The following is a 72089-nucleotide window of genomic DNA, read 5'->3' on the forward strand; positions in this document are numbered from 1 at the left end:
AAATTACAAAAAAAGAAAAAAAAATGCAAATTTTAAGGACGAATGATAAGATAAACTATGGCCCTGCATGATTCAGTGCTGTTGGATCTATAACGACCATACCAGATGTGCTGTTCGTTTGAACACTTCGTCTGGAATTGAGAAGCGAAACGCCCAGAAAACATGGTGAGATGCCATTCTAACTTCGCACAGGTACGCAACTTTGGCAGGTAGGTCAATGAGTCGAGCTGAAATTCTCTGTGACAGGTACAACTGTCACCAGTGTGCTTTAGTGTTGTTCGTGTTTAGTATTGTCAACAGGACTGACAGGGAACATAAGGGGCATGAACAGTGTCAGATAATACTTGATCAGTATGAAGAACACCGAGATGTCACGTAGTCTTCGGAGGCAGCGTCATCGCCACCTGCTAGAGTTTGAAAGGCGCAACATCGTGGTTCTCCATTTGGCCGGCCGGTCTAATCGTGGAATATCCGGATTTATGGGGCATTTGGATGCGACAGTGGCCCAGATGCTGGACTGCTTCGAAACGTGAGAGTAGAGTAGGGTATCCATTGTTCCACGTCTTACAAAGATAAAGGAGGATCGCCTTATCGTGCACCAAGCACGTCCTAACGTCTTCACACGGGCACCGGCCATCCGAGAACACGTGACTGACTGCCTGCAACAGTCCGTGTCGTCCTGAGACCAGCAGCAGCCGGATGAGAGAATGACCGTCCCATGCGGCGAATGCCGTTAAGACCACAGCGCAGGCGGTTGCCTTTAAAATGGTATCGTGACCTGGGAGCTTGGAGTGTTGATGAAAGGCGTCGCGTTGTGTTCAGCGATGAATCACCTTTCTGCACTACTTTGGTTGACCATCGTCAGCGAGTATGGCAGCAAACTGGCAAGAAATCCCATTCTTACAGTGTTTTTATGATTTTACAACCTAATAACATTCTTGTTTGGTTTGGATTATCTTTGTTGTTATATTCAACCTGAGGTAATTTATTTCAGAATAGTCCACTAAAAGCAAAGTCTATGGCTGGTAAATGACTGTGGCATGTGCAACACGCGCTAATTGGTCAGTTTATGATCGGCGTAGTTTGTCGAAACTAATAGCAAGTGCTCTTCACCGAAGTCAGCTTGTGTGTCTTCACGTAAACTACTGATAGGCCATACCAAGACTGGATAACAACAGTGGAAATCCAGGCTACTCTCAGCTGTTAACGAGAATACCTCAAGTCAGTTTTACACTTCACAGATTGTGTATAGCAGAAACCAGCAAACATTACACTTAATTATTATTCATTTTGTAAAACAAAAGTAAGCAAGCCTAGTCTTCCTCTTCTGGTGTTCTCTGCTTCTTGTCCTTCCTTAGAGAGCAGAGGTATGTTTATTTGCTCCTTGTTATTTGTAATTATTGCTAAATAATAAGTGTATGTGCAAACATTTGTAGTGTGTCGGCTAGACCGGCCGAGCGGTTCTAGGCGCTACAGTCTGGAACCGCGCGACCGCTACGGTCGCAGGTTCGAATCCTGCCTCGGGCATGGATGTGTGTGATGTCCTTAAGTTAGTTAGGTTTCAGTAGTTCTAAGTTCTAGGGGACTGATGACCTCAGAAATAGATAGTGCTCAGAGCCATTTGAACCATTTGTAGTGTCCTTTGGAAACATATATTATCTACATCTGCCTGTTTACTCTGCTATTCACAATAAAGTGTCTGACAGAGGGTTCAGTGAACCACATTCAAGCTGTCTCTCTACCGTTCCACTCTCGAATGGCGCGCGGGAAAAACGAGCATTTAAAATTTTCTGTGCGAACCTTGATTTCTCTTATTTTATCGTAATGGTCATTTCTCCCTATGTAGGTGGGAGCCAACAGAATGGTTTCTCAATCGGAGGAGAAAACTGGTGGCTGAAATTTCATGAGAAGATCCCGTCGCAACGAGAAACGCCTTTGTTTTAATAATTTCCACTTCAATTCACGTATCGTGTCTGTGGCACTATCTCCCCTATTTCGCGATAATACAAAACGGGCTGCCCTTCTTTGAACTTTTTCGATGTCATCCGTCAGTCCCACCTGACGCGGATCCCACACCGCACAGCAGTACTCCAGAATAGGGCGGACAAGCGTAGTGTAAGCAGTCTCTTTAGTAGACCTGTTGCACCTTCTAAGTGTTCTGTCAATGAATCGCAGTCTTTGGTTTGCTCTACCCACATTATTATCTATGCGATCGTACCAATTTAGGTTATTTGTAATTGTAACCTCTAACTATTTAGTCGAATTTACAACCTTCAGATTTGTGTGCCTTATTGCGTAATCGAAATTGAGCGGATTTCTTTTAGTACTCTTATCAATAACTTTAAATTTTCTTTACTTATGGTCGGTTGCCGCTTTTCGCACCATACAGATATCTTATCTAAATCATTTTCAATTCGTTTTAGTCATATGATGGCTTTACAAGTCGGTAAATGATAGCATCATCTACAAAAAATCTAAGAGGGCTACTCAGAGTGCCTTTTATGTCGTTAATATAGATCAGTAACAATAGAGGGCCTGTAACACATCTTTGGGGAACGCCAGATATTACTTCTGTTTTACTCGATGACCTTCCGTCTATTACTACGAACTGTGACTTTTCTGACAAGAAATCACGAATCTAGTCGCACAACTGAGGCGATATTCCATAGGCACGCAGTTTGGTTAGAAGACGCTTGTGAGTAACGGTGCCGAAAGCCTTCTGGAAATCTAAAAATTCGGAATCAATTTGACATCCCCTGTCGATAGCACTCATTACTGCGTGAGTATAAAGAGCTAGTTGTGTCTCACAATAACGATATTTTTTGAATGCGTGCTGACTATGAGTCAATAAATCGTTTTCTTCGAGGTATTTCATAATGTTCGAAAACCCTACTGAAAATCGACGGTAGCGATATGGGCCTAGAATTCAGCGGATTACTCCTATTTCCCTTTCTGGGTGTTGGTGTGACATGAAAAATTTTCCAGTCTTTAGGTACGGATCCTTCTATGAGAGAGCGGTTGTATGTAATTGCTAAATATGGAGCTATTGTATCGACATACTCTGAAAGGAACCTAATTGGTATACAATCCCGACCGGAGGCTTTGCCTTTATTAAGTGATTTAATCTGCTTTGCTACACTGAGGATACCTACTTCTATGTTTCTCATCTTGGCAGCTGTTCTTGACTGGAATTCAGGAATATTTATTTCGTCTTCTTTGGTGGCACTGTCATCAGTGACTTCACCGTTTTTATCGTGCAGTGAAGGTCTTGATTGTGTCTTGCCACTGGTGTGCTTTATGTATGACATGAATCTCTTTGGGTTTTCTGCCAGATTCCGAGACATAGTTTCGTTATGGAAATTATTAAAAGCATCTCTCATGGAGGCACGCGCTGTATTTCGAACTTCTGCAAAACTTTGACAATCTTGGGGGTTTTGCGTTCTTTTAAATTTGGCATGCTTTTCTTGTTTCTTCTTCAACAACGACCTGACCAGTTTTGTGTACCATGGGGGATCAGTACCATCACTTATTAACTTACGTGATATGTATCTCTCAATTTCTGTCTTTGAAATCGTTCCACATCTTTTCTACGCTCACATGATCAGATCCGAAGGAGTGTAGACTGTCTCTTAAAAAGGCGTTAAGAGCATTTTTATCAGCTTTTTTATATAGATGTATTTTGCGTATCTTTTTGATGGTTGTGTGTGTGTTACAGTATTCATCTTAGTAGCAACTGCCTTGTGGTTGCTAATCCCTGTATCCGACATGATAGTCCCTATCTGTCCAGGATTATTTGTCGCTAAGAGGTCAAGTATGCTTTCACAACCATTTACGCTTCGAGTGGCTCATAAACTAATTGTTCAAAATAATTTTCTGAGAAAGCATTCGGTACAATTTTGGATGACGTTTTATGCCTGCTTCCGGATTTAAATATATAATTTTTCCTTCATATGGAAGGTAGATTAAAGTCATCAACGACTATAACTGTATGAGTGGGGTACCTATTTGAAGTGAGACTCAAGTTGTCTTTGAACTGTTCAGCAACTGTATCTTCTGAGTCGAGGGATCGGTAAAACGATCCAATTAATAGTTTAGTCAGATTGTCAAGTATAACCTCTACCTATACTATTTCGCAGAACCACATACTTCAGTTTCACTACAAGGTAACCTACTTCTGACAGCAATAAATACTTCACCACAACTGTATTTAATCTATCCTTTCTGAACACTGTTAGATCATTTGAAAAAATTTCAGCTGAACTTTATTTCCGGTTTTAGCCAGCTTTCCGTGCGTGTAACTACTGTATTTGAGCTTCAGTGCTTTCTATTGGGGCTTGGAGCTCTGGTTCTTTCCCAACACAGCTACAATTTACAACTACGATACTGATTGTTGCTACAACTACCCTAGTGTGTTTTACCTGCTCCCTTATAGACGGACGCCCTTTCTGTAGTTTCCTGAGACCCTTTAATCTAAAAAACCGCCCTGTCCCTTCCACAAAGCCACCGCTGTCCGTGTAGCCGCTTCCTGTGTGTAGAAGACTCCTGACCGTTTAAGCGGAACCTGGAAACCCACCACCCGATGGCGCAAGTCAAGAAATTGTTGTGACTTGGCAAGACAGCCAAGCCACTATGATTGGTAGCCGAAAGGCACGCGTCTAAGCTCACGCATGCTGGCGTGAGGTCTGGAACAGTTATAGGAGTTTATAGTAGGAAGAAAAGTACGTAGCATCTGGAATACTTAACTTTAATCCATAATTGGTGAACATCGATCTGACGGTACATGCATCACAAGATAAATAGCAAATGATAATGGGGCCTTGCTAGGTCGTAGCAAATGACGTAGCTGAAGGCTATGCTAACTATCGTCTCGGCAAATGAGAGCGTAATTTGTCAGTGAACCATCTCTAACAACGTCGGCTGTACAACTGGGACAAGTGCTAGGAAGTCTCTCTAGACCTGCCGTGTGGCGGCGCTCGGTCTGCAATCACTGATAGTGGCGACACGCGGGTCCGACGTATACTAACGGACCGCGGCCGATTTAAAGGCTACCACCTAGCAAGTGTGGTGTCTGGCGGTGACACCACAGAAATCTGCAGCCTACACGGTCACAGAATCGTCTGAGCCTCTGATTCAGACCCTCCACTCGGCTCTGCACCAAAGGACCACATTCGGTTCTATCGAAGATGCTGCAGATGGTGAGCAAGCAAGACTGGCAGTCTTTACCATTGCCGCTAGCCGTCCGAAACCAGAGACAATCTCCTCCGACACAAAGCGAAACACGTCGTTGGTACCCACATGAGTCACCACCTGTAGTTGGCTGCACCCTGTACTCTTCATGGCATCCGTAAACACCCTTTCCACATCAGGAATGACTCCTTCCGGTATGCACACGGAGTGCAAACTGGCTTCCTTCCCCTCCTTGGCAGCCATGTTTCAAAGAGGCCTCATTACGCGCATAACATTGGAGCTGCCAACTACCAGCAAACCCACAGTCTGTGAATGTCTAGACCTTGCGCGCAGAGAAGCTTCCTCTGGAACAGGGTGGACGACTGCATCCGGCTTAGAGACTTCGTCAGCTACAGATAACGCCAGAAACCTCTTCATCAAACGAACCGGGGAGGCCCTATGGTCGGCCCCTCGGAAAGTCTTTCACTGCCTGCCAGACTTTGGAATGATCTCCCACTCGACCACGGGTGAGGGGTCAATCTCAATGCAGGCAGTACCCGGGACGGCCACAGAAGCCGACCGATCGTGGTGGTGGTCGGGGGGAGTCAGTCTGGTTTATGGGTTTTAAAATTTCAGATCTTTGTATCAGGATTCTGCACACGTTGTTTGGAAGCAAAAAGGTCGGTAACTTCGTACTCGACTAATATACAAACTCTCATAACAAATATTACCTACGAGTGCATCGTAAATTTGTGAACTACACGTTTGTGATTGCCAAGATCAATGATACTAACGATAAATCATTCTGAAACTAAAAACAAAAATATGATAAGGCGTGTACATAGGTTCTGCATAGCTGTATCGTTACGGTACATGGCTGGGAAATCTCTGTTTGGTCCAATCACTGAAGATGGCAGTGAGCGTAGATATTTTGAAATTAAGTGTAAAATTCTATTGTAATGTTAATTCTCCGTGATATGAATGAGTGGAAATGTACAGTAGAAACTCTCTTTCTGATAGTTTCATCGTGGAAACCAGTAATGACCCATAGAGCATAAAATGTCGGGTTTTATTGTTTAAGATGATGTATAATGCATCGTTGCCTGTTCCAGCTCTAATGGACAACCAAGCCCCAAAACTATTCAACGTTGAGGTCTACTGTTCACACAGTCCAAGCCGACATCGGCAGCGTGGCTAAATGGGTGCGACTGTAAAAGGGACTGCATGAATAGTACTTGCTGTGTTTGTCTCAGCCTTCGCTCTTACTAACAAATTCAGACGATGGTTATGTGGATAGTTTTGTTTGGTATATTAATAGCGCGTGCTGAAAAGTAAAGACTTCAATATTTATATGTGAAAACTCTGAAAGGTTTTACATAAAACGAACGCTATTAACAGTCTACAGTTTTATTCTTCACGTCCACATATTTATTTCTCAACGTAGTAACTGTGCCGACGAAGAATTTTTTTCAAACGAGAGATCAGTTTGTTGATACCGTCACTGTAGAATGCTTCACTTCGTTGACGGAGCCAGAACCTCACCTCTGCAGGCACCTCTTCGTCACTACCGAAGTGAAGTCCTCGAAGGAGGGATGTAAATCAGATGGGGCCGAGTCTGGACTGCGTGGCAGGTGATCGATGACAGTGAACCGAAGCTGTTGGACAGAAGCAGAAGTCGCAGCGGTCGTTTGTGGTGTGGCGTTCTGATGCTAAAGGAAGAAGCGCGCCGTGGCTGGACGAACTGTACAAATTCCAAACTCGATTACAGCACGCTGTTTCTCCTGCACAGACGTAGTTACGTTGCTCACCCCTATGTTACACCCTGTAATTCGGAGCCCTGTAGCGACAGAAGACTGCAGATATGTAGACGTGAGGACTAAAGATGACAATTGTTAATAATCATTGAGTTTGGTAATCACAAATGTATAGGTCACAAATTTTCTTGTAAAAATAGCTTTCGTCGCTTTAATACAAAAATTCGAAGGAATTACTTGTCAGCATGCCCTCGTATTTACTAAGTTACACTATAATCCAGCTGCAATTTACCAGTCAGTATTTCCGTTCAAAATTTCGCTCAGCATTTTGATATGTCTCTTACGGAATTTGCGTTGATGTTTCATAATTAGTAGACAGTACTACTCCTTCTTTTTCAGTGTAAGGTAGGAGAGAACTGGAAAATGCTCAATAGCGCGCTGTGTGGTAAAATAAATGTACATCAATAAATACGTGAGTCTTTAAAGAGACTGACTCCCATGAATAAAACAACTTCAGAAGTCTGAATACTTTACAAAAGAGTGTTCTTTACGAGACAAAGTTTAGAAAAGGTTTGAAATTATATTTAAACTTTGCTGGAAGTCAGTAAGTGTTCTCGTTATGAAACACTGGAAGAAAGTAGTTTGGTTAATTTGCACTCCATTTAAGCAAAAGCAAGTCTTTCACGCAACTAAATGTCTATGTCGTTACATCTCCTACACTATGTGTCGTAAAATGATATAATTTTATTGTTACATTCAATGGTATATGCGGATACTATCTGAAAAAACAATGTAGTAATTCTGAGGAAGTAATGAATTAAAACGCTATTTCTGATGCTACAGTTTACTGCATGAACAGCGAAAATTTATTAAGAGATAAACGTTTTTCCTTTCATCATTTTGTGGGACATGTCAGGAAGAAAAATTTCGTAAAGGTTTGAAATTATGAGTGCAGTTCCTTGGAAGTCGCCAAGCGCTCTGGTTCACAAATACTGGATGGGTACAGTCTGCAGATATTTCGCGTCATTAGTTACTATGCCACGATACAAACACAAAGTTTCTAACTGTAGCATTTGACTATCGTGTTAAACTTCCACCATAATATTAAACCTCTCAGTGAGCAGATGATGGCAGCATTTTCAATTTTTTAATTCAGTCGATTACTCTAAATACAGAAAATTAAATTTTTGTTGCTCCTGGAAGACGTCAAATAAACAAACTGCAGTTGGTATCGGGTTCCGGATTCCGCTTCAGATTTAGTGGTAAGCTGGCCCCGTCTAAAGCTGAACACAGATCAAGCATGAGGAAATTAGGGGTACTGAACAGTGAAAAAAAGAAGAAAATACAAACAGTGAACGGTCCAAGCACAAGATGTATGACATCGAGTGTAACCTATTTGAATAGCCAAGGCGTCGCCGTTGTGTGGCCATGGTGTTCACCTGCGAGGGAGAAGATTCATATTAAAATCTCACTTTTGCGCCACTATATTTTTTTGCTAAATTATGAACTGTGCAGCCAGACATTGACGTGTCTGTTGTATTCCAATTTGTGTATGTGTCGTGGCGTAACGTCCGTTTTCAACAGCGAGGTGTTGTTGTTGTTGTTGTGGTCTTCAGTCCTGAGACTGGTTCGATGCAGCTCTCCATGCTACTCCATCCTGTGCAAGCTTCTTCATCTCCCAGTACATACTGCAACCTACATCCTTCTGAATCTGCTTAGTGTATTCATCTCTTGGTCTCCCTCTACGATTTTTACCCTCCACGCTGCCCTCCAATACTAAATTTGTGATCCCTTGATGCCTCAGAACATGTCCTACCAACCGACCCCTTCTTCTAGTCAAGTTGTGCCACAAACTCCTCTTCTCCCCAACCCTATTCAGTATCTCCTCATTAGTTATGTGATCTACCCATCTAATCTTCAGCATTCTTCTGTAGCACCACATTTCGAAAGCTTCTATTCTCTTCTTGTCCAAACTATTTATCGTCCATGTTTCACTTCCATACATGGCCACATTCCATTCAAATACTTTCAGAAACGGCTTCCTGACACTTAAATTTCTCTTCTTCCGAAACGCTTTCCTTGACATTGCCAGTCTACATTTTTTATCCTCTCTACTTCGACCATCATCATTTATTTTGCTCCCCAAATATCAAAACTCCTTTACTACTTTAAGTGTTTCATTTTCTGATCTAATTCCCTCAGCATCGCCCGACTTAATTCGACTACATTCCATTATCCTCGTTTTGCTTTTGTTGATGTTCATCTTATATCCTCCTTTCAAGACTCTGTCCATTCCTTTCAACTGCTCTTCCAAGTCCTTTGCTGTTTCTGACAGAATTACGTCATCGGTGAACCTAAAAGTTTTTATTTCTTCTCCATGGATTTTAATACCTACTCCGAATTTTTCTTTTGTTTCCATTACTGCTTGCTCAATATACAGATTGAAAAGCATCGGGTTGAGGCTGCAACCCCGTCTCACTCCCTTCCCTTTCATGCCCCTCGACTCTTGTAACTGCCATCTGGTTTCTGTACAAATTGTAAATAGCTTTCCGCTCCCTGTATTTTACCCCTGCCACCTTCAGAATTTGAAAGAGTGTATTCCAATCAACATTGTCAAAAGCTTTCTCAAAGTCTACAAATGCTAGGAACGTAGGTTTGCCTTTCCTTAATCTAGCTTCTAAGGTAAGTCGTAGGGTCAGTATTGCCTCACGTGTTCCGATATTTCAACGGAATCCAAACTGATCTTCTCCGAGGTCAGCTTATACTAGTTTTTCCATCCGTCTGTAAAGAATTCGCGTTAGTATTTTGCAGCCGTGACTTATTAAACTGATAGTTCGGTAATTTTCACATCTGTCAACACCTGCTTTCTTTGGGATTGGAACTATTATCTTCTTCTTGAAGTCTGAGGGTATTTCGCCTGTCTCATACGTTTTGCTTACCAGATGGTAGAGTTTTGTCAGGACTGGCTCTGCCAAGGCCGTCAGTAGTTCTAATGGAATGTTGTCTACTCCTGGGGCCTTGTTTCGACTCAGGTCTCTCAGTGCTCTTCACGCAGTATCGTATCTCCAATTTCATCTTCATCTACATCCTCTTCCATTTCCATAATGTTGTCCTCAAGTACATCGTCCTTGTATAGACCCTCCATATACTCCTCCCACCTTTCTGATTTCCCTTCTTTGCTTAGAACTGGGTTTCCATCTGAGCTCTTGATATTCATGCAAGTGGTTCTCATTTCTCCAAAGGTCTCTTTAATTTTCCTGTAGGCAGTATCTGTCTTACCCCTAGTGAGATAAGCCTCTACATCCTTACGTTTGTCTTGTAGCCATCCCTGCTTAGCCATTTTGTACTTCCTGTCGATCTCACTTTTGAGATGTTTGTATTCCTTTTTGCCTGCTTCATTTACTGCATTTTTATGTTTTCTCCTTTCGTCAATTAAATTCAATATTTCTTCTGTCACTCAAGGATTTCTACTAGCCCTCGTCTTTTCAGCTACTCGATCCTCTGCTGCCTTCACTACTTCATCCCTCAAAGCTACCCATTCTTCTTCTACTGTAATTCTTTCCCTCATTCTTGTCACTTGTTCCCTTATGCTCTCCCTGAAACTCTCTACAACCTCTGGTTTAGTTAGTTTATCCAGGTCCCATCTCCTTAAATTCACACATTTTTGCAGTTTCTTCAGTTTTATTCTAGAGTTCATAACCAATAGATTGTGGTCAGAGTCCACATCTGCCCCTGGAAATGTTTTACAATTTAAAACCTGGTTCCTAAATCTCTGTCTTACCATTATGTAATCTATCTGAAACCTGTCAGTATCTCCAGGCTTCTTCCATATATACAACCTTCTTTTATGATTCTTGAACCAAGTGTTAGCTATGATTACGTTGTGGTCTGTGCAAAATTCCACCAGGCGGCTTCCTCTTTCATTTCTTACCCCCAATCCATATTCACCTACTACATTTCCTTCTCTTCCTTTTCCTACTATCGAATTCCAGTCACCCATGACTATTAAATTTTCGTCTCCTTTCACTATCTGAATAATTTCTTTTATCTCATCATACATTTCTTCATTTTCTTCGTCATCTGCAGAGCTAGTTGGCATATAGACTTGTACTACTGTCGTAGGCGTGGGCTTCGTGTCTATCTTGGCCACAACAATGCGTTCGCTGTGCTGTCAGTAGTAGCTTACCCGCATTCCTATTGTTTTATTCATTATTAAACCTATTCCTGCATTACCTCTATTTGATTTTGTATTTATAACCCTGTATTCACCTGACCAAAAGTCTTGTTCCTCCTGCCACCGAACTTCACTATGTCCCACCATATCTATCTTTAACTTATCCATTTCCATTTTTAAATTTTCTAACCTACCTGCCCGATTAAGGGATCTGACATTCCACGCTCCGATCCGTAGAACGCCAGTTTTCTTGCTGCTGATAACGACGTCCTCCTGAGTAGTCCCCGCCCGGAGATCCGAATGGGGTACTATTTTACCTCCGGAATATTTTACCCAAGAGGACGCCATCATCATTTGTCCATACAGTAAAGCTGCATGGAAAGGTGTAAGGAAGTGAAATTTATTCTTCACAAGTACCACATGTTAAGACTCTTGCATTCCGTTTTGCAAATGTTTGACTCTTGAATTCCTTTTTAGGTGACACCCGTTTATTTGTTATTTTGATTTCTGTGACAGTTGTATGTGGCTTCTCGCCTGCTCTCACTATTTATCACGTTCTTACCACATGACTCGTATTCTATAACCAATGTATAGTATGACAGTTACCAAGCCCGCCCGGTTAGCCGTGCCGTCTATCGCACTGCTTTCCGAGCGGGAAGGAGTGCCGGCCAGTCTGTGGATGGTTTTTAAGGCTGTTTTCCATCTGCCTCGGCCTGAGTTACACTATGTCGGCGATTGCTGCGCAAACACTGTCTCCACGTACGTGTACAGCATAATTACTCCACCACGCAAACAATTGGGGCTACACTCCTGTAGTGTGAGACTGTCCCGTGGGGAGGGGGCGGGATCCACTGGGGGCCTAACCGCACAGGTTCGGTGTGGGCGGTGGGGCGGCGGTGGGGTGAGTGGTCTGCTGGAGCCTGTTGTGGTGTTGTGAACCACTTAGGGATAGGGCGTGGACGAAGCTTCTCCGTCGTTTCTAGGTCCCCAGTTCAATAAAATACAATACAGTGAAAGTTACCAAGACTACAGAAGCAGAACAGACACGTCAATGACAGGACACATAATTCATAATTTTGTGAAAAAAATATGGGGCACAAGGAATATTTGAACACGGATCTCACGCTTCTCAGTCGAACATCATAACCACACCACAATGACTCCGACGTTCTCGCAATTTGCTCGATGTTGCACACCTTGATCTTGGGCCGTTCACTATTTTGCTTCTTTTTTCCACAGTTCGCTACACCTTCTTCCTGTTTTCGTTCTTGATCTGTATTCGGTTTCTGACGGGCTACACACTGGGCCATCTTACCACTAAATCCGTGAGGGAGTGATGGGGAGTCTCCCTTGTTAGTAATATAGATCGTACTCGCTCGTAATGTAATTCCTTAACGAATGTGATGAACCCATCACCCTCTCCGTTTTAGTAAATGCACGGAAACCGGAATGAACTTTACTCTCTGCTGAAACTTCCCGACACGTCAATAAGTTTACAGTGTTTGAAGACAGCTACAGCGATATTCTAACTTTGAGGAAGGTCGTTAGGAGTATTTGAATTCCAGGATCGGTAAGAGTATTTGCCACAGAAGTCGAAGGTGCCATTGCAGTTCTCGGTCCTACAGACTGATTTAATCTTTCAGAAAGTTCATTAACTGCTCCTTTCAAGGCACAAAATTTCAGGGCTCTGAAAATGCGGTCTGTAGAATTAAATGCTTTCCGTCGCATAAAATGTATGATGGTTAAGTTTTATTGGCCGCATTCAGCGAAACTTTCAGGCACCCAAATTTCAATCGAATTTTGAAAAAAAATCGTTGGTCTTCCGTGTTTTTATTCTTTATTTACGTTGAGATCACAAATTAATAACTGAAATTAAATGTCCTGGGCCGTTAAAGGAGCTGGGACAGCAAGAAAGTTTAATCGAATTCCGAATTTGAGTGGCTTGATGAGATAATTCTCCTATTTACAGTGTACAATCAGTTATTTAATGGACATCAGGCTTTCTAAATATCCGTACGTTTTTGAAATTATTGAGTAATCGAAATACACCCCTGGAAATGGAAAAAAGAACACATTGACAGCGGTGTGTCAGACCCACCATATTTGCTCCGGACACTGCGAGAGGGCTGTACAAGCAATGATCACACGCACGGCACAGCGGACACACCAGGAACCGCGGTGTTGGCCGTCGAATGGCGCTAGCTGCGCAGCATTTGTGCACCGCCGCCGTCAGTGTCAGCCAGTTTGCCGTGGCATACGGAGCTCCATCGCAGTCTTTAACACTGGTAGCAAGCCGCGACAGCGTGGACGTGAACCGTATGTGCAGTTGACGGACTTTGAGCGAGGGCGTATAGTGGGCATGCGGGAGGCCGGGTGGACGTACCGCCGAATTGCTCAACACGTGGGGCGTGAGGTCTCCACAGTACTTCGATGTTGTCGCCAGTGGTCGGCGGAAGGTGCACGTGCCCGTCGACCTGGGACCGGACCGCAGCGACGCACGGATGCACGCCAAGACCGTAGAATCCTACGCAGTGCCGTAGGGGACCGCACCGCCACTTCCCAGCAAATTAGGGACACTGTTGCTCCTGGGGTATCGGCGAGGACCATTCGCAACCGTCTCCATGAAGCTGGGCTACGGTCCCGCACACCGTTAGGCCGTCTTCCGCTCACGCCCCAACATCGTGCAGCCCGCCTCCAGTGGTGTCGCGACAGGCGTGAATGGAGGGACGAATGGAGACGTGTCGTCTTCAGCGATGAGAGTCGCTTCTGCCTTGGTGCCAATGATGGTCGTATGCGTGTTTGGCGCCGTGCAGGTGAGCGCCACAATCAGGACTGCATACGACCGAGGCACACAGGGCCAACACCCGGCATCATGGTGTGGGGAGCGATCTCCTACACTGGCCGTACAACACTAGTGATCGTCGAGGGGACACTGAATAGTGCACGGTACATCCAAACCGTCATCGAACCCATCGTTCTACCATTCCTAGACCGGCAAGGGAACTTGCTGTTCCAACAGTACAATGCACGTCCGCATGTATCCCGTGCCACCCAACGTGCTCTAGAAGGTGTAAGTCAACTACCCTGGCCAGCAAGATCTCCGGATCTGTCCCCCATTGAGCATGTTTGGGACTGGATGAAGCGTCGTCTCACGCGGTCTGCACGTCCAGCACGAACGCTGGTCCAACTGAGGCGCCAGGTGGAAATGGCGTGGCAAGCCGTTCCACAGGACTACATCCAGCATCTCTACGATCGTCTCCATGGGAGAATAGCAGCCTGCATTGCTGCGAAAGGTGGATATACACTGTACTAGTGCCGACATTGTGCATGCTCTGTTGCCTGTGTCTATGTGCCTGTGGTTCTGTCAGTGTGATCATGTGATTTATCTGACCCCAGGAATGTGTCAATAAAGTTTCCCCTTCCTGGGACAATGAATTCACGGTGTTCTTATTTCAATTTCCAGGAGTGTATGAAAATGTAACGGAGATGCTCGGTGAGATAGAAGTCACCGGAAGAAGGTCTTTTTCCTCTGAGCTGCTATTGGACACAGAAAATTACTATTGTATGCTGAAGAGCCAAAGAAACTGGTACACCTGCCTAATATCGTGTTGAGCCCCAGGGAGCACTCAGAAGTACCGCAGCTCGACGTGGCATGGACTCGAATAATGTCTCAAGCAGTGCTGGAGGGAATTTGCGCCATGAATTCTCCAGGGCTGTCCATAAATCCGTAAGAGTATGAGGGGGTGAAGGTCTCTTCTGAACAGCACGTCATCCCAGATATGCTCTATAATGTTCATATCTGGGGAGTTTGGTATCCAGCGGAATTGTCTACACTCAGAGTGTACCTGGAGCCACTCTGTAGCAACTGTGGATCTGTGTAGTATCGTATTGTCCTGCTTGAATTGCCCAAGTCAGTCGGAATGCACAATGGACATGAATGGATGATCAGATATGATGCTTACGTATGTGTCACCTGTCAGAGTCGTATATAGACGTATCACGGGTCCCATATCACTCCAACTGCACACGACCCACACTATTACAGAGCCTCCACCAGCTTGAACAGTCCCCTGCTGACATGTAAAGTCCATGGATTCTTGAGATTGTCTCCATACCCGTACACGTCCATCCGCTCAATTCAATTTGAAACAAGACTCGTCCGACCAGGCAACATGTTTCCAGTCATCAACAATCCAATGTTGGAGTTGACGGGCCTAGGAGAGGCCTAAAGTTTAGTGTCGTGCAGTCATCAAGGGTACACAAGCGGGCTTTGAGCTTCGAAAGCCCATATCGATGGTGTTTCGTTGAATGGTTCACACCCTGACATTTGTTGATGGCCCAGCATTGAAATCTGCAGCAATTTGCGGGAGTGTTGCACTTCTGTCATTTTGAACGATTCTCTTCAGTCGTCGTTGATCCCGTTCTTGCAGGCTCTTTTTCCGGCTACAGCGATGTTGGAAATTTGGTGTTTTACCGGATCCCTGATATTCACGGTACACTCGTGAAATGGTCGTACTGGAAAATCCCCACTTCATCGCTACTCGGAGATGCTGTTCCCCCTCGCTTGTGCGCCGACTATGACACCACGTTCAAACTCACTTAAATCTTGATAACCTGCCCTTGTAGCAGCAGTAACCGATCTAATAACTACGCCAGGCACTCGTTGTCTTATACAGGCGTTACCGACCGCAGCGCCGTATTCTGCCTGTTTACAAATCTCTGTATTTGAATACGCATGCCTATACCAGTTTCTTTGGCGCTTCATTGTAGATAGACCAATATACGGTGCCAGTGTCTCAGTCGTACATTTTACGTAGTGACAATGAGGAAGGCTAAGGTATGTGAATATGAAAGACAAGCTTATGTCGAAATCAGTATTTATTTGCCACAAATAGTATATTCGCAGGTTTCACTCGTAGGGACATCAGCAGACGGTCTTCACGTACTTCGACTTGCTGACCTCGGGATGCTTCTCGACGATTTCCCAGATCCTAGCCTCCAGTTCCTCGCTGAGAGTCTCTTCGGTCGTCAGAATAAAGGAATTCTCTGTAAGAAAGATTTGGTTTTAGCAGAACATTTCTTTACATCTATAGGCTCCGAAAGTCATAGGTAGATATTAATATTCTTTCTTGACAATTTCAAACATTACAAGAATTATAAACTCTTCATTGAGAAAACCACACTTCACAACAGCAGTGGTATTGTGCTCTTTGTCCACACATTGGTTGAACTTTTAGCTCGACGCGGCATTATTTTCGATATGTTAACCAAAATATTACACACTATCGTGCTTGTTGTACGCAGATGCGAATGCTGAGGCGTGTTACCAGTGTTACATTGTTGCATTATGTAGATGTTACCACACACCATTTTGTGCGAGATATGACGTCCCTCTTTCGGTACAACGAGCTGTTTTAATAGAAATTTGTACTTGTCCCCAAGCCTAACGAAGAGTGCACACTGTATAGTTCGCCTCCTTTGTACTTTGGTACGATGCATAGTCCTTACACAGGTTAAAAATAATTTTACGGTGAAAAAAAGGTTATGACTGCATTTATCAAGTACGCAACAGGGTTACCTATTTTACAAATTATTCTGAAGAGCGGAATAGAATTTCTGCTCCGCCGGAACAGTGGAGTGGACTGCAAAAACAAAGGTGCTGGAAATTTCATTCTAAGAAAATTAAACTGTAGAAGGTAAAAATTGCGGTGAAGTAATGAAGTTGATGGACATTGGATCAATGATTTTGTATATCACCATTACAGTGCAGCAATTCGGAAATTTGCCAGAACTGCTGATAAGGATATTTTAGAGATTTAACCCCGACATTAAGTACTAAAAACATCAAAGTTGTAAAGATGAAATACAAAGCCAAAGCCACAGTTTTAGCTGCTGTAAGCAGTGGTGTAGCAAAATTACTTTTGTCAGCAGAAAGAAGGACCTATGTCCAGTAGCGATTGTTATTTCTGTCATCGCCATCTACTGCCGAGGATTATCAAAAAGAATGAGAATGGCTATCGGACTCTATAGTACTGGAAAGAAAATTATTGAGAAAGATTGTAGAAGAAGGGAACACACGTAGGTGAACAGCAGAGACAGAGCAGTTAACAGCAAAAACTCAGATAGATAGTAAATTGAAAATTGTTAGACTTAATTAATACTGATTTACTCGTAACATAGCGACCAAGAAGATGCAGAGCATATTCAGTTCGCCTTGGAATTCGATGGTGCACGCCAGTTAATCCCTTAAATTACCGCAGTGCTGACATGGTTTACCTCTTGTCTGAAGTTTCTACTTCATACCAGCATTCCACTTCTGAAAAATCTCCGTGACAGAATTCCTGAATCTTCGAGCTGCTTCTATCAAATCATGCTGGGAATCAGTTGCCTTCAGTCTTTCTGACATTAAAAATTTGTCTTTTTCCGTCACAAGTCTCCTGATTGGTTTGCTGTTGCCCGTCAATTACATTCAACGACCTCAATTTTTTTTTATTTTGTTACAATAAATGTCTATCTTACAATTTTTCTGTCTTTCTGGTACCATAATCGTAATTCACTGATCTACTTAACACATATCCTGTCATCCATTCCCTTCATCTAGTTAGTGTTCTGCAACTTCTCTTGACTCGCCAGCTCATTCCACGTCTCTATTTTTAGTTTCAGTGCCGCCCTGTAAATCATTAATTAAATGATTCAATTCTCTTCTTGTCTGGTTTTTCAAAAGCCTGTAGAAGACTTCCGTACTATGCTGTGCTCCAGACGTACGTTCTCAGAAATTTCCTTAAATTGAAACCTATGATATTAGCAGCCTTATTTTAGAAAGGAATGCTTTCTCTAAGTAATGCGGTGCTCAGCAGACTGTTCATAGAACTCAAAAGGTCCTGTGATTTTTCGCCTCTTTTGAAAAGGATAGAAATGTCAGCAGAGAATCTCATCATTGACTTAGGTTAACCCAGAATTTGAGTCCCGCTTCTCGATCTGTCTTTTCTTCCTCCGTTTGCATGTTTGACACAGAGGTTGAATAGTGGCTCAGAAAAACTGCATCTTGTGTTACGACCAATTAATTTGCGAAGTTTCTGAGCCTTAAGGAATTATTGTTGGCACTTCAGTTTATATGTTAACCATATAGTTTTTTCGAGGGTGTCAAGAGGAACTACTGAAAGAGTTGAAAACAAATAAATCGCCAGGTCCGGATGGTATCTCATTTGGGTTTTACAAAGAGTATTACATGGCACTGGTCCCTTCGCAGCTTGTATTTATCGCGAATCTCTCCACCAGCGTGAAGTCCCAAACGACTGGAAAAAAGCGCTGGTCACTACTGTTTATGAGAAGGGTGAAAGAAGGGACCCACAAAGTTACAGACTAATATCCTTAAGATCGGTTCTGCAGAATTCTTTAACATATTCTCAGTTCGAATATAATAAATTTCCTAGAGACGATTTTAGAAGGCATCGCTAGTGTGAAACCCAGCTAGCTCTTTCCTCACGTCATATACTTTGAACTCCGGATGAAGGGGAACGGGAAGATTCCATATTTCTAGATTTCTGAAAAGCATTTGACGCTGTGCCGCACTGAGGACTGTTAACGAAGGTACGACATTATGGAATAGGTTCCCAGATATGTGAGTCGCTCGAAGATTTGTTAAATTACGGAACCCGTTGTGATGTCCGTGAACGCGAGTGTTCATCAGAGACAAGGGTATCGTCAGACGTGCGCCAGGGAAGCGCGATAGGACCGCTATTATTTTCTGTATACATAAATGACCTGGCGAACAGGGCGGGCAGCAATCTGCGGTTGTTTGCTGCTGATGCTGTGGTGTGCGTGAAGGTGTCGCAGTTTAAATAAGTGGGAGTCAGGTTGTAAGGCGATATGAAATGGAATGGGCACGTGGGGATTTTCGTAGTGAAAGCGAATGATCAACTTCTGTTTATTGGGAGAATTTTAGGGATGTGAGGTTCATCTTTAAAGAAGCCCGCATATATGACTCTGATGTGACCTGTTCTTGAGTAGTGATCGAGTGTTTGGGATGGGAAACAGGTCGGGTTAAACGAAGACATCATCTCAGTTCGGAGGAAGGCTGCTAGATCTGTTATCGGTAGGTTCGAACAACAAGCAAGTATTACGGAGATCCTTCGTGAGCTCAAATGGGAATCCGTAGAGGGTATGCGACGTTCTTTTCGAGGAACACTTTTGCAGAAATTTAGCGAACCGCCATCTGAAGCTGACTGCAGAATGGTTCTACTGTTTCCAACATGCCTTTTGCGTAAGAATCACGAAGGCAAAAGTTCGAGAAATTAAGCCTCTTACGGAGTCATATGGAGGGTCGGTTTTCCCTCGGTCTTCTTGCGAATGGCATAGGAAATAGTATGGCTAGTAGTGTTACAGGGTACCCTACGCCACGCAGTTGTAGAGTATGTGTGTAGATTTAGACGCAAATGTAGATATTGCAGCAATAAGCATTATCGAAAGGTATTCTAGATGCTATGAAAGTAGTTCTATGAAAGTAGTTGCTAACAGGTGTGAATATTACCAGATTATCAATTTAATAAGTCATGGTTGCAAAATGTTGACACGAATTATGTACATAAGAGTAGAAAAATTGGTGCTCTTCCAAGTTGGAAGAGTGTTTTAGCGGCACCACCAACATTAAATTTGTTGCAGTCGCATACAGTGAAATGTGCATGCATGTAAGTTTATGTTAGTGTTAGATGTTCTGTCATTCTAAATGCAAAGTGATTAGTGTACAGAATTTGAAAAAAATCCTGTATTTTATTATGAGTAGCCTAGGATCCAATACCCACACGGAAATTGTGGTTTCAGTTCTGTAATAAATGGACTGATCTGAGAAGCAGAAATTCTGTTGATCTCATTAAAGCTGAACTTCAAATTGTAATAAATTTCAATTAAACCTGTAAGAAATTTTTCAAATATGTGAAAACGATGCTACGTTTCTTTCCGAAAGCAAATCAGGTTGCAAATATATGCAATTATGTTTGTGCATTCAAGTGTTTTATATATTTTAAGTGTGGACTCATCAAAGCTAAAAATTGAAATATTACAGAAAACATCGATAGTGTAGTGTTAACGTCCTATGTCGTATAACATGTCAGCAAATTTTTGGATTTTCCTTATTTTCGATTAGAGAACCTGCTAATCCTATGTCCAATATCTATTTGGGTTCTGGTGAAATGAAGGAAAATTCGGACCGATACTGACTATATGAATAACCTTAGAAGATAGGTTAAACAAAGGCAAACCTATGTTTATAACATTTGTAGACTTACAGAAAGCTTTTGAAACTGTTGGCTGGCATACACTCTGAATTCTGAAGGTAGCAGGAGTGAAATACTTGTGGCGAAAGGTTCTTTTCAACTTCTACAGTAACCTGACTGGAGTGATAAGAGTCAAAAAATGTGGAAGGTAAGGCATAATTGAGAAAGGAGTGAGTCACGGTTGTGGTATGAGCCCGATGTTACTCAGTCTGTGCATTGTACAAGCAGTAAAGTTAACTAAACAATAAAAATGCAGGGGAAATTAGAGTTCAGAGAGAAGAAATGAGAAGTTAAGGTTTCCTGATGACATTGTAATTCTGTCAGAGACGGCAAAGAACTTGCAAAAGAAGTTTAACGGAATGAAAAATGTCTTGGAAAGAGGCTATAAGTAAAGTAAGAGTAATGGAATATAGACGGATTAAATCAGGCGATGCCGGGAGAATTAGTAGCAGACGAGGTTTGTTATTAAGACAGCATAATAATTGACGATTGCCAAAGTAGAGAGGACCTAATATGCATACTGGCTACAGCCAGGAGATCTTTTCCAAAAAAATGTATTTGTTAACATGTAATATAAATTTAACTGTTAGAAAATCTTCTCTGAAGATATTTGTCTAGAGTATAGCCCTGTACAGAAGCGGAACGTTGACGCCAATCAGTTCGGAAATCTGTATGAAACCAGTCTTAGGACTCAAACAACTACAGCAATAACATGAAACTGTCCTGTTCACATTACGACTGCTAACGGGAGAAGTATCCCTAGGATGTTAACACAAGTATTAGCCTGCATAGATTACACTGCACCTAGCGTCCCTTTTATCGTCTCGTTTTTCACCTTGTGACCAATGAAATGTAGCAATATTGTACCAATACCTGTTATTTTGATATTGTTTCGACTTTCCCATCACGTCATCTTCAGGCTGTCGCATTTATGACACCAAATTCCACTCATGCATATACAGGCCAAGGCACCAATCAGACTCCGTAGATATCCGAACTTCATGAGCAGTTGTGCTCTTCTCACATGTGGAGACGACATGACTAGAAAGTCGAAACTGGTTGCCTAACAAAACAATATCATAATAACGGTTGTTGGTATAGTGATGTTAGATTCCATCTACCAGCCTCTGTCCCACGCCCCTGAGCGCAAGACGGAGCTACATTTATTTTCACTAGAGATTAATTTTAGGGCTGTGGACTCTGTTCAGTGTCCATGTTGTGAAATCGGTAGCGCTTGTCGGAGATGAAACGACTGTAGCTGGCACGTTTGTAGAGCGCTACGGTATCAGGTGCCCGTGTTCGCTAAGGAGTCGAGGTCAGAAGCCGCGGTGGTCACGTGGCAGTTAATCCGTCATTACTGAAGGAACTCATCACCCATTCTGCACCTCGCGGAAGGCACTTGTGAGTCAGGGAGCGGTACAGAGCCAGAGAGCACTAACATCCACCGACCTTCCCCTTTCTCTCCTCCCTCACCATTATCATGCTGCTGCGTGTGAGACTTCAGCCGGTAACTCAAACTTACCGATTCCCGACACGCAGAGATGCTCAATGAAGATCTCGTCATCGGTGTAGACGACGTTATGCGGGCCGCTCAACGGGAGGTCCCCTGCAACATAAAACAATCATAGAGTACGGGCTGACTGGAATTACCTCTCATAAGGAGACATCACCAACATGGCCTCATAGTTGAAGGAGAAGACAACACACTTACTAGTTATCAATCCCAGAAATCGATCCCGTTCGAAAATTGGGCAGTTACTACCTTCTGAAAATACAGCTGTTGAACTTTGGCACGCACTGGTTGTTTGTCACTCGCTCCTCCCCAATGTAGCCGCCAAATGCGCTAGCACAAGAACTACACAGTGAATTGAGTAAGAGGTTTGTGAATTACAGTTTTGATATTGGTAATACGCTCTGCTGATGGTGTCAAAGTGCGCGGTTTCTAACCTGTAACTTGTGTAGGAACTGCTTTGCTCTGAAAATTCCTATGTTGCGATTTACAAATACAGAGTAAATGAGTGAAACGAATTAGCCATTAAAGGATCAGCGTCGCGCTATTTAAATATCAGCATCGATGTAGTGCTTGTGCATCATTTGTTTCTAAAGCTGACGCTGTTAAAAGCGAATTTCTCATATATATTCACAGGAGATGCGCTGCTCTCCAACATGGTTGGCATGATTGAATTGCAAATCGGAGGCCATTAACTTCATTACATAATAATTTTTTAGTTGGTTAGGGGTTTTGGTTCCGATTCTGAAGCGTAGCTACAGCTTATCAATAGACAAATATGCGTGAGACTGACGTATTAAGTTCTCATATTGATCACTGTTTTTTCTTAGAATAGCATGTTCTCGAACAAGATTTCAAAATAAGTTGGGCAGGTGTGTCTACCTTCGAACTCCAGTTTCCTTTCCTTCAACATTTCACGAATAAAAAGGCTCTGGTTCTCCCTCCGTTGCATGTATGGTGTTTCGTGTTCAGGCGTAAGGCGGCTGCAGCGGGGTGCGGCGAGTAACAAAAAACTGGTGCGCGCCAAAGTTAAAACAGCAGTACTTTCAAAATGTCGCAACTGCGCACTACATCTGGCCCAAATTTTCACGCAGGATCGGCTGCTGGGGCTGATATGTTACGAGTATGCTTTTTGCTCCGTAAAATATAAGTTGGTGGTGTTTCCTTGTTAGTACACGAAGAAAACACCTTGTTTTAATTTTTAAACGGCAGGGAAATTTCATCTACACCGTGTTTGATAAATGGAAGACTGAACAAGCGAACATGTTGAAACTGCATGCCAAATATTCATTCCTCGATCAGTGCTTGATTGCTAACCTATCATCAGAAAACTTATAATGGTGTTAATCACACCCATGTATGCAATGTGTACTCTGCTCATAACTTTCAACACTACTTTGATAATAAAGCAGTCCGTCTTCCATCTTGAGGCCACGAGTGGCCTACCAGGACCATCCGACCGCCAGGTCATCCTCGGTGGAGGATGCAGGTAGGAGGGGCGTGGGGTCAGCACACCGCTCTCCCGGTCGTTATGATGGTATTCTTGACCGAAGCCGCTACTGTTCGGTCGAGTAGTTCCTCAATTGGCATCACGAGGCTGAGGGCACCCCGGAAAATGGCAACAGCGCATGGCGGCCTGGATGGTCACCCATCCAAGTGCCGACCGCGCCCGACATCTCTTACGGGAACCGGTGTAGCCACTGCGGCAAGGCCGTTGCCCACTTTGATAATAATCAATGTATTTAGTTACCATGTAAATACATAGTAATTAGTTGCCAATACGAGGTGGAACCGAAATAACTTGCCACTTTCCCGTAGTAGATCAGTTATATACAATCAAACGCACCAATGCTACGCCGTTTGCGATTGCACAGTGCAAGCGATCAGCTAGTAAACACGAGCGTCTGCTGTTCCTTCTGACGGAAGTCATGTTAACCACTACTAAGCAATATAGGTATATATTTAAGTCTGCATGATTTCGCCGGTGTAGTCATTGATGACAAAACCTTTACTATCTTTAGATCCCTTCTTCAAATTTACTCAGTGCTCGAAGTTTCGATTCTTATATTACAGTCTTCTTCAGGTTACAGTTACTGCCGGATGGCTGGACACTACCGAAAGAATTACTTATAAATGAGTATTATTCCCGTACTTTTACAGAGAAGTATAGTTACTGGGCAAAATCTTCACGTTGTCAATAGGCTGATGTCATTGGGGAAATGCTGAATGCAGACTTTGAAAGAGGGGGGAATACAAAATATTTTTGTTACATTGCAGCATTGAAGGAGTTCGAAGAAGCAAATGACGCTGCCTGGAACTTAGACGACTTCACGATCAGTGTATGCATTGCTTTTGTGGGTTTTATTACTTCCTTAAACCCAGTCGAGGATTAAGAGTACAGAGATGAACAATGTTTGCTTGTCAGAAACGGTATTTGTGACGTGTATGAAATTTGTGGATTGCCATAGATCCGATATATTCACATTAATTAATTCCCACTTACAAATGCCGTCCACTTCGGTATCCATGCGGTTGCCGGTGAATTTGCCGACAGCATTCACAGGAAGACTGGAAAATAAAATTTTCTACCGTTAATTACAAATAAAACTGAGATTTCGAACTTCATGGTTCAATGTACAAAAATTAATGCACGTGGTCATTTTAATTTCATGTTATACAGCTCTCGATATTCCAATATAATAGATCTTTAAAAAGCTTTTCTCGGCGTTACTGCTTCATGATGGACTTTCTAGTATTTAACAGAGATGCATGCATTTTATGCACAATATTTCAACAGCCAATCCAGTCATTTTCCTCAAGTGCTGCGAGTTGATCTCTCATGCACACTAGTTACCTGGGTCGGTCGTGGAATATTGTGCAGGAAATAGAATCAACGCCCGAAAGTACACTATGATAGATCCTTCAAAGAATGTTATATTCGACAGGTGACATATAAGTAAACCAGAGAAGATCAGTTAACAGTGCGAATGTCTCTCAATTTTTGAGAGAAGGAAGGGCTACTCGGATAGGCCTTTCGATGACCAGATTCTAGTGCCAATCCACTACTCTGCTTTATGCGGTCCAACCACATTACCGAGACCACCAATTAACTTGAATATCAATGTGCAATATATACTCACAGACAGTAGTTGGTAGCACTAGCTGTGGAGAGTATACTGCGTGTATCATAATTAATGGCGTAAACGCATACCGTTGAAAGTACACGATACTAAAAGCAAAAAAGTTTCGGTAAACATAGGGTGAAAAATACATTCCTTAAGAGCTACGAGCAATACTATGGACCAAAACAAGAAAAAAGTCCAGTAAACATTTGCTCTGTGATGCATAAGTTAAAATTTATGAGCAATTGTTCATTAGAAGAGTTGTGTTTCCAAGTAGCGAAGATGAGCACGTGATCATAGCTCTTAAGGTATGAATTTTAGAGCAGATGTTTACTGAACATTTTTTTCTTGTTTTGATCCACATTACCATTTCCCAAAATATGGAAAGCAAAGAGCTTGCAGTAGAAGAGATTCGTTTCACAGTATCGAAGATGAAAAATTACTCGTAGCTCTTAAGGAATGCATTTTCGACCCTATGTTTACTAAGACTTTTTGCTTCTAGTATCGTGTACTTTCAACTGCATGCGTTTACGCCATTGGCTACGATACCCTCTGTATAAAGCGTGTCGGATGGACATGAAAAACAGTGCAATTGTTGTCGTAATGCGGAAACGGAAGCATTTATCTGACTTCCAAAAGGAGACGATCATTGGCAAGGGCGGAAGCATTTTCCATACGGTTTGATTTGTAAACAGTTTTCTTGCACCGTGGACAAAGTATACGGTACATGGCAAAATGGCGCTACCAAAAACAAGCGGCGAGGTGACTGTGGTGCAGCACGGGCCATAGATGGCAGCCATGAAACGTATTCGCAGTTCCGAATATGGAGAACCATCAGCTGTATAATGGAATGAGTACAATGAAAATTTGTGGCGGATCGGGACTTGAGACGGAATTACCCACTTATCGCGAGCGGCGGCCTTAACATTATGCTATCTGAGCGTGCTACACGGCAAGACACAAACCTTCATATGTCTCAGACCATGAGACTACAACCTGTACTCGTACATTCATTATGTGTATTACTGTACAGGACAGACGATTAAACTGAAAGTCGCTTGCCTGACGTCGGCGAATAAATACGATGCTGCAGTGCCTATGTTGTTCAGAATTACGATGCGATATTGTTTCGGGCATAAACGCATGTCCGAAGGAACACTGCACCGTAATTCTGAAAAACACATGCGCTGCAATATCGTATTGATGATAGGCATGAGCGACAGCTGCAGAGATGCGTACGGCGAGTAGATGCGACCGCCCAGCTGAACCGAGGGGCTACCAGCAGTGTCTCCGTAACGACCGATCAGTGAACGTTGCTGCGTACGGTTCATTCACCCACGCTGACTGCTGTTCATCGGCCACGAAGGCCGGAATCCGCACTCCAGTACTGCAACTCGACGTCCGCTGTGTGGCGACAGCTGGCCTTTTCAGATGAATCACGTTTTATGCTCCATCGGGCAGATGGCCGTCGGCGTTTATCTACATCTACATCCATAATCCGCAAGCCACCTGACGGTGTGTGGCGGAGGGCACTTTGAGTACCTCTGTCGGTTTTCTCATCTATTCCAGTCTCGTATTGTTCGTGGAAAGAAGGATTGTCGGTATGCCTCTGTGTGGCCTCTAATCTCTCTGATTTTATCCTCATGGTCTCTTCGTGAGATATACGTAGGAGGGAGCAATATACTGCTTGACTCCTCGGTGAAGGTATGTTCTCGAAACTTCAACAAAAGCCCGTACCGAGCTACTGAGCGTCTCTTCTGCAGAGTCTTCCACTGGAGTTTATCTGTCATCTCCGTAACGCTTTCGCGATTACTAAATGATCCTGTAACGGAGAGCGCTGCTCTCCGTTGGATCTTCTCTATCTCTCCTATCAACCCTATCTGGTACGCATCCCACACTGGTGAGCAATATTCAAGCGAACAAGTGTACTGTAACCAACTTCCTTTGTTTTCGGATTGCATTTCCTTAGGATTCTTCCAATGAATCTGAGTCTGGCATCTCCTCTACCTACGATCAACATTATATGATCATTCCATTTTAAATCACTCCTTATGCCTACTCCCAGATAATTTATGGAATTAACTGCTTCCAGTTGCTGACCTGCTATATTGTAGCTAAATGATACGGGATTTTTCTTTCTATGTATTCGCAGCACATTACACTTATCTACATTGAGATTCAATTGCCATTCCCTACACCATGCGTCAATTCGTTGCAGATCCTCCTGCATTTCAGTACAATTTTCCATTGTTACAACCTCTCGATGTACCACAGCATCATCCGCAAAAAGCCTCAGTGAACTTCCGATGTTATCCACAAGGTCATTTATGTATATTGTGAATAGCAACGGTCCTACGACACTCCCCTGCGGCACATCTGAAATCACTCTTACTTCGGAAGACTTCTCTCCATTGAGAATGACATTCTGCGTTCTGTTATCTAGGAACTCTTCAATCCAATCAAACAATTGGTCTGATAGTCCACATGCTCTTACTTTGTACATTAAACGACTGTGGGCGACTGTATCGAACGCCTTGCGGAAGTCAAGAAACACGGCATCTACCTGGGAACCCGTGTCTAAGGCCCTCTGACTCTCGTGGGCGAATAGCGCGAGCTGGGTTTCACACGATCGTCTTTTTCGAAACACATTCTGATTCCTACAGAGTAGATTTCTAGTCTCCAGATAAGTCATTACTCTCGAACATAATACGTGTTCCAAAATTCTACAACTGATCGACGTTAGAGATATAGGTCTATAGTTCTGCACATCTGTTCGACGTCCCTTTTTGAAGACGGGGATGACCTGTGCCCATTTCCAATAATTTGGAACGCTACGCTCTTCTAGAGTCCTACGGTACACCGCTGCAAGAAGTGGTGCAAGTGTAAAATCGAACTGGTATCCCATCAGGTCCAGCGGCCTTTCCTCTTTTGAGGGATTGTAATTGTTTTTCTATCCCTCTGTCGTCTATTTCGATATCTACCAGTTTGTCATCTGTGCGACAATCTAGAGAGGGAACTACAGTGCAGTCTTCCTCTGTGAAACAGCTTTGGAAAAAGACATTTAGTATTTGGCGTTTAGTCTGTCATCCTCAGTACCATTTTGGTCACAGAGTGTCTGGACATTTTATTTTGATCCACCTACCGCTTTGACATAAGACCAAAATTTCTTAGGATTTTCTGCCAAGTCAGTACATAGAACTTTACTTTCGAATTCATTGAACGCCTCTCGCATAGCCCTCCTCACACTACATTTCGCTTCGCGTAATTTTTGTTTGTTAGCAAGGATTTGGCTATGTTTATGTTTGCTGTGAAGTTCCCTTTGCTTCCGCAGCAGTTTTCTAACTCGGTTGTTGTACCTTTCCATCTATTACGATCTTCCTTGGCACATACTGATCCAGTGCCTATTGTACGATGGTTTGTAACGCCGGAAATGCATATCCTCCTATTTCCATCTATTGTACTGTAATTTTTTCCTTGTTTTGTTACCTCAAGATATGACATTCCTGTCTCTTTATATATTGTAATTGTTTTACTGTTTGTATATATATTTATGCATTTATGTTGGTTTGTTTCGTAAATATTATTTGTACTTTTACGCTGGGTCTTGCCTAGGGAAAACTGCTATCGAACGATTACATCGATAGGTCGTGTGAAGAATCAAAGTGTGTAGGATCTTTGGTAGTGTTAACTCTGCCGCGTGGAGCGCGGGCTGAGCAGAAGGAGTCTGGCTGGAGTAGCGAGTGGAGCAGGTGTGTTGTGTGACGCTCCCGCGAGTTGCCGCGCTTTCGGGGTCTGGCAGCATGTAATTGCGCTCGACTTGCGATGATAGTTTCTGACATGGTGTCGCGGACGGGAAACATTAACTAGCGCACATCAAGAGCCCGTTTCGTCTGGTGACCATGTCGAGAAGAAGGCGCGCCAACATCCAGCTTCTGCAACAGCGACGGCCGACAATGAGTGACTGTCGCCACCTCCTCGACCGACGGCTTCAAACCTTCAATCAACCGACAAGGAAGACTGGACGCAAGTAAAGTTTTAGAACTGTATGGCAGACCTCAGCTTTTCAAACTGTACCATTTTCGTAACTATAATTACAACAACTTAGCATGAACCTTTGTTGCTCATTGTCCCAATTGCATTGCCAAGCAGGGTCCCTTCCTTTTCCGGAATGAACCCGAGTGTCGTTGAAATTCAGACGCCAGCATTAAAGTAACATCATTTCACTGCTTTAATTTCAAAGTTCAGTTAGCTGGATACAATATTCAGATTACACAAGCACAAATTGAGAGTGCGAGTTTTGTTACCGTATTTTAGCTTGCCTGTGACTGCAGCTCAGCTTGGTACGTACTAAATTTTACTATTGTTAATTGTTCAGAATCATTTAATTCAAGTTCAAAGTTAAATCCCTTCTTTCTAAATTGCGTAGATTCAAGTAGCTTTTGAAATGATTGTTGAGGTAGTCCAAGACTAATCGTATTTTACTGAATTTCGATGTGCTTCAGAAAGAAAGCTCACTATTAACTTCAGTCACTAAATTAACTAACGAATTTGTCGTATCGAGGCCTTTCGATGCGAATTCGCGCGGTTCGATGAGGGAGTTTTGTGAGGGCTGGATCCGCAAGTTGGAATATTTGCGTGATCGCCGCACGGAATCCGAAATAGTCTGGGAACTCTACAAGAAGCTTCCAGATGATACAAAACGCTACGTAGGAAGCAATTACAGGACAATCAATGATTTCCTGGAAAGAGTTGAGGACGAGGACAATTGGCGCAATAATCGCGACAGTGGTAGAGGCCGTGGTAACAACAACGGGTACCACAGCAACCGCAACAATGATAACTATGGGAATAATGCATACCGCAATCTTGGCAGCAATAACAATAGTGGTTGGGGCCGTAATGACAATCGGTACAATGCAAATAATAACAGGAATGACGGAAACCAGTATCGTACTAGCGTGATACGGGCTTCGCAGAATAGGAATAACGCCAGAGGGTGTGATCAGCCGCCTCAGCAGCATCCGGGGAGCGTATCTGCTGGGACGAGACAGGGAAACCATTAGCCGCGCCGGTGAGGGGCCCAGCGGGCGTGGAGAAATTTTGGCGGCCCAATAACAAGAGAAAACCCAGGTGTCGCCGTCATGAAAATTCCGTATGGAATAATCAACGGCGGGAGAGTGTGCCAGTGTTAAGAGAAAAAAGTTCGGTCGCTTATACGACGAACTAAGAGATTATAGGGGTCTGTATGGGAGAAGCGTTTATGGGGAGCGCGTGCAGGATTTTCCGCGTCTCGTCCCGCAGGAAGATAGTGTTTGTGAAGTGATAGAAAGTTCTGGCCCTAACCGGCAGACTTTACCAGAAATAGTTGGTGTTAATGGGGAGCACGAGCAAGATTCGTCGTGTTTCGTCCCGCAGGAGTTAGATGTTGAAGTAGTAACGGAAAGTTCTGGCCCTAACCGGCAGACTTTACCGAAAGTTTCAGTGGTAGAAGTAACCGACCCATCCGACGCAAACCTCCAGTTTAAACATTGCGAGAGTATCAAGGAGAAAGATTGCGAAAATTTTAGTGATAGCCGGACACGATTGGTAGAAAAGCACATAGATTACAACGTGTATGAGGTTAGAGCTGACATTATACGGTCAGACGATACCAGTGTGGGTTGCGCAGATCTAGCGGAAGTAATTGCAGAAACTACTGGACACATTCCTCCAGGTAGATTGGCGGATGAGATTAATCTGACCAAAGTGGAATCAACGAAGGTGACGATTAATGAATTGATAGCAAAGCAACAATCACTAGTTGACGAGTTACAGGAAAAGGTTTCGGTATTGGAGGCGAAGCTACAGGCTAAGCCTCAGGACAAACGTGTTGAAATTAAAACTGTATGTGAACAGAGGCTGAAAAAGCCGCCAGATAAGCCGGATTTAGGGTCAAAGCCGGATGGTTTTTTTCTGGAATGACCTGGATATAGACGAGGATTTACTGTGGGAAAATAAAGAAACAGCCGAGGACAAGTGTAGACAGATAGTAGTGTCTGTTAATATGCACGACCTACAACTAAACGTGTTGATTGACACCGGTGCAGAATTGAGTGCTGTATCTGGGAAATTATTTGAGTTACTAAAAGACAGACCAGGCATCGTACTTATGCCAGTAAGAGGAGTGAAAATTATCGGTGCTACTGGGAAGGCCAGTAAACCGGTCACAAAACAGATTTTTGTCCACTTCGAGATAAGTGGGGCACGATTTGAACAAGAGTTTGTCGTCGTGCCAGACTTAACTACGGAAGTAATTATTGGGTTAGATTGGCTATTAAAGTACCGTGCAGTGATTAACTGCGAAAGCAAAACTTTGACATGTATGTCACAAGATAAAACAATAGTAGTTAGTTTTGACGAGGCAGGAGACGGTGTGCATAGGCAATACCAGCCTATACACATTGTTAACTGGCCGGATGGTATTGACGTTGGTATGAATTTGAACTACCGTAACGTGAGGAATTTCGGCATTGACAAAAGTGTAGAAAGTGAAGTGGAAGAGATAATCAAATTCCCTCCACGGATTGACATTAGTATTGGTGTGAAAAAAGATCGTTTGCGAGAAGTAATGAAGCTAAAAGCCGATGCTCGCATACGTCGTCATGACGCTAAAACGCGTTTTGCTGAGTTTTCAATCGGAGACTTAGTACTTGTAAAATCTCATGAGAAATCGAGCGAGATAGACAATGAAATCTCTAAATTTAAGTTTGTTTATAATGGACCATATAAAGTCATTGGTATACCTCACACAAATGCTTATTGCTTAGAGTATCCAAGCTCTGGAAAACGATTAGGTATACGGAATATTGTAGACTTGAAATTGTACCAACCTAGGATCGATTAATACCACACAATGGGTAATTTGTACAGTATGTAAATATAGAGTGTAAGATTTAAGGATGTGCCATGATACGATGCTTTTGCCTGACCTAGAGGTCATTAAAGAAGTTGTAATTAATAAGTAATTAATTTTGACTAAATGATTTAAGAGTAACTGATTAGTAATCATCTGAAAAATCCAAGCTGCTAGTTTAAGTTTCAGCTGAGTCACAGTAGATTAAGGAATGTAAATATGATTTTGTAACTTTCTGTAATATTTCATGAAAGTGTGTTTTTATTAGTCATTGCCGGTGTACTTAGACGCTGTTTTAAGTTTCAGGCTAGTACATGCGTGTGATGATGGACAGTGTTGAGTTATCCACTGTGATAGTGTTTATGGACTCCTTGAGATTACTCGGGAGTGAGTTTTTCCGAAAGAATTCAGTGAAACGGACGTTCTGGAAACGCCGTTACAAGGGCGAGTGAGATCAAGCGTGCCGCACAGGCGGGCGCAACAATACTTGCGAGGCGAAGCCGCTGTCGGCTCTTGTGCCGCTGACGGCTCTTGTGCCGCTGTCGGCATTCTTTGTACTTGCGGGTACGGAAGGCGGAACTGTTTTTCTTCCTGGACAGCTCAAAGAATTCTACTGTCAATATTTATGTTTTTTTCGATCTGCTGTATATTATTTTCTTGTTTAGCGTTAATTGGACATGACGAGAAAATTAATTAGGGAAAGGTTACATAAAAATGTGTATTCTATGTAATTAATTATTAGTTTGCGTATTTTGATATACCTGTTTTTTATGACCGTGTACTCTGATCAATTTTGCAAATAGTATTCCATTTCTTATAGTGTTACGAATTTTAATGATTTCGGAATAGCTAAACCATTTTCTATGTTTTCTATGAATTTTGATATGTTGTCAACCTATTTTATTTTGTGCAAGATGACAGAGTGGAATAAGATTAGGAGTGTCTCCACTCAATTATTATTGTCTAAAAATTGGTTTATGGTTAATTAGACGAATGCTAAATTTTTTGATGTTTTGAGCATATGCATTTCCGCTGTTTCTTTTTTGGGACATTTTCTGAGTCTGTTTACGTTACACGAACATCCTCAGACAATGTGGGGCACGTGTAATGCCGGAAATGCATATCCTCCTATTTCCATCTATTGTACTGTAATTTTTTCCTTGTTTTGTTACCTCAAGATATGACATTTCTGTCTCTTTATATATTGTAATTGTTTTACTGTTTGTATATATATTTATGCATTTATGTTGGTTTGTTTCGTAAATATTATTTGTACTTTTACGCTGGGTCTTGCCTAGGGAAAACTGCTATCGAACGATTACATCGATAGGTCGTGTGAAGAATCAAAATGTGTAGGATCTTTGGTAGTGTTAACTCTGCCGCGTGGAGCGCGGGCTGAGCAGAAGGAGTCTGGCTGGAGTAGCGAGTGGAGCAGGTGTGTTGTGTGACGCTCCCGCGAGTTGCCGCGCTTTCGGGGTCTGGCAGCATGTAATTGCGCTCGACTTGCGATGATAGTTTCTGACATGGTGTCGCGGACGGGAAACATTAACTAGTGCACATCAAGAGCCCGTTTCGTCTGGTGACCATGTCGAGAAGAAGGCGCGCCAACATCCAGCTTCTGCAACAGCGACGGCCGACAATGAGTGACTGTCGCCACCTCCTCGACCGACGGCTTCAAACCTTCAATCAACCGACAAGGAAGACTGGACGCAAGTAAAGTTTTAGAACTGTATGGCAGACCTCAGCTTTTCAAACTGTACCATTTTCGTAACTATAATTACAACAACTTAGCATGAACCTTTGTTGCTCATTGTCCCAATTGCATTGCCAAGCAGGGTCCCTTCCTTTTCCGGAATGAACCCGAGTGTCGTTGAAATTCAGACGCCAGCATTAAAGTAACATCATTTCACTGCTTTAATTTCAAAGTTCAGTTAGCTGGATACAATATTCAGATTACACAAGCACAAATTAAGAGTGCGAGTTTTGTTACCGTATTTTAGCTTGCCTGTGACTGCAGCTCAGCTTGGTACGTACTAAATTTTACTATTGTTAATTGTTCAGAATCATTTAATTCAAGTTCAAAGTTAAATCCCTTCTTTCTAAATTGCGTAGATTCAAGTAGCTTTTGAAATGATTGTTGAGGTAGTCCAAGACTAATCGTATTTTACTGAATTTCGATGTGCTTCAGAAAGAAAGCTCACTATTAACTTCAGTCACTAAATTAACTTTCGATTTTCCGGTTTTATTAATTCTTTTGCTAAATTAAGTCAGGGTGTAGCGAAATTTATTACTTCTGACAAACTTTCAGTTTTCACACTACACGTGTCAACCTTCAGTTGCCACGCTTCTAGTGCTAATTATATGTGTAATAACCTTTCTTTTTCAGTTACTATAGTAATTGTCCTTAGGACTGGCGACCGTGATTTCCCCCAAATCTCAAATACCTAATTACCGCTAGTTAATTGTTAACGTAACGGCTGCACATTTACTTTCTTTATTAACTTTACCCCTTTTCAAAATTAATTTCCACCAGTTTCATTAGCACAGTTCCTTTAATTTAGATGTAACCCTTTCCTCCCTCTTTACCGACAGGTTAACTTCGGTGACGATTGCTTTTCCAAAACTCCCATTAGGTACACGCGGTTTCATTTTTCACTGTCATTAAGGTCGGTAAGTGATGGGGAGGTTACACGTGGCGACCTGGTGACAGGACAATCTTCAGTTTTGAGGTTGTTCTGGACACGAATTTTGCATTGTGCAAATCTCGTAACAAAGTACTGGTTACGTACAGGCCGTTCCGTCAGCGAGAATAAGTAGTGGGAGTAATCCTAATTATATTTGAGATTTGTCATTTATATTGAAAATTATTAAAATGAGTGAAGGCAACAATTACCAAAATTTGGTAGAATTGGATACGGAACAATCGGTCGAACAGTGGGAAACGCGCACCGCGGTACCCATTGTTCAGGGGCAGGCGGCTAGCATGAAAGACGCGACCGCTGAAACGCAACAAAGAGCAGAAATGGAATTCCGCACGTTAGAAAATGTTTCGGAATCGGAAGTGAAAATCAAATGTGAATCCCTTGATGACGAATACGGGGGGACAATTAAAGAGGAAGCCGCTACGGAAGTAAAACCGGTAGTTTCCGGGAATTTAACTGATTTATTGAATGTTTTGATTAACGAAATCAAGAGTCAATCGGCAGAAATTAAAGCTCTGTCTGCCAAGCAAGAAGATCAGTCTGCCAAGCAAGAAGCTCAGGCTGCCAAGCAAGAAGCTCAGGCTGTCAAGCTAGAGGCTCGGGCTGCCAAGCAAGAAGCTCAGGCTGCCAAGCAAGAAGCTCAGTCTGAAAAAATTGAACGGATGCTAGAGAATCAGAACAAAGCTATTAACGTTGTTAACAACAATGTTGGAGTTGTTAATACAAAAGTTGATAAAATCAAAGAAGATATTGTTGTAATTAATACCGAAATCGGTAATCTTAAACAGGAAATGATAGGCGTTCAGGCGGAAATTGCGAGCATAAATACTCGTTTTGATTCCGAAATTAGCAGAATCGAGAAAAGTGTAGGAGAAGCAGTTGCTCCGATCATCGAGAATAAGGTGACGGAACAAATTCAATTAGTGAAAAAAGAGGATCAACAGAAGGTGGAAACTTTAAAGGCTTTAGTGTCTGAAGTAGACACTAAAGTGAGGGAGCAGGCTAATACCTGCGAAGAGAAAAAGAGGGAAGTGGAAACGCTTGCGACAACCACTTGCCAAGTAATTACGAGAGTGTCGGAATTAGAAAAGAAACTTGACGAAAAACAGAGCTATGTGCCAATCTGTGCACATAGTTCGGAATTGTTGACGAAAGAGGAGCGGTTCGACCCCTTGAAAAAAGGCGGTATACACGCGACGGATTTCATTAAAAATTGTGAAAGAGTTTTACCCAGATCATGGACTAATCAGAGAAAAATTAATGCGGTTATTGATGTGTTGGCTGGTGATGCCAAGCGTTGGGGCTTAAACCTCAACATTACGAACCTGACTTTTGACGAGTTTAAAAATTTGTTTCTGGCTGAATACTGGTCAGAGCAAAAACAGCAAAGTGTCTGGCGCGAATTTGTCGTATCGAGGCCTTTCGATGCGAATTCGCGCGGTTCGATGAGGGAGTTTTGTGAGGGCTGGATCCGCAAGTTGGAATATTTGCGTGATCGCCGCACGGAATCCGAAATAGTCTGGGAACTCTACAAGAAGCTTCCAGATGATACAAAACGCTACGTAGGAAGCAATTACAGGACAATCAATGATTTTCTGGAAAGAGTTGAGGACGAGGACAATTGGCGCAATAATCGCGACAGTGGTAGAGGCCGTGGTAACAACAACGGGTACCACAGCAACCGCAACAATGATAACTATGGGAATAATGCATACCGCAATCTTGGCAGCAATAACAATAGTGGTTGGGGCCGTAATGACAATCGGTACAATGCAAATAATAACAGGAATGACGGAAACCAGTATCGTACTAGCGTGATACGGGCTTCGCAGAATAGGAATAACGCCAGAGGGTGTGATCAGCCGCCTCAGCAGCATCCGGGGAGCGTATCTGCTGGGACGAGACAGGGAAACCATTAGCCGCGCCGGTGAGGGGCCCAGCGGGCGTGGAGAAATTTTGGCGGCCCAATAACAAGAGAAAACCCAGGTGTCGCCGTCATGAAAATTCCGTATGGAATAATCAACGGCGGGAGAGTGTGCCAGTGTTAAGAGAAAAGAGTGCGCCCACAAGTAGTAGATCAGCTGTATACACGGCAGTAGAAAATACATTCGCTGTCAGTGAGAACAATTTAAGTAGTGTTCCGGAAATCGATTATAAAGTGGCAGCTGTAATACCCACAGCGGAACTGGAGATTGAGTTTAATAATGATTCACAAGTGTTGAGAGAAGATCAGATGTCGGATAAAACGTCCGTCATCGAGCGACGGGATGCAGAGAGGGATGAGGTCTAGTTAAGGCAGTTCGGTCGCTTATACGACGAACTAAGAGATTATAGGGGTCTGTATGGGAGATGCGTTTATGGGGAGCGCGTGCAGGATTTTCCGCATCTCGTCCCGCAGGAAGATAGTGTTTGTGAAGTGATAGAAAGTTCTGGCCCTAACCGGCAGACTTTACCAGAAATAGTTGGTGTTAATGGGGAGCACGAGCAAGATTCGTCGTGTTTCGTCCCGCAGGAGTTAGATGTTGAAGTAGTAACGGAAAGTTCTGGCCCTAACCGGCAGACTTTACCGAAAGTTTCAGTGGTAGAAGTAACCGACCCATCCGACGCAAACCTCCAGTTTAAACATTGCGAGAGTATCAAGGAGAAAGATTGCGAAAATTTTAGTGATAGCCGGACACGATTGGTAGAAAAGCACATAGATTACAACGTGTATGAGGTTAGAGCTGACATTATACGGTCAGACGATACCAGTGTGGGTTGCGCAGATCTAGCGGAAGTAATTGCAGAAACTACTGGACACATTCCTCCAGGTAGATTGGCGGATGAGATTAATCTGACCAAAGTGGAATCAACGAAGGTGACGATTAATGAATTGATAGCAAAGCAACAATCACTAGTTGACGAGTTACAGGAAAAGGTTTCGGTATTGGAGGCGAAGCTACAGGCTAAGCCTCAGGACAAACGTGTTGAAATTAAAACTGTATGTGAACAGAGGCTGAAAAAGCCGCCAGATAAGCCGGATTTAGGGTCAAAGCCGGATGGTTTTTTTCTGGAATGACCTGGATATAGACGAGGATTTACTGTGGGAAAATAAAGAAACAGCCGAGGACAAGTGTAGACAGATAGTAGTGTCTGTTAATATGCACGACCTACAACTAAACGTGTTGATTGACACCGGTGCAGAATTGAGTGCTGTATCTGGGAAATTATTTGAGTTACTAAAAGACAGACCAGGCATCGTACTTATGCCAGTAAGAGGAGTGAAAATTATCGGTGCTACTGGGAAGGCCAGTAAACCGGTCACAAAACAGATTTTTGTCCACTTCGAGATAAGTGGGGCACGATTTGAACAAGAGTTTGTCGTCGTGCCAGACTTAACTACGGAAGTAATTATTGGGTTAGATTGGCTATTAAAGTACCGTGCAGTGATTAACTGCGAAAGCAAAACTTTGACATGTATGTCACAAGATAAAACAATAGTAGTTAGTTTTGACGAGGCAGGAGACGGTGTGCATAGGCAATACCAGCCTATACACATTGTTAACTGGCCGGATGGTATTGACGTTGGTATGAATTTGAACTACCGTAACGTGAGGAATTTCGGCATTGACAAAAGTGTAGAAAGTGAAGTGGAAGAGATAATCAAATTCCCTCCACGGATTGACATTAGTATTGGTGTGAAAAAAGATCGTTTGCGAGAAGTAATGAAGCTAAAAGCCGATGCTCGCATACGTCGTCATGACGCTAAAACGCGTTTTGCTGAGTTTTCAATCGGAGACTTAGTACTTGTAAAATCTCATGAGAAATCGAGCGAGATAGACAATGAAATCTCTAAATTTAAGTTTGTTTATAATGGACCATATAAAGTCATTGGTATACCTCACACAAATGCTTATTGCTTAGAGTATCCAAGCTCTGGAAAACGGTTAGGTATACGGAATATTGTAGACTTGAAATTGTACCAACCTAGGATCGATTAATACCACACAATGGGTAATTTGTACAGTATGTAAATATAGAGTGTAAGATTTAAGGATGTGCCATGATACGATGCTTTTGCCTGACCTAGAGGTCATTAAAGAAGTTGTAATTAATAAGTAATTAATTTTGACTAAATGATTTAAGAGTAACTGATTAGTAATCATCTGAAAAATCCAAGCTGCTAGTTTAAGTTTCAGCTGAGTCACAGTAGATTAAGGAATGTAAATATGATTTTGTAACTTTCTGTAATATTTCATGAAAGTGTGTTTTTATTAGTCATTGCCGGTGTACTTAGACGCTGTTTTAAGTTTCAGGCTAGTACATGCGTGTGATGATGGACAGTGTTGAGTTATCCACTGTGATAGTGTTTATGGACTCCTTGAGATTACTCGGGAGTGAGTTTTTCCGAAAGAATTCAGTGAAACGGACGTTCTGGAAACGCCGTTACAAGGGCGAGTGAGATCAAGCGTGCCGCACAGGCGGGCGCAACAATACTTGCGAGGCGAAGCCGCTGTCGGCTCTTGTGCCGCTGACGGCTCTTGTGCCGCTGTCGGCATTCTTTGTACTTGCGGGTACGGAAGGCGGAACTGTTTTTCTTCCTGGACAGCTCAAAGAATTCTACTGTCAATATTTATGTTTTTTTCGATCTGCTGTATATTATTTTCTTGTTTAGCGTTAATTGGACATGACGAGAAAATTAATTAGGGAAAGGTTACATAAAAATGTGTATTCTATGTAATTAATTATTAGTTTGCGTATTTTGATATACCTGTTTTTTATGACCGTGTACTCTGATCAATTTTGCAAATAGTATTCCATTTCTTATAGTGTTACGAATTTTAATGATTTCGGAATAGCTAAACCATTTTCTATGTTTTCTATGAATTTTGATATGTTGTCAACCTATTTTATTTTGTGCAAGATGACAGAGTGGAATAAGATTAGGAGTGTCTCCACTCAATTATTATTGTCTAAAAATTGGTTTATGGTTAATTAGACGAATGCTAAATTTTTTGATGTTTTGAGCATATGCATTTCCGCTGTTTCTTTTTTGGGACATTTTCTGAGTCTGTTTACGTTACACGAACATCCTCAGACAATGTGGGGCACGTGTAATGCCGGAAATGCATATCCTCCTATTTCCATCTATTGTACTGTAATTTTTTCCTTGTTTTGTTACCTCAAGATATGACATTTCTGTCTCTTTATATATTGTAATTGTTTTACTGTTTGTATATATATTTATGCATTTATGTTGGTTTGTTTCGTAAATATTATTTGTACTTTTATGCTGGGTCTTGCCTAGGGAAAACTGCTATCGAACGATTACATCGATAGGTCGTGTGAAGAATCAAAATGTGTAGGATCTTTGGTAGTGTTAACTCTGCCGCGTGGAGCGCGGGCTGAGCAGAAGGAGTCTGGCTGGAGTAGCGAGTGGAGCAGGTGTGTTGTGTGACGCTCCCGCGAGTTGCCGCGCTTTCGGGGTCTGGCAGCATGTAATTGCGCTCGACTTGCGATGATAGTTTCTGACATGGTGTCGCGGACGGGAAACATTAACTAGTGCACATCAAGAGCCCGTTTCGTCTGGTGACCATGTCGAGAAGAAGGCGCGCCAACATCCAGCTTCTGCAACAGCGACGGCCGACAATGAGTGACTGTCGCCACCTCCTCGACCGACGGCTTCAAACCTTCAATCAACCGACAAGGAAGACTGGACGCAAGTAAAGTTTTAGAACTGTATGGCAGACCTCAGCTTTTCAAACTGTACCATTTTCGTAACTATAATTACAACAACTTAGCATGAACCTTTGTTGCTCATTGTCCCAATTGCATTGCCAAGCAGGGTCCCTTCCTTTTCCGGAATGAACCCGAGTGTCGTTGAAATTCAGACGCCAGCATTAAAGTAACATCATTTCACTGCTTTAATTTCAAAGTTCAGTTAGCTGGATACAATATTCAGATTACACAAGCACAAATTAAGAGTGCGAGTTTTGTTACCGTATTTTAGCTTGCCTGTGACTGCAGCTCAGCTTGGTACGTACTAAATTTTACTATTGTTAATTGTTCAGAATCATTTAATTCAAGTTCAAAGTTAAATCCCTTCTTTCTAAATTGCGTAGATTCAAGTAGCTTTTGAAATGATTGTTGAGGTAGTCCAAGACTAATCGTATTTTACTGAATTTCGATGTGCTTCAGAAAGAAAGCTCACTATTAACTTCAGTCACTAAATTAACTTTCGATTTTCCGGTTTTATTAATTCTTTTGCTAAATTAAGTCAGGGTGTAGCGAAATTTATTACTTCTGACAAACTTTCAGTTTTCACACTACACGTGTCAACCTTCAGTTGCCACGCTTCTAGTGCTAATTATATGTGTAATAACCTTTCTTTTTCAGTTACTATAGTAATTGTCCTTAGGACTGGCGACCGTGATTTCCCCCAAATCTCAAATACCTAATTACCGCTAGTTAATTGTTAACGTAACGGCTGCACATTTACTTTCTTTATTAACTTTACCCCTTTTCAAAATTAATTTCCACCAGTTTCATTAGCACAGTTCCTTTAATTTAGATGTAACCCTTTCCTCCCTCTTTACCGACAGGTTAACTTCGGTGACGATTGCTTTTCCAAAACTCCCATTAGGTACACGCGGTTTCATTTTTCACTGTCATTAAGGTCGGTAAGTGAGGGGGAGGTTACAGGTTTTGAAGTTCGTCCACTGATCCTCAACACTATCTGTACATGTTTATGACGTGAAACTTCTGACAGCAAATGCCCTGCATCCAGGAGGGAGCTTTATGGTATGGGGAACGTTTTCGCGACATTCCCTGGGCGACCTCGTTACTCTGGAAGACACAGTGGAACTACGCAAATATGTGCATCTGTCCCTGGGGACGACGTCCACCTCTGCATGCAGTTTGTTTTTTTCTCGGTACGACGGCACCTACCAGCAGGGTAATGCAACGTATCACACAGCTCGCAGTGTACCTGCGTGGCTCCAAGAGTTCGAGAATGAGGTTACCGTACTACCTTGGCCACCGAACACCCAGTATTTACACCCAATCGAGAATCGGTGGGACCACCTCGATTGAGCTGTTAGCACCATGGGTCCTAAACCGAGAAACAAAGCGCAGCTGGCCACCGCACTGGAGTCGGTATGGCTCCAGATCCCTGTCGGCACCTTCCAGAACCTCATCGACTCTCTTCCTCCACCTCTCGCGCTGCAAAAGGTGGTTATTCAGGCTTTTGACAGGTGGGCACATTGATGTAACTGTACAGTGTATTATTTTAAATGGAATACCATGTTATTGTTCATGATGGATTCTCCTGTTGATCTGTAAATCAAGGAAATTGCAGCCAGCTACTGAAAATGAAGAAATTTTGGCAGTGTAGAGCAAATTAAATTCTTGGGACTCGAGAAGAGAATAGCATCCCCGTCAGAAGGTGTTCATTGTACTCATGGCAGGAGATTTGAAAGTCCTTTGCCACTGGTTCTCAGAGAGAGACTCTAAATGGTTCAACCGCTATCTTGTTCACTGTTTGGCAGGACTTGCTACGTACCCCGTATATTTACATAAAATTAAAAGTGCAGAGCAACCGATCTGCGATTGTGAAACGATAGGTACAGCTAACCGAACGCTACTGGAATGTACAATTAGCGAATTCTTCACGGGAGGAGGGAGACAGCAGCAATGGAGCAAAACAGTCTGTAACGCAATAGCTGCAACTATGCCGGAGGCAGGCAAAATAGAGGCTGCCGATCAGCTAGGCCGTGCCTAGGACAGAGTGGTGCTGCGCACAATAGAGAAACGTAACTAAACGGCTCGCTACCAGGATCAGAATGAATAAAGAGAATGCAGGGGACTTAGTCAAGGAAACCGGTAGTTTGTATTAAAGTACAATGCCGAGTTAGAAAGGAAAACTGCATTTCGAGTACCTAACCTACTGCACAGACGGCAGAGTATCCATTTGATTTCGGATCCACAAAGTTGCTGTCACTAGTGTGAAACAGAATATGGAAGGAGAGCACCCTGATCACTAATATCAGATTACTTATAAATTGTCACTAATTATGTTTTCCTTCACATAAATCAGTTCAAAATGGTTCAAATGGCTCTGAGCACTATGGGACTTAACATCTAAGGTCATCAGTCCCCTAGAACTTAGAACTACTTAAACCTAACTAACCTAAGGACATCACACATCCATGCCCGAGGCAGGATTCGAACCTGCGACCGTAGCGGTCTCGCGGTTCCAGACTGAAGCGCCTAGAACCGCTCGGCTACACCGGCCGGCTCATAAATCAGTAATAGAAAAACATCATTTATGTAAATGTTATTCCTTTTGTAATGCTTATCTCCATTTCCTCACAGTGTTTAAATTTTTATGATTTGTAGATTTTTACTACTATTCGGGGTTTTTAGTTTTCTGTAATATTACGCGATGGGAATTCTCAGCCTAAAATTTTAACAAGAAACATCGCGTTTTGCTGCATACACCCCAGGGTCCTCTGCTTTCTACGATTTACATAAACGATCTGGTTGATGGTATTGACAGCGGCCTTAGACAGTTTGCCGATGATGCTGTAGTCTACAGGAAAGTAGTATCACAAGAAAGTTGTGAACAAATCAATGAGGATTTGCAGAAAATAAATCAGTGGTGTAATGACTGGCAGTTATCTCTCAATATTAGTAAGTGTAACCTACTGCGTATAACAAGACAATAATCCCCATTAATGTATGAGTACAAAATAAATGATCAGTCTTTGGAAGCGGTAACATCAATCAAGTATCTGGGTATGACTATTCGAAATGATCTCAAATGGAATGATCAGATTACACAAGTAACGGGTAAGGCGAACTCTAGATTACAGTGTATTGGTAGAATCCTAAAGCGATGCAGTCCTTCAGCAAAGGCAATAGCTTACGATATGTTAGTTCGTCCAGTCTTGGAATATTGTTCGTCTGTATGGGACCTTTACAGTTAGGTCTGATTCAAGAGATTGAGAAGATCCAAAGAAGAGCGGCAAGATTCGTGATTGGTACATTTAGCCATCGCGAGAGTGTTACTAATCTCATAGAAAGTTTGAAGTGGAACACACTTGCAGATAGGCGACGCGCTAAACAGAAGGGGCTGCTCACTAAATTCCGAAGTCCGATCTTCAGCGAGGATGTAGAGCATATATTATTACCACCAATTTTCAAATTGCGTAATGATCATCATTCAAAGATAAGGGAAATAAGAGCTCGTACTGAGGCGTTCAGACAGTCGTTTTTCCCTCGCGCGATCCGCGAGTGGAACAGAGGGGGGGAAATATGACTTTGGTGCGAATTGTGCAACCCTGCCAAACACCGCTTGGTGGTTAGAGATGTAGATATAGATGTAAAAGGTATTCACTTGGTGCTTTTCGATTCGCAAAAACGAGGGGGATGCAAGAGTAACGAGCAATACAGAAGATAGAGACACAGAAGCAGAACGAAGAGAGTGATGTGCAGGAAGTGATTAATAAGAATATTTGTCGGTAGTAGAACTGTCTGCATAAGTACGTGAATGGTAACTACATTGAACAGAACAGTAGCACCAACTTAATGAAATCTTTCACTTAGATATAGAAAATTCTGCCGTTAGCTGCGTGAGGTGACTCGTGAGGAATACCAGAAGCCGCGCGGGATTAGCTGAGCGGTCTGAGGCGCTGCAGTCATGGACTGTGCGGCTGGTCTCGGCGGAGGTTCGAGTCCTCCATCGGACATGGTTGTGTGTGTTTGTCCTTAGAATAATTTACGTTAAGTAGTGTGTAAGCTTAGGGACTGATGACCTTGGCAGTTAAGTCCCATAAGATTTCACACACATTTGAACATTTTTGAATACCAGAAAGGCAAGACTCACAGTGGCACCCTGCTGAAGGACCCATTGATGTTCATTTCGTCGCTGTTCTCACGCGGCGACTGCGTCACAACAAGACAGCCGAGCATCGATGCACCGGGGATGTTGTACTGGTACTGAGTGTACCACTTCTTCTCTGCCTGTCACGGAAAGGAAAAGACAACTCCTTAGTCTTCGCAAGAAAGCGAATATGATTTAAAGTGTATTGATACATCAGTAACACAGTAACGTGAATCAGTGTGAGACGATTAACGCGTTAAAAATAGTCTTCAACTTGTAATTGCCGTATGATCTGTGTTTTACACTAGATGACAATTACATAAACAATACACGTTATGGTTCTCCCTGTCTACAAATGCCCGTTACAGCGCAACAAATTAACTATTTCCGAACGTCATAACCTGTATCGCACAACAGTACCACAGTACCACCACGAATGACAAGGTTCCATCTCAGATTTTTTTATTTTTTTATTTTTTTATTTTTTTTATGTGAGCCCTCAGAGCTGAGTTGCATTTTTATATTCCACAGACTATGGCGCTTAGGTCAGTCTTAACGGATAACGTGGCCGACAGCAAAATCCCACGAACTTTCTCCAGGAGGCAGTTTTGCACAATGTATGCGTTCAGCTTGTAATTTCTTAGGCTTCTAGAATTTCAAGCAGTAGCCATTAGCTCTAGTTCCGTCTCAGACTGAGGCGGAAGCTGGTGTTTTGGTTTAATAGTCTGTTTCTTTTGTTTCTGACGTCAGGCACTTTTTATAGAATACAAGACATGATAAAAACAGTAGATGAAACGACAGCATCCATCTTCCTCCGTTACAACTTCTGCACAACTTACCGTGGTGATGTTGAGGCTCTCAGTCGAGGCATCACGTAGCTTGCAGAAGAGGTCGTTGAAGAACAACCCTTCGGCCAGCAGAGGCAGCAGCAGCAGCACACACCTAGGAACATCTGTCGGCCAAATTAGAGCTTTTGGTTACACAAATGTATTACAAGTGCAGTCGTCTGACAAGTGCGAAACGACTTTAACAGCACACCTTCATTTTCTCGCAAGATCATTAAAACTATTAGTTTTAAGCGCGTCTTTAAACTCCATAGGAAGCTCCATTCCATTTATATTTTCGGGCTTTTATCTGGACATCTGTAAGAAATGTCCCGCCAAAGCTGTTCGGCTACTTTGCGTTCACCAGTATCTACTGACACGACTCTCGCATTTATTTAGATTTCAAGTTCTCTTGCTGAGACTTTTTCTGTGATATCGAGTTGCTGTGGTTTCCTTCGACATGTACGTGTTGCGTTTCTACTCAAAGGGAAATCAGAAACTGAATCCTTCTGAGAGATTAAAATTCGATATCGGTCTGGAACTTTAACCCAGGACGTTGCTTTGCACAGGCAGTGGTCTTACTGACTGGGCTATTTAGTCACAAGTCACGAACCCCCTCACAGTTTTAGCTCTACCCGTACCTTCCTTTATAAGCGAGATGCGGCTAAGATATTCATCTGCGACATTCTTCCGTCCCGGAATACTAGGGCAGGAGGTATGCAGGAATGATTTCAGAAACGTCTGATTTAAACAATGCCTGGAAAAGAGCGGGTTGATTTGTAGCTGTGGGGGTGTTCCATGAGACGTGCCTGGATAATTCAGTAAGAGCATCACGAGCGGCAGGTAAGGTTTCGATTCATTGTCCGGCAGACAGCTTTAATCTGCCGGGAGATATCACCTTAACTGGAGTATGAAAAATTCCATCTGGAAGTTACACGTTTCAATGAATACGTTGTGATTGACTGTCCCAGTGTAGTTCAAAGCTGCGCCTAATTTTCGGAATGTTATCGGGCAACACGAACAAGTTCGAAGTTACGTAGAGGCAGACCAATAAAGGTACAAATAAAGCCTCAAGACTGCAATCAGTATGGAATGTCCACTAAAATTGCCAGTGATGGTATTATCCGATGCGTTGTAGGGGAACTCTGTGGTCGATGTAGAAGGAAACGGCACAGATGTTATGACGCTGGGACGAGAAGGGTTCAAATAGTGATTTTACCATCGTGCTTTTGATTCATCACGTCATCCTGAATACCTTCATCAGAATCCAAGGATGTTTCCATGAAAGGGCGTAGCTCCATGTCATGCCATGACCTAGCCAAAAACGAGGTACGCACCGTTTCGGCTTCCAGTACTTCAAACTTGTTAGCAGATTAAAACTGTGTGCCGGACCGGGACTCGGATTCGGAACCTTTGCCTTTCGCTGGCAAGTGCTCTACCGACTGAGCTACCCAAGCATGACTAACGCTCCGTCCTCAGAGTTTTAATTCTGACAGTACTTCGTCTCCTATCGTCCAAACGTCACAGAAGGTCTCCTGCGAAACTTGCAGAACTTGCGCTCCGGGAAGCAAGAATTTCACGCGGGGTAGCCATGCGGCCTGTGGCGTCTTGACACGGTCCGCGCGGCTCCCCCGTCGGAGGTTCGAGTCCTCCCTCGGGCATGGGAGTGTGTGGGTCGTCCTTAGCGTGAGTTAGTGTAAGTTAGATTAAGTAGTGTGCAAGCTTATGGACCGATGACCTGAGGAATTTGGTCCCGTAAGACCTACCAAAAATTTCCAATTTCCGAAGCAGGGATATTGGGGAGACACGGCTTTGTCACAGCCTGAGGGATGCTTCCAGAATGAAATTTTCAGTCTGCAAGTTTCGCAGGAGAGCTTCTGTGACGTTCGGAAGGTAGGAGGGGAGGTACTGGTGGAAGTAAAACTGTGAGGACGGGGCGTGAGTCGTGATTGGGTAGCTCAGTCGGATCTGCTGGCACAGTAGCTTAGCGTGTTCGGTCAGAGGTTTACCTGCCCTCTGCACTAAAAAAACTGAGTGGATGGATCAACGATGAACTTGAACGGGTGTCATGGGAGGTCTGCCCTGCACAAATGCAATGATCAATACCGAACGAAACGAGATTTAAAAAATAAAAAAAAGTCGGGAGAGCACTAGCCTACGAAAGGCAAAGGTCCCGAATTCGAGTCTCGGTCCGGCATATAGTTAGTTTTAATCTGCGAAGAAGTTTCATATCCGCGCACAGTCCGCTAAACAGTGAAAATTTCATTCTTCCAATGATTTCTTTGTACGTGGGACCTTAAATCTCAGCTTTTCTTTTGCTTCATTAGCAAGCGACAGTGAATTCAGTATCCAAGAACACTCACAGTTTTTTTCCTAACTTACAATTGCTTAAGTATAAAGAGAGAGAGAGAGAGAGAGATAGATAAACGATATTCTGACGAAGGGGGGGGGGGGGGGCGAGACATGCAGGAGATTATTGTGAACATCAGAATCAAATAAACCGAAGGGCTTTTAAGCTCATCTCCCCGTTACAAGTTTGAACGACGACCATACACCGACTGGGTTCATGCTCGTATGTTTTCGTAGTAGTGGAAGCTTTCAGAGCTATATCTCCATGTTAATGTCGTATGTAAGCAAGGTGCCAACAATTTAATAATAATCAGCACAGGTCATGCAATACACATGAACGACAGTAAAACAGATAAGAAACAATTTTTAATAGGTTATGCAACTGTAATTGAAGCGCAATAGCAACTTGCTGACCGAAATGAAAAATTTTCTCCCTGTAGCATGATAGAGTAGATTTCCTGTCAACAATTGGTAAGTGGGTAACAAAGATTATAGGCAGCCTATCACAAAGAAAGTATATCTCATTGCTGACCCGGAGGCCTCGTACGTATAGGTTCGGCCTTCTAACCGGATAGTTTTTTTTTTTTTTCTTAAACGCGCCACTGCTCCTCTCCTGAAGTGTGTGAAAGCTATGTTGTTAGTGTAGATATTGAGAGTAGGTGACTGTAATTAATGTGTGTAGAGCGTCGTTTCAATTTTGCTTCAAATGATAGCGAGAGGAGGGAGAGGGTGCACTCAAGTGCCACACCACACCCTACTCCGCTCGAATAGCAGCAAAGGGAACACCGGGGTTGACGTCTTCATCGCTACGTATATCTGCGGTGCACAGACGCTTCCATTGTTTGCTTGGGGCACAGCCACACGTCTGTACACACTTAGTGTATGTCTGGCAACTATTTGAAAGAGCACTGCCTTCTGGAAAAGTTCTGCACCTAAGAGATCATTAATCCACCCAAGGTTTTCAACGATATTGGCACAGTCAGTAGCGTCGTCCAGATGTTTTTTATCCGAGTATTTTGGATTTTTACGCAGGTCTTTCTGATTTTTTTTTTTTGTATGAATTAAAGACGATGAAATTATATATCACGCAGCAAGAACATGGGTGCGGATAGCTATGACAATAATGGATAGACATATCTAGAGGAAGCATTTATACAGTAAAACGTAAACATATACGAAAACACCGATCAGGGTTTGCCCTTGGACCTGTACCGTCTGACAAACCACCGGCTACAAGGCAGTACGAGGAACGATCTATGATCGTGGGACATGTGACCAGCATGTTGCCGATTCTGCCAGCCATTATTGCCAGTATATGAATCCTTTGAAACAGTTCCTAATTTTGGCTCACGAGGCTGAGTAGACTTTATTCCAGACCTCCCCTGTTCAGAAAAAAATCGGAGGAGTTACCAGGAATCGAATCCGTGTCCTTCGGCACCGGAGACAATGTCACTAACCATTTCTCAATTTTTTTTTCTAAATTTTTCTTCTTAACGTTAACTAAATACTTCTCTCACATAAAATCAAAATTTCTTCTTTTTAAGAGCGTGTTAGTATTTCATTTCTAAGCCACTTTCTTTTATATTCTGTCATTCCCAAACTTTATGTAATGCTTGGTCGATTGTCCTGTAGCATTCTAGCTGTGCTGTTAATGAAGACTGCTGCGCATTTTGACGGATATCTATGATCCTCAGTCGCCTGTGAGTCACCCTAAGGTTGATGCCTTATAGGTGAATTTGAAAAATGTGTGTGAGTTCCTAAGGGACCAAACTGCTGAGGTCATCAATCCCTAGACTTACGCACTTATTAAATTAATTTAAACTAACTTATGCTAAGAACAACACACACACCCACGCCAGAGGGAGGACTCGAACCTACGGCGGGAGGGTCCGCGCAATCCGTGACATGACGCCTCAAACCGCACAGCCACTCCGCGCGGCGGCTAAACTTGAAAAATATTCCCTTTCCAGATGTACCAACAGCGAGGGCTATATTTGTTTAGTGGGAAGCATCGTATCGATATGGTATATTCTGCTAAGTATGTACGTATGGAGTAAAGTGACTCTTTGTATCTGTAGAAAGTTCTCATAGTGTGCTCTTTGATCATATACCGTAGAGCAGTAAGTTTCATTTCCCATATCAGTTTGATCCTTTCCTTCGGACCCATCTTTAGTATGCTGTAGCCAGGTTTGGTCCATGTATTCGGTTTGGGGACCTAGGAGCATTATTTTTTGATAAATTTCAGTGTTCGATCCTACCCATTAGGTTTGACCGTTGACGTCATGCCTAGGCCAAAGTGATATTTCAAGGCAACGAGACTTATTACTTAGGAAACGAATGTCTGTCAGTAAAATAAAATATCACAGATACAAAAGATAAGTTACAGTCACCTTGTACGCGATTAATTGCGTAGTACCGAATTATATTGCAAAAAATCGAGATAACAAAACAGAATAAAAGAAAATATACATAGGTGAAATAAATTATTACCATAGTTTACGCGAGTAAGTGAAAGAAAAATAGACTACTTGTAAAGTCCACTACAATATCACGCATCGCAAACTCGTAATGTTATGGAACAGCAATAATTCTTAATAATAACTGTCGAAGCTAAGGAGACTGCCGCAGGATAGTGGAGGTTTTGGGTGGGGACAAACTAAAATATCACCCAACAACCTCAAAATGAAATAAATAGTAACACATAGGAAACGTAACAGGACATTAACAGAAAATAAGGAGAGAGCAACACATAAATCCTAAAACAAAAATCACTACACAAGTAACGAAAATTCAAGGAAAAATAACAGCTCTTGGAAAGAGTAATTGGAACTGACCTATATTCCAGTTTTAGATTCCAAGTTTCGTTATTCATCGCGTTTTCGCAATAGTACAGGAAGCGATGCCGTACAGTTAAATCCTCAACGAATTAGCAGTCTACGCGCAACAAAGATTAAAAGATAAAGGAACGTAGAATCGACAGATGGAGCGATACCACATATGAAGATTCTAAAAGAATGCACAGTTCGCAGAAGGTACCTACACAGATGAATTCTAGTTGTTGAATGAAGGGTTCACTGTTTTTAGCGTTTGTTGCAGTACTTCGTTTCAAGTTACCGATTCACGTTTTCGCAATAGGTATGTGTTTGTTAGAAGTGTTCTGTTTTTGGTATTACTTCCTTTATCACTGTTGTTGCAGTAGGTGTCTACTGTGCACTCTTCAAGACTTTTCGTATATGGTATCGCTGTAATTGTCGATTATACGTTCCGTTATCATTTGTCATTTTCATTAAGTGTGGACTCCAAATCCGTTAAAGTTTTAACTGTATGGTATCGTTTTCCGTGCTACTGCATAAACGCAATAAATAACAAACTTTTGAATAGACAACTAGACTTGATCCGCGTAGCTCAAATACAGAGCCCGAGAAGAAAGAAAATAAATCATAAAAGGTGTAACAATACTCATTTAATGAAAAATCACGCCGCGCGGGATTAGCCGAGCTCGCCGGCCGTTGTGGCCGAGCGGTTCTAGGCGCTTCAGTCTGGCACCGCACGACCGCTACGGTCGCAGGTTCGAATCCTGCCTCGGGCATGGATGTGTGTGATGTCCTTACGTTAGTTAGGTTTAAGTAGTTCTAAGTTCTAGGGAACTGATGACCTCAGCTGTTAAGTCCCATACTGCTCAGAGCCATTTGAACCATTTCATTAGCCGAGCTGTCTATGGCGCTGCAGTCATGGACTGTGCGGCTGGTCCCGGCGGAGGTTAGAGTCCTCCCTCGGTCATGGGTGTGTGTGTTTGTCTTTAGGATAATTTAGGTTAAGTAGCGTGTAAGCTTAGGGACTGAGGACCTTAGCAGTTAAGTCCCATCAGATTTCACATACATTTGAACTTTTTTTTTTTTTGAAAAATCACGGAAAAAGACGGACGAGAATGGAGAACTAGACTCGACTTATATAGCTGTCCTCTTAGGTCCTTGACTAACCTCATGTTTCGAAGAAAAATACTTGTGAGAAACAGTAATACAAATATGATTGCAGATCGTTTCACCCGCAGCAGTGTAAGCTGTGCTCTCGGATTCCTGCCTAACCTAACACACGGAAATAGTACTACATAAAAAACAGCCAACTATTCGTGAGAACCTAGATTGTAAATTTGATGCTAATCGATTCATTCGAAGCAATCTACTTGTCTTCTTAGGTTCTTGAGTAATTTCACCCTCAGAAATCGTGCCACATTCGAAAAAAACAGTGAAATTCTTATGAGAATCAAGATTATATATGTGGCTGCTACTTGACTAACTCGCAGCAGCTTAATCAGTGCGCCAAGGTTCCTGCCGAAGCACACCATCCGAAATCGCACATACATTACAGGACAAATAAACGACACACCACGAAGGAATTATCCGAATAGGACGAAACCCGGTAGATGTGATGCACAACCACAAATAACATTCAATAACGCGCCACTTAATCCTTCTATCCGTCCTTCGTAGCATAAACTCATGAAGTCTCACAGGAAGTGACCGGTGAAAGCTGACGCTTGGAATCGGGCGCTAGAATTAACCCACAGGTTCAGAATATATCTGGTTGATGGAATTGACTTTTAAATGGTTTTATACTCCATATCTATTCAGAATTGCGTCGGCAGTTGCACGGACCGCGTATGAAACGGCTGTTGTTTTGGAAACACTAGAGTTTGTTGTCGTAGAAATGCCTACGACCTGAGACAACAAAGGTTTACGTCTTTTTGTTGCCTGACGTCATAAGCGTTTCTATGACAAGGAAGCGGAAGGGACATTCGTAGCAGACGCTCCTGTAGCAGTAGCTTCGAAAGCACGTCTGCTCGAGTCTTCCTGTATAGCGAGTTTAACTCATCTTGTGTGCTTGAAAGTTATGTTTAAATGCCGTTAAACTGCTTACCTATTCAGGATTCTATGGACAGGTACGCAGACCATAGTATGAAATTGCTGTTGTTTCGGAAACAAAAGAGTTTCGCTTCCACGGCAACGATGTGGAAGAGACGATAGTAACAGTAGCTCCCCTAGTGCCACCACTCGTAAGAGTATTTGAAGTAAACTCATTCTTGTTTCACGTTGTAGGCGTTTCCCCGGCTACAAATCGGAAGACATGAACGACGCGGAAGCATCTGGAATATCAGCTTCGCCAGTACATCGGCTCGAGTGCATGGTGAGTTTAGCTCATCTTGGGCAGGTGAAAATGACGTTTGAATGGTGTTATACAGTTTGTGTAATCAGAATTTTTTCCACGGCTGTTTCGATCACGGTGTGGAATTGCTGTTGATTTGGAAATACGAGTATGAGGAGTTTGAGACGAAATCTTTACTGTCTGTGTAACTTCGTTGTCGTTTCGTGGCAAGAGAAGTGAAGGGACTATGGTAGGGGAAACTAATGGAGTACCAGCTCTGGCATTGCATCTCCGTGGCTTTTCTGCGCGGTGAGTTTAGACCGTCATGTATCAAAATTCTTGAAGTATGCGATTCTTAGAGAATGCCCCTACTGTACGCACACACCTCCACAACCACTGCAGCAACAATGGTACAGAAAGTAACACCAAAAACGGAAATCCTCTAACGAACCGCTATGTAGTCTAGTTGTCGATTTCGAGGTTTGATATTTATCGCGTTTCTGCAGTAGTACAAGAGGTATACCATATAGTTACATATTTAATGAATTAGGATTTCACACCCGATGAAAATGATGCATAGTAACAGAACGCATAATTGACAGAGCGATACTGTGTATGAAAATTCTTAAAGAATGAAGTGGTTTGTTAGGGGATTTCTGTTTTTTTAGAACCGGTGTATTCTCTGGTCGTCGGAATGTTCTCTGGAAAACTATGCTCCGATAATTCACTGACTCTGGCGCCTTGCCGCGCCCTCGTCCTCCCGACGTCGGTTTCCTGCTATTCCGGGTGGAATTATTTTAGAAAAAAATCGGAAAAATAAATAAATGAGTCACTGATGCTCACTACACCTCTGTTCCGCCTTCCCTAAGTTTTCCTCAGTTCTTTGGGTGTGGGAACGGGACACAGTGGGCAGGCCTCAGGTTGCGACCCGTGCCTACTTTGCCCTCACCCCTCCCTTTGAGCGCCAGGAGGGTTCCTTTTTTTTCTTTTTTTTTAAGAGGTGGCGTGGATGGTTAACGCATCTGCCTAGTAAGCAGGAGCCCCGGGTTCGACTGCAGGCTTCGTACAAATTATCATATGCCGCTAAAGAATTCTTTCATTGCCCAAATATGGCAGAGATCAGAAAAATTGTACATTTGTCGTAAGATCTTATGGGACCAAACTGCCGAGGTCATCGCTCCCTAAACTGACACACTACTTAATCTAATTTACGCTAAGGACAACACACACCCATGCCCGAGGGAGGACTGGGACCTCCGATGGAGGGAGCCGCGCGGACCGTGACAAGGCGCCTCAGATCGCGCGGCTATCCCGAGCGGCCAGAGATCGGAATTTCTGCTTTCTGAACAGGTCCTCATTTGTCACCCTAGTGATTAGTTCTTCATTTCAACGTGTTTCACTAATCACGTGACAGACTGTCGACCTCCCGAATGCGAGACAGTGTGCTAACCACTGCGTCACCTCGCTCGGTCAGTGATGTTCAGGGACCCATATCTCAGTCTTGTAGGTTACTTAACATGTCGCCAGAGATACAGACTCTGTCGAGTTTGATGGTGCACTGGCTACTGACGTACTTGTAACGAATAACATTAGGATAGACGTGGACCCAGGTGTCATCGAGGTCTAAGCCATCTGTTAAAGCTTTCAACTCTAGGTAGAAATTGCAGTTCGTATATTTGTCTTCTTTCTTTACTAAGCAACTGAAGTCTCCTTCTAGTACACATTAAATTTCGACTTGCATCAGTGAGAAGGACTGTGATTCCGTTCGAAATAACTCACTTCTCGTTCTTCTACCATTTGTACCCATTAGGGCGTATACGATGAGGAGCTACACACCCTCAGTCAGGGCAGCAATGCTTCTTCTTGACTCCAGCCGCGATTGAGCTGTACATCGTATACTCTTTCAGCATAGTCGTAGTAGCGCCATTGCAGTTTCTTCGCCGGCATTGAGTTTCTCATCAAATCCATCACCGGAATATAATTAACAGGTTAAGCATTTGCAATTTACGTCTGACTAAATTCAGTTGATGTCGACTGTCGCCGTTCTTATACGACCGCATGTTCACGCCCGATACCCATACTCCTCGCACCAGACTAGGTTGTTTTCTAGATTTTACGTGAGTGTCGCAGCCATTGGTTGTTCATGTCGTTTATCTGCGTTCTTTAGAACATCCTAACGAGGGGGGAGTCAGCACTATCCCACTGTCCATTGCAAGATATTTTTCAGTTTTTGTTTACCTTCTTATTCCCCATTCTAATTTTCTTGATCTGAGTCGTTTCCAGGAGGGTTCACTTTTCGTTTCCTCCATATCGTCATCTTTGCATTCCATATCCACGTCTTCTTTATTTTGTTACGTACCGTATTTTGATTGGGTCTGACTTGCTCTCTTGGTGCCTTCGCAACCCTTTGAGGTTTCGCAGTCTTCTGGGTGTTGTTACATCCCTCTTCTGTCATCACTGAGTATTTCTCTGTTTCTGTGGTGATAGTGAAAGTTGTTTCCTCACGATATTTCACTTTATAACCATCTTGACATTTTTGAGTAACAGCTGTTTTGGTTTCACTCAAATGTTCCTAACCCGTTGCCTGGAGTGTTGCTTCGTACATCGGCTGATGTTTCGACAGCCGTGGAAAGTTTTCTCGATGTGTTGGATGACTGACCACGTGACGTTTGGGAGTTTTCCCAACATATATTACTTGTGTCAAGCAACTGCCTAGATGAATGTGGGACGGGATATCGGACGTAACAAACACTAGTACAGATCTAATCCCGTTGTTGCCCTGAATCCCTTATCTAATGGACCATTTTTCGAGTCAGATACTTTTTACCTGCCCGTATTTCGAAAGTACCTGTATCAAGTCCTTGTTGTCTAGCTCTAGGGAAGACAGAGCACCCTGACAGTTTCAACTTTGCTATTAGCGTTACTTATGCCGACGGTACGGACATAGTCATCGCGATGATGGAATTCAAATTTGCCCCGGACTTCCAGTAATATTCTCTCTGACAAACGAGAACTATGCAGTTTAGGAAAAACACAGTAGTTCTCATTACCCATTTGAATAAACTCAGCGTAATCACCATTACTACCGAAATTATCATGCAGCGAATGATACTCATAATGGAATGAACAAGAAGGATTAACTACTTACAAGTTTGGCGGCCTCGCAAGGAACGCAATATAACGTGAAGGAACACTTGTTGACGCAACCAGGCAGTTACATCATGGAGTGCCTCACAAACTGAGCTCTAGACCGCGACTGACCATTGGGATTGTCCAGCAGTAGATCCGAAATGGTTGATGGGGATGAAGATGAGGCTGATGATATGGCTTTCTAAACTATTAGTGTTGGGTGTGTGATTCAAATAATGAACTGAACTACTTATTCGTTTCTGAAGGTTTCTCGCCACCAAAACTTCATCCAAAGCTGATGAAGGTGTAACTGCTATGCTTTAACTGTTATACCTGTGTGATTATTTAGATAGTATAACTGTATGCTCAATAATACCTAAGTGTAACCTTTATATGAAACTGATATGACGCTTCTGTATTTAAAGTCCCTAACAGTGTAATCCATGGAGAAGAAATAAAAACTTTGAGGTTCGCCGATGATATTGTAATTCTATCAGAGACAGCAAAGGACTTGGAAGAGCAGTTGAACGGAATGGACAGTGTCTTGAAAGGAGGATATAAGATGAACATCAACAAAAGAAAAACGAGGATAATGGAATGTAGTCAAATTAAGTCGGGCGATGCTGAGGGAATTAGATTAGGAAATGAGGCACTTCAAGTAGCAAAGGAGTTTTGTTATTTGGGGAGCAAAATAACTGATGATGGTCGAAGTAGAGAAGACATAAAATGTAGACTGGCAATGGCAAGGAAAGCGTTTCTGAAGAAGAGAAATTTGTTGACATCGAGTATAGATTTAAGTGTCAGGAAGTCGTTTCTGAAAGTATTTGTATGGAGTGTAGCCATGTATGGAAGTGAAACATGGACGATAAATAGTTTGGACAAGAAGAGAATAGAAGCTTTCCAAATGTGGTGCTACAAAAGAATGCTGAAGATTAGATGGGTAGATCACATAACTAATGATGAAGTATTGAATAGAATTGGGAAGAAGAGGAGTTTGTGGCACAACTTGACAAAAAGAAGGGATCGGTTGGTAGGACATGTTCTGAGGCATCAAGGGATCACAAATTTAGCATTGGAGGGCAGCGTGGAGGGTAAAAACCGTAGAGGGAGACCAAGAGATGAATACATTAAGCAGATTCAGAAGGATGTAGGTTGCAGTAAGTACTGGGAGATGAAGAAGCTTGCACAGGATAGGGTAGCATGGAGAGCTGCATCAAACTAGTCACCGGACTGAAGACCACAACAACAACAACAACAGTGTAATTATGCACATTATATACAATCCCGCTGAACACTACTCATCTGACCTGTATGTGATATTGTAAATTGAAGGTGTACGGGGGAAGAAAGAAAAGGAAATAGAGGGGATCACTGCTGTCAGCTGCATCGGGACATTACGAGGAATCAGCGGCGACGAGTGGAAATGTGTAGCACACAGCGCTTCGAACCCGGGATCTCCTGCTTACTGGGCAGGTGCGTTAAACACTACGCCATGCGGGACGCAGCGTTATCGCAGAATATCTCGGCACGTTTCATGGCCGATCCGAACTCCCATCAAGCGACACCCACCGAGCGCCACATATCCCCTGTCCCTGTTCATTTCCTCTATGTTCGCTTTCTGAGATTCCCACAGGCGATCGTACGTATTTGTGCATCCGCATTGAAGAAGATGGATTCACTGCGCAGCTAGGCCAAACAAATTATATGAATGTCTGTTCTTTCCGACACCACGCATTCATATAACTTCTGTATGTGATCGCAATGCCGTATCGGTCGGTCGTGGTCTTTAGTCCTGAGGCTGGTTTGATGCAGCTCTCCATGCTACTCTAATCTGTGCAAGCTTCTTCATCTCCCAGTACCTACTGCAACCTACATCCTTCTGAATCTGCTTAGTGTATTCATCTCTTGGTCTCCCTCTACGATTTTTACCCTCCACGCTGCCCTCCAATGCTAAATTTGTGATCCCTTGATGCCTCAGAACATGTCCTACCAACCGATCCCTTCTATACTCGATGTTAACAAATTCCTCTCCTTCAGAAATGCTTTCCCTGCCATTGCCAGTCTACATTTTATATCCTCTCTACTTCGACCACCATCAGTTATTTTGCTCCCCAAATAGCAAAACTCCTTTACTACTGGAAGTGTCTCATTTCCTAATCTAATTCCCTCAGCATCACCCGATTTAATTCGACTACATTCCATTATCCTTGTTTTGTTTTTGTTGGTACAAATGGCTCTGAGCACTATGGGACTTAACATCTGTGGTCAACAGTCCCCTAGAACTTAGAACTACTTAAACCCAACTAACCTAAGGACATCACAGACATCCATGCCCGAGGCAGGATTCGAACCTGCGAACGTAGCAGTCGCGCGGTTCCGGTCAGAGCGCCTAGAACCGCTAGACCACCGCGGCCGCCTGCTTTTGTTGATGCTCATCTTATAACCACCTTTCAAGACACTATCCATTCCGTTCAACTGCTCTTCCAAGTCCTTTGCTGTCTCTGACATAATTACAATGTCATCGGCGAACCTCAAAGTTTTTATTTCTTCTCCATGGATTTTAATACCTACTCCAAATTTTTCTTTTGTTTCCTTCACTGCTTGCTCAATATAGAGATTGAATAATATCGGGGAGAGGCTACAACCCTGTCTCACTCCCTTCCCAACCACTGCTTCCCTTTCATGTCCCTCGACTCTTATAACTGCCATCTGGTTTCTGTACAAATTGTAAATAGCTTTTCGCTCCCTGTATTTTACCCCTGCCACCTTCAGAATTTGAAAGAGAGTATTCCAATCAACATTGTCGAAAGCTTTCTCTAAGTCTACAAATGCTAGAAACGTAGGTTTGCCTTTCCTTAATCTAGCTTCTAAGGTAAGTCGTAGGGTCAGTATTGCCTCACGTGTTCCGATATTTCTACGGAATCCAAACTGATCTTCTCCGAGGGCAGCTTATACTAGTTTTTCCATTCGTCTGTAAAGAATTCGCGTTAGTATTTTGCAGCCGTGACTTATTAAACTGATAGTTCGGTAATTTTCACATCTGTCAACACCTGCTTTCTTAGGGATTGGAACTATAATCTTCTTCTTGAAGTCTGAGGGTATTTCGCCTGTCTCATACGTTTTGCTTACCAGATGGTAAAGTTTTGTCAGGACTGGCCCTCCCAAGGCCGTCAGTAGTTCTAATGGATTGTTGTCTACTCCCAGGGCCTTGTTTCGACTCAGGTCTTTCAGTGCTCTCTCAAACTCTTCACGCAGTATCATATCTCCCATTTCATCTTCACCTACATCCTCTTCCATTTCCATAATATTGTCCTCAAGTATATCGCCCTTGTATAGACCTTCTATATATTCCTTCCACCTTTATGCTTTCCCTTCTTTGCTTAGAACTGTGTTTCCATCTGAGCTCTTGATATTCATACAAGTCGTTCTCTTTTCTCCAAAGGTCTCTTTAATTTTCCTTTAGGCAGTATCTATCTTACCCCTAGTGAGATAAGCCTCTACATCCTTACATTTGTCCTCTAGCCATCCCTGCTTAGCCATTTTGCACTTCCTGTCGATCTCATTTCTGAGACGTTTGTATTCTTTTTTGCCTGCTTCATTTACTGCATTTTTATATTTTCTCCTTTCATCAATTGAATACAATATTTCTTTTGTTACCCAAGGATTTCTACTAGTTCTCGTCTTTTTACCTACTTGATCCTCTGCTGCCTTCACCACTTAATCCCTCAAAGCTACCCATTCTTCCTCTACTGTATTTCTTTCCCCCATTCCTGTCAATTGTTCCCCTTTGCTCTCCCTGAAACTCTGTACAACCTCTGGTTCTTTCAGTTTATCCAGGTCCCATCTCCTTAAATTCCCAACTTTTTGCAGTTTCTTCAGTTTTAATCTACAGTTCATAACCAATAGATTGTGGTCAGAGTCCACATCTGCCCCTGGAAATGTCTTACAATTTAAAACTTGGTTCCTAAATCTCTGTCTTACCATTATATAATCTATCTGAAACCTGTCAGTATCTCCAGGCTTCTTCCGTGTATACAATCTTCTTTTATGATTCTTAAGCCACGTGTTAGCCATGATTAGGTTTTATAAGTGTTCGGACTATAGCTCAGCCGTGTGACAACAGATAGCGGAGCTGAGCAATGCAATTGCAGACATCTGCTACACGCTAAAAGAAAGCACTCTGCTTTTCCTGTTATTTAAAATAAATCTTGAAAAGTGCTATACAAGAATGATAAGCGGCAGCAGGTTACATGTTAATTCTCAGATCTTACGAAGCTCCAGTGCTAGTCTGAACAATCTAACTTTAGAATCTGTTGAATAGGTACGAGTAATTGGGATGTGAAGGCTCAACAACGAAAAAGTACCGAACTGTATTGTTTTAGTTGCATTGTAGTTTGCGGAATTTGAAAATGTGAACAAGTTTGCATTACTGATTATTGTTACTGTAATTTGAATATCAAACACAAAAATCGTCAAATTAATTCTTTAGGAGAAAATTTTACATTCATAGAATTAACTCTTTAGCTAAAACTTATATTTAATAAATAAAACGAAAAAGGGCTGAAGAGTGGTATGTCCTCTTCCTGAGTGTATTTGTATTATACTTGAATCAATATGTTCTAATGGTCAAAACATGAGTTACCAAATGTGCACATAAAAACTGAAAAAGGTCCCTAAAAGTGACATCCTGCAATGCTAGCGCACACGAAAGCATTGCCAGATATTTATTTGATATATTCAATTCCGAAATTTGGCCTCCACAGCACGAGGCTCGCCAGCGGACAGATTGCTCAACGACAATATAAAATTTGCAATCCGGGGTGTCGTCTTTATACATATACTCGAGAAATGTTGCAAATACCAGGACAAAACTGCCACTTCTCATAATGTGGAAACCTTACGAAGATTCTCAAAAGTCAGCTCCTATTTTCAGCAGTTTAGAAGTGAGTGAAGTACGTATTCTGAAGATGATTCACACGAAAGACGTCCCAAAACAGGAATTACAGATGAAAGCATCGAGGAAGTACACGAGAGGGCGGTTGACGATCGGCAATTACAGGTGTGTGAAGTAGCGGACAATATAGTTATATCAGAAGAAATGGGGCCTTAAATCAGATCACTAAGCGTTGCTCGTGGGAAAGCTGCAAGCGCGATAAGTGCCGTATGTGATGTACTCTGATCAAAATCAATGTCAAAGCAATGCTCTCACCAATCAGTGGACCGTTTTCAAGAGAAAAATTGAAATAATTTTGTGCGCTGATTTGTTAGTGGTTCAGGTGTAAGCAAGGCAGTTAGGCTGGTGGTTCTGTGAAAGCAAAGAGGAAATCGATTTAATCTGTTAGCAGGCTTGACAGCTTATTGATGCCTTTTCAAAATTTGAAATGTTTTCTTGTGACAGAAGTAAGTTTCATACGCGTGTTAGATAATACCCAGTGTTTTCAGGCACATAAAAGAGATTTTTCTTGTTGATGTCCGTCCGAAGTTTCAGTATTACCTTAGTGCTGTGGTTGAAATAAACTGAGCAATACGTGACATGTGAGCAGGATTGAGAACAAAAGCAAACATTGCATCTCATGAAGATATTATGTTTATGTGGTTTATGTAGATGTTTATACCTGAATAACAATTTACTATGTGTTTCCGAGTCGAGAGAGAAGAACAGGCTGTAGATAATGTTATTCGTTAGCTCCGTAAGTAGTTTTTGATGTTTTATGGCATCTCTCAAGTTGTAGTAGGTAATTTCGGCTGTGACCGTTTGAAAGGCACTTTTGTACGAAGGACCATGCCGTGTGTGGATGGATACATTTGCTAGAAGGTAATAGGTCGAAGTAGGATATAGCACGCTGCTTCTTTGGTGGTACTCACTCAGTAAACAGGGCCTGAAAGGGCCACTCGGGTTAATTTTTGTCGATATTATGAAACAGCCAACACGTAACGTCCTAGTCGGGTGGTCTGTGTCCATCACAATAGACCTCGTTCACAGCATCTTGTGGACGAGAGTCTTGTTTTGAGAGCTAACACACTCAGAGAGTATCGAGGGCTTCTAATGCAGGTCGTGATGTTTGCTGTTCACTACGCATAAATAATCATCGTAGCTTACACGGTTGGAAGGTGACCCGCAGACCTAAAGCAAGCTGCCGCCTACAGAAAAGATAACACGACGGCATGTCGCACTCTCACTACTCATTGTTCTCTCTCCCGTTCGTGTTAACAGCAAAGCAGCGTTCTAAATATCAGAAGATATTGAAATGTATCGCTTGTTTCGCAGAAGGGCTCAGAATCTGTTATTTTGGTGCAACTGACGTGCCTAGCTATTCGTTTAAAACGTTGGAACCCAAGGAGAGAGAGCAACCAAATTCTACACACATAAAAAAAGTTTTCCTTACCCCGTTTCCCAGAACTCCTGAAGATAGACTTTGACTGTGAATATTGTATCACAGACACAGTCGCTTTGACTGTTCAGACAGACGGCTCGTGTTGTCTGTAGTTCAATCTTGCCTAGACTGTGAATAGCGCGGTTGGGTCGCGTTACTCTGTGCCAAAAAGGGCTCTCAACAAGGGAAGTGTCCAGGCGTCACAGAGTGAACCAAAGTGATGTTGTTCGGACGTGTAGGATATACAGAGAGACAGGAACTGTCGATGACATGCCTCGTTCAGGCCGCCCAAGGGTTACTACTGCAGTGGATGACCACTAGCTACAGATTATGGCTAGGAGGAACCCTGACAGCAACGCCACCATGTTGAATAATGCTTTTCGTGCAGCCAGAAGACGTCGTGTTACGACTCAAACTGTGTGCAATAGCCTGCCTGATACGCAACTTCACTCCCGACGTCTACGGCGAGGTCCATCTTTGCAACCATGACACCAACATGCCGAATGGACCGCTTAGTATTGCCATCACGTTCTCTTCACCTATGAGTGTCGCATATGCCTTCAACCAGACAATCATCGGAGACGTATTTGGAGGCAACCCGGTCAAGCTTAACGCCTTAGGCACAATGTCCAGCGAGTGCAACAAGGCGGAGGTTCCCTGCTGTTTTGGGGTGGCATTATGGGGGATTCACGTACGCCGCTGGTGGTCATGGAAGGCGCCGTAACGGCTGCCGATACGTGAATGCCATCCTCCAACCGATAGTGCAACCATATCGGCAGCATATTGGCGAGGCATTTGTCTTCATGGAAGACAATCCGCTCCCCCATCGTGCTCATCTTGTGAATGACTTCCTTCAGACTAGAGTGGCCAGCATGTTCTCCAATCATGAACCCTATTGAACATGCCTGGGATAGATTGAAAAGGGCTGTTCATGGACGACGTGACCCACAAACCACTCTGAGGGATCTACGACGAATCGCAGTTTGAGGAGTGGGACAATCTGGAGCAACACTATCTGGAAGAACTTGTGGATCGTATGCCACGACGAATACCGGCCTGTATCAATGCAAGAGGACATGCTGCTGGGTATTAGGGGTACCGGTGTGTACATAAATCTGGACCACCATCTCTGAAGGCCTCGCTGTATGGTCGTACAACATGCAATGTGTGGTTTTCATGAGCAATAAAAAGTGCGGAAACAATGTTAATGTTGATCTCTATTCCAATTTTCTGTACAGGTTCCGGAATTCTCGGAACCGGGATGATGCAAAACATTTTTTGATGTTTGTATGCAAGCTTCATCGTGTAACGGTCTTGCCGCAGTGGTAACATCGGTTCCCGTCAGATCACCGATGTTCAGCACTGTCGGGCTTGGCTAGCACTTGGATGGGTCACCATCCGGATCTGACGACCGCTGTTGGCAAGCGGGGTGGACTCAGCCCTTGTGAGGCCGACTGAGGAGCCACGTGATTGGAAAGCAGCGGCACTGGCCACGGGAACTGGCAACGACCGGAGAGTGGTGTGCTGACCACTGGCCCCTCTGCATCACCATTCGGTGACGCCTGTGGGCTGAGTACGACGCAACGACCAGACGGTACCGTTGCTCCTTCAAAGCATATTCGGATGGTGTTTGCTTTGTGTATAGGTTTCATCACTCACACAAGAACACAATTGTTACGTCAAGTGTCACAAGCTTTCCCATCCAAAATGTCCATTTCAGGAGCGAAAAATGTATAAACCATGATCTAGACTAGAAAAATATAATTGACATTATTGATTGGATAATACAGTTTTTTGTACTTCTTTTGTTCTTGGACGACTCGTATACAAAAACAAAGTTACTAGGAAGGCTGCAACATTTACTGGTCAAAACTATGGTGTCAAGACTTTGTAAATACACTCCTGGAAATGGAAAAAAGAACACATTGACACCGGTGTGTCAGACCCACCATACTTGCTCCGGACACTGCGAGAGGGCTGTACAAGCAATGATCACACGCACGGCACAGCGGACACACCAGGAACCGCGGTGTTGGCCGTCGAATGGCGCTAGCTGCGCAGCATTTGTGCACCGCCGCCGTCAGTGTCAGCCAGTTTGCCGTGGCATACGGAGCTCCATCGCAGTCTTTAACACTGGTAGCATGCCGCGACAGCGTGGACGTGAATCGTATGTGCAGTTGACGGACTTTGAGCGAGGGCGTATAGTGGGCATGCGGGAGGCCGGGTGGACGTACCGCCGAATTCCTCAACACGTGGGGCGTGAGGTCTCCACAGTACATCGATGTTGTCGCCAGTGATCGGCGGAAGGTGCACGTGCCCGTCGACCTGGGACCGGACCGCAGCGACGCACGGATGCACGCCAAGACCGTAGGATCCTACGCAGTGCCGTAGGGGACCGCACCGCCACTTCCCAGCAAATTAGGGACACTGTTGCTCCTGGGGTATCGGCGAGGACCATTCGCAACCGTCTCCATGAAGCTGGGCCACGGTCCCGCACACCGTTAGGCCGTCTTCCGCTCACGCCCCAACACCGTGCAGCCCGCCTCCAGTGGTGTCGCGACAGGCGTGAATGGAGGAACGAATGGAGACGTGTCGTCTTCAGCGAGGTGAGTCGCTTCTGCCTTGGTGCCAATGATAGTCGTATGCGTGTTTGGCGCCGTGCAGGTGAGCGCCACAGTCAGGACTGCATACGACCGAGGCACACAGGGCCAACACCCGGCATCATGGTGTGGGGAACGATCTCCTACACTGGCCGTACACCACTGGTGATCGTCGAGGGGACACTGAATAGTGCACGGTACATCCAAACCGTCATCGAACCCATCGTTCTACCATTCCTAGACCGGCAAGGGAACTTGCTGTTCCAACAGGACAATGCACGTCCGCATGTATCCCGTGCCACCCAACGTGCTCTATAAGGTGTAAGTCAACTACCCTGGCCAGCAAGATCTCCGGATCTGTCCCCCATTGAGCATGTTTGGGACTGGATGAAGCGTCGTCTCACGCGGTCTGCACGTCCAGCACGAAAGCTGGTCCAACTGAGGCGCCAGGTGGAAATGGCATGGCAAGCCGTTCCACAGGACTACATCCAGCATCTCTACGATCGTCTCCATGGGAGAATAGCAGCCTGCATTGCTGCGAAAGGTGGATATACACTGTACTAGTGCCGACATTGTGCATGCTCTGTTGCCTGTGTCTATGTGCCTGTGGTTCTGTCAGTGTGATCATGTGATGTATCTGACCCCAGGAATGTGTCAATAAAGTTTCCCCTTCCTGGGACAATGAATTCACGGTGTTCTTATTTCAATTTCCAGGAGTGTAAGTCCATGGACTGTGTCTCCATAGTAAATAAACTCCTATTAATATGAATATCTACAGCATGTTTAACGACTGTCGTTACGTTTTACGACATTTTAGCTCTACAAAGCATACTATAATGACGTGGTTTCGAGACAGCTTTAATGTGGTTCATCACATAAACTGCAACACGCAAGTATAACTTCGAAAAGTGTGGTATACAACACAGGGTGGATCACAAAGGACTTTACTACTTTAGAATGATATATAAATTTATTGAGATAACTTACAGAATCTCGGGGGTGTAATTTTACAGCAGAAAACCTAAAATTTTATTCACGTTGTGCGCCACTGCCCTATTCCGCCACCAGGAGCGCCAGCGTAGTGTACACTTAGTACTTTCAGTGGTGCGGAGCATGCTCACTGTGCGTGTTGGTTTCATGAAATGAACTCAGCAACAACTGTCGTAAATTTCGCACAGAATAGGCTAAAGACTCTCAAGGAAGCCTACAATTTACCATCGCTAGAAAAACTTTGTTGAGACGGCATGTTCACTGCGGCATTTTGAATCTTCAGGCCGTCCGCGTATTGGTTATGTGGAACAGCTTAGGGCGAGTTTTGCCCTCAGTCCCGTAAAAATCAATGCAATGTGCGTCTCGCAAGACTGGCATTCCACGAAAGACTGTTTGGCGAGAACATTTACACTTGAACCCACGCAGATTCACAATGGAACAGCGCATTATTGATGCGGGTAAGGTTGCTCGTGAGGAATTCTGTTCGTAAGTGTTGCGTCGGATAGGGGACGATGAGACATTCCTGGACACAATAATCTTCAGCGATGAGCCAACATTTCATGTCAGTGGCAGAATATGCGGCTGCAAAAATCCACATGCAACTGTGGAAACTGTTCGTGGCAGCCCCAAAGTTAATGTGTTTTGTGCTCGTAGCAAATTGAAAGTTTACGGCCCTTCCTTTTTACAAGGAGAAAACTGTTACTGTTGTTGTGTAGCTGGAAATGCTTTAAAACTTTTTAATGGAGATGACCGTAATGGGATGGTTTATTACCAGCAAGACCTCATTTCCTCACAGAAGTTAAAGATTTCTTGGATAATCGCTTCCAAGGTCGGTGAATTGGCAGTGAAGGACCAATTGCATGGCCACCTTGCCCCCCAAAATTGACGCCACTGGAATTTTTTCTCTGCTGTTTCATTAAAGACAGTGTATATGTTCCTCCCCATACCAAACAATATAGCCGACCACAAATATCGAATATACGATGACGTTGAACAAGTTACCAGCTTTTAAGTGAAACTTGAGGTTGTTTGCTACCAAATGACAAATCTACTGATTCTGTAAGTATCTCAATAAATTTCTATATTAGCCGAAGTTGTAAAGTTCTTTTTGTTTCACCCTTTATATTAGCTTCATAAATATTTTGATAATAATGGTAGCTGCGAGGTTTCTTAATGCCAGTGACAATGGTGGACAAGGTGCCACTCAGAGGAAATTCAGTCTGCTTTGCACCAAAATAAAATTGTCTGTACTATCTGTTACATGTAACAGTAGAAAACACATGTGGCACTAACGACCTAACATAAATATTACACTACTGGCCACTAAAATTGCTACATCAAGAAGAAATGCAGATGATAAAGGTGTATTCATTGGACAAATATATTATACTAGAACTGACATGTGATTACATTTTCACGCAATTTGGGTGCATAGATCCTCAGAAATCAGTACCCAGAACAACCACCTCTGGCCGTAATAGCGGCCTTCATAGCCTGGGCATTGAGTCAAACAGAGCTTGGATGGAGTGTACAGGTACAGCTGCCCAAGCAGCTTCAACACGATACCACAGTTCATCAAGAGTAGTGACTGGCGTATTGTGACGAGCCAGTTGCTCGGCCACCACTGACCAGACGTTTTCAATTGGTGAGAGATCTGGAGAATGTGCTGGCCAGGGCAGCAGTCGAACATTTTCTGTATCCAGAAAGGCCCGTACAGGACCCGCAACATGCAGTCGTCATTATCCTGCTGAAATGTAGGGTTTCGCTAGGATCGAATGAAGGGTAGAGCCACGGGTCGTAACACATCTGAAATGTAACGTCCAGTGTTCAAAGTGCCGTCAATGCGAACAAGAAGTGACAGAGACGTGTAACCAATGGCACCCTATACCATCACGCCGGGTGATACGCCAGTATGGCGATGACGAATACACGCTTCCAATGTGCGTTCACCGCGATGTCGCCAAACACGGATGCGACCATCATGATGCTGTAAACAGAGCCTGGATTCATTCGAAAAAATGACGTTTTGCCATGCGTGCACCCAGGTTCGTCGTTGAGTACACCATCACAGGCGCTCCTGTCTGTGATGCAGCGTCAACGGTAACCGCAGCCATGGTCTCCGATCTGTTAGTCCATGCTGCTGCAAACGTCGTCGAACTGTTCGTGCAGATGGTTGTTGTCTTGCAAACGTCCCCATCTTTGACTCTGGGATCGAGACGTGGCTGCACGATCCGTTACAGCCATGCGGATAAATGCCTGTCATTTCGACTGCTAGTGATACGAGGCCATTGAGATCCAGCACCGCGTTCCGTATTACCCTCCTGAACCCACCGATTCCATATTCTGCTAACAGACATTGGATCTCCACCAACGCGAGCAGCAATGTCGCGATACGATATACCGCAATCGCGATAGGTTACAATCCGTCCTTTGTCAAAGTCGGAAACGTGATGGTACGTATTTCTGCTTCTTACACGAGGTATCACAACAACGTTTCACCAGGCACCGCCGGTCAACTGCTGTTTGTGTATGAGAAATCGGTTGGAAACTTTCCCCATATCAGCACGTTATAGGTGTCGCCACCGGCACCAGCCTTGTGTGAATGCTCTGAAAAGCTAATCATTTGCATATCACTGCATCTTTTTCCTGTCGGTTAAATTTCGCGTCTGTAGCACGTCATCTTCGTGGTGTAGCAATTTTATTGGCCGGTAGTGTATTTTGCTCTTGTTAATGTCAGTACTTTGATCTTTGTACCACACTTTAAGTAATAATTAGCTACAAAGAAATGTAAACAAAATGCCCCATTCATCAAATCATCACATCCACTTACAGGTAAACATCAAACAAAATTGTAGCAACCACGCACAGTCATATTATCGCAAACATGAACTGTGAACTTCTGATGTTAGAATTCGAATTGAGATCCAGTAACTCATACCTACTGTCACACTGTTGCACATGCACCGTCAGAGTCTAATGTTAGAATACTACTTAAGATCCAGTAACTCACATCCACCGTCAGGTTATGGCTCATCTCTAAATACAGGGGTTAGACAAAAATATGGGGACACCACAGAAAATGCGTGCTTGAACATAAATTGAGAAGCTAGCCAAGCCTGCAGCTGGTACTGTGGCACTTGAGCACAAATGCCACCTATGCAGTACCCTTAATATGTTTGAGATTTTAAGTTGTGATCCGAACAGTGTTCTGTGTAGCTGTGAGTGCACAGTGTCAGAGCTAAGCAAACCCGTATGTGAGCAAATTGTTTGTGGTCGCATGGTGGGTGTTTCCATAACCAAGGCAGCCGAAGTAGTTGTTGATTCAAGAGCCACCATGTCGAAGATTTATGCCACATACAGGAATAGCAGAAGAACATCACCCACTAAGTTGCAATGCGGATGTTGCATGATCGTGATGGACAGTCAATGAAAATGATTGCGGCGAGCAAGAACAGGACCACAGCAGTAAAAGTCACCGCAGGACCGAATATTACAGTCACACCAAAATATATCGAAGTGACTCCACTTGCTACGAATCGCAGAGCAAACTGGAATTGCAAAACCACCGCAACAGTGAAGCAAATGCCCACAACAGGGGAACATGGTCCCAAGCATTAAACCTGGACCGTGGAGCAATGGAAGAAAATCATTTGATCGGACGAATCTTGTTTCACATTATTTCCAACTTCTGGCTGAGTTTTTATCAAGCATACGCCGTTCCAACACTACAATGTAGACTGCTTGCTACCAAGAGTGAAACATGGTGAGAGGGGTTTGGTGATGATTTGGACAGCAATACCAAGGTATTCCATGGGCCCCTTGGTTACTCTGCAAGACCACAGTAGTGGCAAGGATTATGTGACGATTTTGGCTGATCAGATCCATCTCATGTTACTATATTTGTTCCTCAGTGACAATGTTGTGTTCCAAGACGAAACAGGTCCTGTTCACACAGCTTCAATCGACTAGGACTGATTTTGTGAGCGTGACGATGAACTGTCCTATTTCCCCTGACCAAACAGTCACCAGACTTCAATATTAATCCGCCCTTGGGGTCTACCCTGGAGAGAAGTGTGAGAGATGGCTTTGCATCTCCATTATTGTTACCTGAGACTGCCACAGTTTTGCAGGAATTCCCTAGAGTGCCAAAGGTATTCCTACACCGTTTTCGGCTAGCAATGAGTTGTGTTTTTGTTGTTTCCATTTTCTGTGCACCCCCTAGATGCAAATGCATATTTATATAACGTTATTTTTAATGTACTTGAGTTGCGATACTGAGACATATTCAATATCCTTGTAAAAGTGATCTTTTGATGAATAAAACTACTACTACTACTACTACGTGCACTGTCAGCTTCTGGTGTTACAATACTATTTGAGGTCTAGTAGCTGAGAGCCACTGTCATGTCATGGCACATATACTTTCACCATGCATTTGAGGATATGGTAGTTATCTAGTGGCTGACAGCCACTGTCAGGTCATGGCACATACTTTCACCATGCATTTGAGGATATGGTAGTTATCATGTTGGGGGTAATGGCAGTCAGCCTGTTAACTGGCCCACATTACCCCAATAGTATACATTTTTACATTACTTTTTTGTATTCAGCCGGTTAGAAAATATGTAAGGCAGACAGTTCTAAACATGCTGCAGAAGATTTGAAGAAACCAAACCAAGCAGCGCTACAGGTTTATCGATTATAAAGGTTGCTAAACAGATTGAAGAGTAGAACTCAATCAGACACTAGCTTAGGATGGAAATCTGACTTTCCACCTGCACACAAAAGAGCTCTAGCTGACAATACTAAAACAATATCAAAGATTTACTATAGAATCAGACAAACAAGAAAAATTTGGTTCCTTTATGCATAAAAAGCGATATGAATATAAAATGGTGACGTATGGGACAATTTGTAACGATTTTGTTTGATGTTTATCTTTAACTGAATATAAAATGTTGGTGCATGGAGAAGTTGTTACAGTTTCGTTGGGGTTAGTTGTTATATTACAAAGATCGAAGTATTGTTGTCAAGAAGTGCACTTTTACCTGTAAGTTAGATCAGTAGCTCTGGTAAGCGAGACCATGTGTTTTGAATAGTACAATTTTTTTATTTCTTTAAAGTATAATACAAATGTTAAACAATTGACAAGAGCATTGTAACCTATGCGTGAGATCACTAAAGTGCGCGTCATTTATGACGGCGACCGAGTTTAGGTTCGTTCTGCGCATCTGGCGTCACAAAACACAGTCAGCCAATGAACAGAGAACGACGTTGATAGAGCTCAACTGCAGTGCAGAGCACGGACGAGTGTCTTCAGTTTTAGAAACGTTCAGTCATAAATAAAGTAATTGAACAAAAGCAATGTCTTGATAGCAGACTTTCTTTTATATAAAGTTTGGAAAAAGTATTCTTAATACCAATTGCTTCATATGCTATTAATTAATTAAACCAAACAAGCAATAAGCCTCCTAATTCAGGCGATAGCAAGGAAAGGTTTTTGTATCATTCTCACTAACCGCTTTTTCGCAATAAAGAACAGCGGTAATTGTTATTTCCTGTTGTATTTCGACGAAACGTGAGTAATTAATAGTCATACCAACAGTGTTTGTCGGTATTTTGCGTGACATTTTAAAGTCCTCTGGGGGATGAATTGAATGATGAGTGCGTTGGCGTAATGGTTAAAGAGTATGGCTGCTAAGCAAAAGGTTCTGAGTTCAACCCTTGTTTGGTGCTTAAGATTTTCTCTATTTAAAAACAATGTCGAAGTGTCTTACTTCATGAATTTTATTCGTTTGAATGTAATTTTTTAAAGTTTCTAGTGGCAACTAAAATCGACCATATGGAAACTATACGCCATGGACTTTTACCTCTGCAAACTCTTCAAAATTTCATGCAATGGTTTACTACATCTAATGCTGCACAATAACTGCGTTGAACATCGAAACAAAATTAAGTCATTTATGGGGGGAAGGTATCAGTCAAGAAGATGTGTAAAAATCAAATTTTTGGGCCAAATATTTTTTATGAAATCGAATGATAAAGTGTGTCAAAGCAGTAGAAACACCATGTCTGCACAGGCGAGCAGTGCAATGATCATAAAATAGCTCACATCGCGGAATGCGGGGAGCACGTCTCTGTAGCGAAAGGGTTAATGCGGCCGTGGTGGCTTCACTTCATAAACTGCGCGCTCCCCCCTAAACGTAAGTTTGCGAACTATACTATGG

General features: G+C 43.1%; 1 protein-coding gene across 1 annotated transcript; it reads right to left on the minus strand.

Annotated features, from left to right (window-relative positions):
• Window positions 1-15954: 15954 nt before the first annotated feature.
• On the minus strand, window positions 15955-46579 carry LOC126095657 (uncharacterized). Its single transcript, XM_049910415.1, has 6 exons — window positions 46498-46579; window positions 45294-45406; window positions 44458-44594; window positions 24380-24444; window positions 21889-21972; window positions 15955-16140 (listed from the first exon to the last, which is right to left on the minus strand). The coding sequence occupies exons 1-6, from the start codon at window positions 46577-46579 to the stop codon at window positions 16019-16021; spliced, it is 603 nt and encodes a 200-aa protein (XP_049766372.1). The 3' UTR covers window positions 15955-16018.
• Between the last annotated feature and the right edge of the window lie 25510 nt (window positions 46580-72089).

The sequence above is a fragment of the Schistocerca cancellata genome, chromosome 8 (assembly GCF_023864275.1).
Source record: "Schistocerca cancellata isolate TAMUIC-IGC-003103 chromosome 8, iqSchCanc2.1, whole genome shotgun sequence".
Taxonomy (NCBI): domain Eukaryota; kingdom Metazoa; phylum Arthropoda; class Insecta; order Orthoptera; family Acrididae; genus Schistocerca; species Schistocerca cancellata.

Excerpts from the sequence above, each read along its gene's own strand:
- LOC126095657 (XM_049910415.1), bottom strand. The coding sequence starts at position 46,579 with ATGGAGCTACGCCCTTTCATGGAAACATCCTTGGATTCTGATGAAGGT. Across the intron at positions 45,407-46,497 it reads GATGAATCAAAAGCACGATG|ATGTTCCTAGGTGTGTGCTG; the intron begins GTAAAATCACTA and ends TTTGGCCGACAG. Across the intron at positions 16,141-21,888 it reads TCTCTGCGTGTCGGGAATCG|AGAATTCCTTTATTCTGACG; the intron begins GTAAGTTTGAGT and ends TCTTTCTTACAG.